Raw genomic sequence first — 72,089 nt, 5'->3', positions numbered from 1 at the left:
CCTTTCTGAAGAGATGCCGCGACTCTATGCTTAAAGGTCGTGATCTGAACGTGGCTTTTTCACTCCAGCGCTGTCCTACAGATAGTCTCTTCCCTTCACCTGATGAAGGCCGCTTGTGTTGTGGCCTAAACGTCGTGAGAATATTATTGTGTTATTTTATTTTATCAATTTATTATTTTATTCTCATTCTACGTGACTTTACCGAAAGAACCAAAAAACATGAATACCTGCAGTCACGAAAGCTTTAAATCAAAATTTAACTGCCTCTACGGAGAGGGATTCCACACATCCTTAAGACCATTCAACAGACTCCGGGATAAGAAGGCTCAACTAATCGAGTCTCTCACCTTTCTGAAGAGATGCCGCGACTCGAAGCTTGAAGGTCGTGATCTGAACGTCGCTTTTTCACTCCAGCGCTGTCCTCCAGACAGTCTCGTCCCTTCACCTGATGAAGGCCGCTTGTGTTGTGGCCGAAACGTCGTGAGAATATTATTGTGTTATTTTATTTTATCAATTTATTATTTTATTCTAATTCTACATGACTTTACCGAAAGAACCAAAGAACATGAATCCTTGCAGTCACGAAAGCTTTTAATCGAAATTTAACCGCCTCTACGGAGAGAGATTCCACACAACCTTAAGATCATTCAACAGACTGCGAGATAAGAAGGTTCAACTAATCGAGTCTCTCACCCTTCTGAAGAGATGCCGCGACTCTAAGCTTAAAGGTCGTGATCTGAACGTGGCTTTTTCACTCCTGCGCTGTCCTCCATACAGTCTCGTCCCTTCACCTGATGAAGGCCGCTTGTGTTGTGGCCGAAACGTCGTGAGAATATTATTGTGTTATTTTATTTTATCAATTTATTATTTCATTCTCATTCTATGTGACTTTACCGAAAGAACCAAAAAAGATGAATCCTTGCACTCACGCAAGCTTTAAATTGAAATTTAACTGCCTCTACGGAGAGGGATTCCACACAACCTTAGGATCATTCAACAGACTTTGGGATAAGAAGGCTCAACTAATCGTGTCTCTCACCTTTCTGAAGAGATGCCGCGACTCTATGCTTAAAGGTCGTGATCTGAACGTGGCTTTTTCACTCCAGCGCTGTCCTCCAGATAGTCTCTTCCCTTCACCTGATGAAGGCCACTTGTGTTGTGGCCGAAACGTCGTGAGAATATTATTGTGTTATTTTATTTTATCAATTTATTATTTTATTCTCATTCTACGTGACTTTACCGAAAGAACCAAAGAAGATGAATCCTTGCACTCACGCAAGTTTTAAATCGAAATTTAACTGCCTCTATGGAGAGGGATTCCACACAACCTTAAGATCATTCAACAGACTCCGGGATAAGAAGGCTCAACTAATTGTGTCTCTCACCTTTCTGAAGAGAACCCGCGACTCTATGCTTAAACGTCGTGATCTGAACGTGGCTTTTTCACTCCAGCGCTGTCCTCTAGACAGTCTCGTCCCTTCACCTGATGAAGGCCGCTTGTGTTGTGGCCGAAACGTCGTGAGAATATTATTGTGTTATTTTATTTTATCAATTTATTATTTTATTCTCATTCTACGTGACTTTACCGAAAGAACCAAAGAACATGAATCCTTTCGGTCACGAAAGCTTTAAATCGAAATTTAACCGCCTCTACGGAGAGGGATTCCACACAACCTTAAGACCATTCAACGGACTCCGGGATAAGAAGGCTCAACTAATTGAGTCTCTCACCTTTCTGAAGAGATGCTGCAACTCTAAGCTTAAAGGTCGTGATCTGAACGTGGCTTTTTGACTCCAGCGCTGTCCTCCAGACAGTCTCGTCCCTTCACCTGATGAAGGCCGCTTGTGTTGTGGCCGAAACGTCGTGAGAATATTAATGTGTTATTTAATTTTATCAATTTATTATTTTATTCTAATTCTACATGACTTTACCGAAAGAACCAAAGAAGATGAATCCTTGCAGTCACGAAAGCTTTTAATCGAAATTTAACCGCCTCTACGGAGAGAGATTCCACACAACCTTAAGATCATTCAACAGACTGCGAGATAAGAAGGTTCAACTAATCGAGTCTCTCACCTTTCTGAAGAGATGCCGCGACTCTAAGCTTAAAGGTCGTGATCTGAACGTGGCTTTTTCACTCCTGCGCTGTCCTCCATACAGTCTCGTCCCTTCACCTGATGAAGGCCGCTTGTGTTGTGGCCGAAACGTCGTGATAATATTATTGTGTTATTTTATTTTATCAATTTATTATTTCATTCTCATTCTATGTGACTTTACTGAAAGAACCAAAGAAGATGAATCCTTGCACTCACGCAAGCTTTAAATTGAAATTTAACTGCCTCTACGGAGAGGGATTCCACACAACCTTAGGATCATTCAACAGACTTTGGGATAAGAAGGCTCAACTAATCGTGTCTCTCACCTTTCTGAAGAGATGCCGCGACTCTATGCTTAAAGGTCGTGATCTGAACGTGGCTTTTTCACTCCAGCGCTGTCCTACAGATAGTCTCTTCCCTTCACCTGATGAAGGCCGCTTGTGTTGTGGCCTAAACGTCGTGAGAATATTATTGTGTTATTTTATTTTATCAATTTATTATTTTATTCTCATTCTACGTGACTTTACCGAAAGAACCAAAAAACATGAATACCTGCAGTCACGAAAGCTTTAAATCAAAATTTAACTGCCTCTACGGAGAGGGATTCCACACATCCTTAAGACCATTCAACAGACTCCGGGATAAGAAGGCTCAACTAATCGAGTCTCTCACCTTTCTGAAGAGATGCCGCGACTCGAAGCTTGAAGGTCGTGATCTGAACGTCGCTTTTTCACTCCAGCGCTGTCCTCCAGACAGTCTCGTCCCTTCACCTGATGAAGGCCGCTTGTGTTGTGGCCGAAACGTCGTGAGAATATTATTGTGTTATTTTATTTTATCAATTTATTATTTTATTATCATTCTATGTGACTTTACCGAAAGAACCAAAGAAGATGAATCCTTGCACTCACGCAAGCTTTAAATCGAAATTTAACTGCCTCTACAGAGAGGGATTCCACACAACCTTAAGATCATTCAACAGACTCCGGGATAAGAAGGCTCAACTAATCGAGTCTCTCACCTTTCTGAAGAGATGCCGCGACTCTATGCTTAAAGGTCGTGATCTGAACGTGGCTTTTTCACTCCAGCGCTGTCCTCCATACAGTCTCGTCCCTTCACCTGATGAAGGCCGCTTGTGTTGTGGCCTAAACGTCGTGAGAATATTATTGTGTTATTTTATTTTATCAATTTATTATTTCATTCTCATTCTACGTGACTTTACCGAAAGAACCAAAGAAGATGAATCCTTGCACTCACGCAAGCTTTAAATTGAAATTTAACTGCCTCTACGGAGAGGGATTCCACACAACCTTAAGATCATTCAACAGACTCCGGGATAAGAAGGCTCAACTAATCGTGTCTCTCACCTTTCTGAAAAGATGCCGCGACTCTTTCCTTAAAGGTCGTGATCTGAACGTGGCTTTTTCACTCCAGCGCTGTCCTCCAGATAGTCTCTTCCCTTCACCTGATGAAGGCCACTTGTGTTGTGGCCGAAACGTCGTGAGAATATTATTGTGTTATTTTATTTTATCAATTTATTATTTTATTCTCATTCTACGTGACTTTACCGAAAGAACCAAAGAAGATGAATCCTTGCACTCACGCAAGTTTTAAATCGAAATTTAACTGCCTCTATGGAGAGGGATTCCACACAACCTTAAGATCATTCAACAGACTCCGGGATAAGAAGGCTCAACTAATTGTGTCTCTCACCTTTCTGAAGAGAACCCGCGACTCTATGCTTAAACGTCGTGATCTGAACGTGGCTTTTTCACTCCAGCGCTGTCCTCTAGACAGTCTCGTCCCTTCACCTGATGAAGGCCGCTTGTGTTGTGGCCGAAACGTCGTGAGAATATTATTGTGTTATTTTATTTTATCAATTTATTATTTTATTCTCATTCTACGTGACTTTACCGAAAGAACCAAAGAACATGAATCCTTTCGGTCACGAAAGCTTTAAATCGAAATTTAACCGCCTCTACGGAGAGGGATTCCACACAACCTTAAGACCATTCAACGGACTCCGGGATAAGAAGGCTCAACTAATTGAGTCTCTCACCTTTCTGAAGAGATGCTGCAACTCTAAGCTTAAAGGTCGTGATCTGAACGTGGCTTTTTGACTCCAGCGCTGTCCTCCAGACAGTCTCGTCCCTTCACCTGATGAAGGCCGCTTGTGTTGTGGCCGAAACGTCGTGAGAATATTAATGTGTTATTTAATTTTATCAATTTATTATTTTATTCTAATTCTACATGACTTTACCGAAAGAACCAAAGAAGATGAATCCTTGCAGTCACGAAAGCTTTTAATCGAAATTTAACCACCTCTACGGAGAGAAATTCCACACAACCTTAAGATCATTCAACAGACTGCGAGATAAGAAGGTTCAACTAATCGAGTCTCTCACCTTTCTGAAGAGATGCCGCGACTCTAAGCTTAAAGGTCGTGATCTGAACGTGGCTTTTTCACTCCTGCGCTGTCCTCCATACAGTCTCGTCCCTTCACCTGATGAAGGCCGCTTGTGTTGTGGCCGAAACGTCGTGATAATATTATTGTGTTATTTTATTTTATCAATTTATTATTTCATTCTCATTCTATGTGACTTTACTGAAAGAACCAAAGAAGATGAATCCTTGCACTCACGCAAGCTTTAAATTGAAATTTAACTGCCTCTACGGAGAGGGATTCCACACAACCTTAGGATCATTCAACAGACTTTGGGATAAGAAGGCTCAACTAATCGTGTCTCTCACCTTTCTGAAGAGATGCCGTGACTCTATGCTTAAAGGTCGTGATCTGAACGTGGCTTTTTCACTCCAGCGCTGTCCTCCAGATAGTCTCTTCCCTTCACCTGATGAAGGCCGCTTGTGTTGTGGCCGAAACGTCGTGAGAATATTATTGTGTTATTTTATTTTATCAATTTATTATTTTATTCTCATTCTACGTGACTTTACCGAAAGAACCAAAGAAGATGAATCCTTGCACTCACGCAAGCTTTAAATTGAAATTTAACTGCCTCTACGGAGAGGGATTCCACACAACCTTAAGATCATTCAACAGACTCCGGGATAAGAAGGCTCAACTAATCGTGTATCTCACCTTTCTGAAGAGATGCCGCGACTCTATGCTTAAAGGTCGTGATCTGAACGTGGCTTTTTCACTCCAGCGCTGTCCTCCAGATAGTTTCTTCCCTTCACCTGATGAAGGCCACTTGTGTTGTGGCCGAAACGTCGTGAGAATATTATTGTGTTATTTTATTTTATCAATTTATTATTTTATTCTCATTCTACGTGACTTTACCGAAAGAACCAAAGAAGATGAATCCTTGCACTTACGCAAGCTTTAAATCGAAATTTAACTGCCTCTACGGAGAGGGATTCCACACAACCTTAAGATCATTCAACAGACTCCGGGATAAGAAGGCTCAACTAATCGTGTCTCTCACCTTTCTGAAGAGAACCCGCGACTCTATGCTTAAAGGTCGTGATCTGAACGTGGCTTTTTCACTCCAGCGCTGTCCTCTAGACAGTCTCGTCCCTTCACCTGATGAAGGCCACTTGTGTTGTGGCCGAAACGTCGTGAGAATATTATTGTGTTATTTTATTTTATCAATTTATTATTTTATTCTCATTCTACGTGACTTTACCGAAAGAACCAAAGAACATGAATCCTTTCGGTCACGAAAGCTTTAAATCGAAATTTAACCGCCTCTACGGAGAGGGATTCCACACAACCTTGAGACCATTCAACGGACTCCGGGATAAGAAGGCTCAACTAATTGAGTCTCTCACCTTTCTGAAGAGATGCTGCAACTCTAAGCTTAAAGGTCGTGATCTGAACGTGGCTTTTTGACTCCAGCGCTGTCCTCCAGACAGTCTCGTCCCTTCACCTGATGAAGGCCGCTTGTGTTGTGGCCGAAACGTCGTGAGAATATTAATGTGTTATTTAATTTTATCAATTTATTATTTTATTCTAATTCTACATGACTTTACCGAAAGAACCAAAGAAGATGAATCCTTGCAGTCACGAAAGCTTTTAATCGAAATTTAACCGCCTCTACGGAGAGAGATTCCACACAACCTTAAGATCATTCAACAGACTGCGAGATAAGAAGGTTCAACTAATCGAGTCTCTCACCCTTCTGAAGAGATGCCGCGACTCTAAGCTTAAAGGTCGTGATCTGAACGTGGCTTTTTCACTCCTGCGCTGTCCTCCATACAGTCTCGTCCCTTCACCTGATGAAGGCCGCTTGTGTTGTGGCCGAAACGTCGTGAGAATATTATTGTGTTATTTTATTTTATCAATTTATTATTTCATTCTCATTCTATGTGACTTTACCGAAAGAACCAAAGAAGATGAATCCTTGCACTCACGCAAGCTTTAAATTGAAATTTAACTGCCTCTACGGAGAGGGATTCCACACAACCTTAGGATCATTCAACAGACTTTGGGATAAGAAGGCTCAACTAATCGTGTCTCTCACCTTTCTGAAGAGATGCCGCGACTCTATGCTTAAAGGTCGTGATCTGAACGTGGCTTTTTCACTCCAGCGCTGTCCTCCAGATAGTCTCTTCCCTTCACCTGATGAAGGCCACTTGTGTTGTGGCCAAAACGTCGTGAGAATATTATTGTGTTATTTTATTTTATCAATTTATTATTTTATTCTCATTCTACGTGACTTTACCGAAAGAACCAAAGAAGATGAATCCTTGCACTTACGCAAGCTTTAAATCGAAATTTAACTGCCTCTACGGAGAGGGATTCCACACAACCTTAAGATCATTCAACAGACTCCGGGATAAGAAGGCTCAACTAATCGTGTCTCTCACCTTTCTGAAGAGATGCCGCGACTCTATGCTTAAAGGTCGTGATCTGAACGTGGCTTTTTCACTCCAGCGCTGTCCTCCAGATAGTCTCTTCCCTTCACCTGATGAAGGCCGCTTGTGTTGTGGCCGAAACGTCGTGAGAATATTATTGTGTTATTTTATTTTATCAATTTATTATTTTATTCTCATTCTACGTGACTTTACCGAAAGAACCAAAGAAGATGAATCCTTGCACTCACGCAAGCTTTAAATTGAAATTTAACTGCCTCTACGGAGAGGGATTCCACACAACCTTAAGATCATTCAACAGACTCCGGGATAAGAAGGCTCAACTAATCGTGTCTCTCACCTTTCTGAAGAGATGCCGCGACTCTATGCTTAAAGGTCGTGATCTGAACGTGGCTTTTTCACTCCAGCGCTGTCCTCCAGATAGTTTCTTCCCTTCACCTGATGAAGGCCACTTGTGTTGTGGCCGAAACGTCGTGAGAATATTATTGTGTTATTTTATTTTATCAATTTATTATTTTATTCTCATTCTACGTGACTTTACCGAAAGAACCAAAGAAGATGAATCCTTGCACTTACGCAAGCTTTAAATCGAAATTTAACTGCCTCTACGGAGAGGGATTCCACACAACCTTAAGATCATTCAACAGACTCCGGGATAAGAAGGCTCAACTAATCGTGTCTCTCACCTTTCTGAAGAGAACCTGCGACTCTATGCTTAAAGGTCGTGATCTGAACGTGGCTTTTTCACTCCAGCGCTGTCCTCTAGACAGTCTCGTCCCTTCACCTGATGAAGGCTGCTTGTGTTGTGGCCGAAACGTCGTGAGAATATTATTGTGTTATTTTGTTTTATCAATTTATTATTTTATTCTCATTCTACGTGACTTTACCGAAAGAACCAAAGAACATGAATCCTTTCGGTCACGAAAGCTTTAAATCGAAATTTAACCGCCTCTACGGAGAGGGATTCCACACAACCTTAAGACCATTCAACGGACTCCGGGATAAGAAGGCTCAACTAATTGAGTCTCTCACCTTTCTGAAGAGATGCTGCAACTCTAAGCTTAAAGGTCGTGATCTGAACGTGGCTTTTTGACTCCAGCGCTGTCCTCCAGACAGTCTCGTCCCTTCACCTGATGAAGGCCGCTTGTGTTGTGGCCGAAACGTCGTGAGAATATTAATGTGTTATTTAATTTTATCAATTTATTATTTTATTCTAATTCTACATGACTTTACCGAAAGAACCAAAGAAGATGAATCCTTGCAGTCACGAAAGCTTTTAATCGAAATTTAACCGCCTCTACGGAGAGAGATTCCACACAACCTTAAGATCATTCAACAGACTGCGAGATAAGAAGGTTCAACTAATCGAGTCTCTCACCTTTCTGAAGAGATGCCGCGACTCTAAGCTTAAAGGTCGTGATCTGAACGTGGCTTTTTCACTCCTGCGCTGTCCTCCATACAGTCTCGTCCCTTCACCTGATGAAGGCCGCTTGTGTTGTGGCCGAAACGTCGTGAGAATATTATTGTGTTATTTTATTTTATCAATTTATTATTTAATTCTCATTCTATGTGACTTTACCGAAAGAACCAAAGAAGATGAATCCTTGCACTCACGCAAGCTTTAAATTGAAATTTAACTGCCTCTACGGAGAGGGATTCCACACAACCTTAGGATCATTCAACAGACTTTGGGATAAGAAGGCTCAACTAATCGTGTCTCTCACCTTTCTGAAGAGATGCCGCGACTCTATGCTTAAAGGTCGTGATCTGAACGTGGCTTTTTCACTCCAGCGCTGTCCTCCAGATAGTCTCTTCCCTTCACCTGATGAAGGCCACTTGTGTTGTGGCGGAAACGTCGTGAGAATATTATTGTGTTATTTTATTTTATCAATTTATTATTTTATTCTCATTCTACGTGACTTTACCGAAAGAACCAAAGAAGATGAATCCTTGCACTTACGCAAGCTTTAAATCGAAATTTAACTGCCTCTACGGAGAGGGATTCCACACAACCTTAAGATCATTCAACAGACTCCGGGATAAGAAGGCTCAACTAATCGTGTCTCTCACCTTTCTGAAGAGATGCCGCGACTCTATGCTTAAAGGTCGTGATCTGAACGTGGCTTTTTCACTCCAGCGCTGTCCTCCAGATAGTCTCTTCCCTTCACCTGATGAAGGCCGCTTGTGTTGTGGCCGAAACGTCGTGAGATTATTATTGTGTTATTTTATTTTATCAATTTATTATTTTATTCTCATTCTACGTGACTTTACCGAAAGAACCAAAGAAGATGAATCCTTGCACTCACGCAAGCTTTAAATTGAAATTTAACTGCCTCTACGGAGAGGGATTCCACACAACCTTAAGATTATTCAACAGACTCCGGGATAAGAAGGCTCAACTAATCGTGTCTCTCACCTTTCTGAAGAGATGCCGCGACTCTATGCTTAAAGGTCGTGATCTGAACGTGGCTTTTTCACTCCAGCGCTGTCCTCCAGATAGTTTCTTCCCTTCACCTGATGAAGGCCACTTGTGTTGTGGCCGAAACGTCGTGAGAATATTATTGTGTTATTTTATTTATCAATTTATTATTTTATTCTCATTCTACGTGACTTTACCGAAAGAACCAAAGAAGATGAATCCTTGCACTTACGCAAGCTTTAAATCGAAATTTAACTGCCTCTACGGAGAGGGATTCCACACAACCTTAAGATCATTCAACAGACTCCGGGATAAGAAGGCTCAACTAATCGTGTCTCTCACCTTTCTGAAGAGAACCCGCGACTCTATGCTTAAAGGTCGTGATCTGAACGTGGCTTTTTCACTCCAGCGCTGTCCTCTAGACAGTCTCGTCCCTTCACCTGATGAAGGCCGCTTGTGTTGTGGCCGAAACGTCGTGAGAATATTATTGTGTTATTTTATTTTATCAATTTATTATTTTATTCTCATTCTACGTGACTTTACCGAAAGAACCAAAGAACATGAATCCTTTCGGTCACGAAAGCTTTAAATCGAAATTTAACCGCCTCTACGGAGAGGGATTCCACACAACCTTAAGACCATTCAACGGACTCCGGGATAAGAAGGCTCAACTAATTGAGTCTCTCACCTTTCTGAAGAGATGCTGCAACTCTAAGCTTAAAGGTCGTGATCTGAACGTGGCTTTTTCACTCCAGCGCTGTCCTCCAGACAGTCTCTTCCCTTCACCTGATGAAGGCCACTTGTGTTGTGGCGGAAACGTCGTGAGAATATTATTGTGTTATTTTATTTTATCAATTTATTATTTTATTCTCATTCTACGTGACTTTACCGAAAGAACCAAAGAAGATGAATCCTTGCACTTACGCAAGCTTTAAATCGAAATTTAACTGCCTCTACGGAGAGGGATTCCACACAACCTTAAGATCATTCAACAGACTCCGGGATAAGAAGGCTCAACTAATCGTGTCTCTCACCTTTCTGAAGAGATGCCGCGACTCTATGCTTAAAGGTCGTGATCTGAACGTGGCTTTTTCACTCCAGCGCTGTCCTCCAGATAGTCTCTTCCCTTCACCTGATGAAGGCCGCTTGTGTTGTGGCCGAAACGTCGTGAGATTATTATTGTGTTATTTTATTTTATCAATTTATTATTTTATTCTCATTCTACGTGACTTTACCGAAAGAACCAAAGAAGATGAATCCTTGCACTCACGCAAGCTTTAAATTGAAATTTAACTGCCTCTACGGAGAGGGATTCCACACAACCTTAAGATTATTCAACAGACTCCGGGATAAGAAGGCTCAACTAATCGTGTCTCTCACCTTTCTGAAGAGATGCCGCGACTCTATGCTTAAAGGTCGTGATCTGAACGTGGCTTTTTCACTCCAGCGCTGTCCTCCAGATAGTTTCTTCCCTTCACCTGATGAAGGCCACTTGTGTTGTGGCCGAAACGTCGTGAGAATATTATTGTGTTATTTTATTTATCAATTTATTATTTTATTCTCATTCTACGTGACTTTACCGAAAGAACCAAAGAAGATGAATCCTTGCACTTACGCAAGCTTTAAATCGAAATTTAACTGCCTCTACGGAGAGGGATTCCACACAACCTTAAGATCATTCAACAGACTCCGGGATAAGAAGGCTCAACTAATCGTGTCTCTCACCTTTCTGAAGAGAACCCGCGACTCTATGCTTAAAGGTCGTGATCTGAACGTGGCTTTTTCACTCCAGCGCTGTCCTCTAGACAGTCTCGTCCCTTCACCTGATGAAGGCCGCTTGTGTTGTGGCCGAAACGTCGTGAGAATATTATTGTGTTATTTTATTTTATCAATTTATTATTTTATTCTCATTCTACGTGACTTTACCGAAAGAACCAAAGAACATGAATCCTTTCGGTCACGAAAGCTTTAAATCGAAATTTAACCGCCTCTACGGAGAGGGATTCCACACAACCTTAAGACCATTCAACGGACTCCGGGATAAGAAGGCTCAACTAATTGAGTCTCTCACCTTTCTGAAGAGATGCTGCAACTCTAAGCTTAAAGGTCGTGATCTGAACGTGGCTTTTTCACTCCAGCGCTGTCCTCCAGACAGTCTCGTCCCTTCACCTGATGAAGGCCGCTTGTGTTGTGGCCGAAACGTCGTGAGAATATTAATGTGTTATTTAATTTTATCAATTTATTATTTTATTCTAATTCTACATGACTTTACCGAAAGAACCAAAGAAGATGAATCCTTGCAGTCACGAAAGCTTTTAATCGAAATTTAACCGCCTCTACGGAGAGAGATTCCACACAACCTTAAGATCATTCAACAGACTGCGAGATAAGAAGGTTCAACTAATCGAGTCTCTCACCTTTCTGAAGAGATGCCGCGACTCTAAGCTTAAAGGTCGTGATCTGAACGTGGCTTTTTCACTCCTGCGCTGTCCTCCATACAGTCTCGTCCCTTCACCTGATGAAGGCCGCTTGTGTTGTGGCCGAAACGTCGTGAGAATATTATTGTGTTATTTTATTTTATCAATTTATTATTTCATTCTCATTCTATGTGACTTTACCGAAAGAACCAAAGAAGATGAATCCTTGCACTCACGCAAGCTTTAAATTGAAATTTAACTGCCTCTACGGAGAGGGATTCCACACAACCTTAGGATCATTCAACAGACTTTGGGATAAGAAGGCTCAACTAATCGTGTCTCTCACCTTTCTGAAGAGATGCCGCGACTCTATGCTTAAAGGTCGTGATCTGAACGTGGCTTTTTCACTCCAGCGCTGTCCTCCAGATAGTCTCTTCCCTTCACCTGATGAAGGCCACTTGTGTTGTGGCCGAAACGTCGTGAGAATATTATTGTGTTATTTTATTTTATCAATTTATTATTTTATTCTCATTCTACGTGACTTTACCGAAAGAACCAAAGAAGATGAATCCTTGCACTCACGCAAGCTTTAAATCGAAATTTAACTGCCTCTACGGAGAGGGATTCCACACAACCTTAAGATCATTCAACAGACTCCGGGATAAGAAGGCTCAACTAATCGTGTCTCTCACCTTTCTGAAGAGATGCCGCGACTCTATGCTTAAAGGTCGTGATCTGAACGTGGCTTTTTCACTCCAGCGCTGTCCTCCAGATAGTTTCTTCCCTTCACCTGATGAAGGCCACTTGTGTTGTGGCCGAAACGTCGTGAGAATATTATTGTGTTATTTTATTTTATCAATTTATTATTTTATTCTCATTCTACGTGACTTTACCGAAAGAACCAAAGAAGATGAATCCTTGCACTTACGCAAGCTTTAAATCGAAATTTAACTGCCTCTACGGAGAGGGATTCCACACAACCTTAAGATCATTCAACAGACTCCGGGATAAGAAGGCTCAACTAATCGTGTCTCTCACCTTTCTGAAGAGATGCCGCGACTCTATGCTTAAAGGTCGTGATCTGAACGTGGCTTTTTCACTCCAGCGCTGTCCTCCAGATAGTTTCTTCCCTTCACCTGATGAAGGCCACTTGTGTTGTGGCCGAAACGTCGTGAGAATATTATTGTGTTATTTTATTTTATCAATTTATTATTTTATTCTCATTCTACGTGACTTTACCGAAAGAACCAAAGAAGATGAATCCTTGCACTTACGCAAGCTTTAAATCGAAATTTAACTGCCTCTACGGAGAGGGATTCCACACAACCTTAAGATCATTCAACAGACTCCGGGATAAGAAGGCTCAACTAATCGTGTCTCTCACCTTTCTGAAGAGAACCCGCGACTCTATGCTTAAAGGTCGTGATCTGAACGTGGCTTTTTCACTCCAGCGCTGTCCTCCAGATAGTTTCTTCCCTTCACCTGATGAAGGCCACTTGTGTTGTGGCCGAAACGTCGTGAGAATATTATTGTGTTATTTTATTTTATCAATTTATTATTTTATTCTCATTCTACGTGACTTTACCGAAAGAACCAAAGAACATGAATCCTTTCGGTCACGAAAGCTTTAAATCGAAATTTAACCGCCTCTACGGAGAGGGATTCCACACAACCTTAAGACCATTCAACGGACTCCGGGATAAGAAGGCTCAACTAATTGAGTCTCTCACCTTTCTGAAGAGATGCTGCAACTCTAAGCTTAAAGGTCGTGATCTGAACGTGGCTTTTTGACTCCAGCGCTGTCCTCCAGACAGTCTCGTCCCTTCACCTGATGAAGGCCGCTTGTGTTGTGGCCGAAACGTCGTGAGAATATTAATGTGTTATTTAATTTTATCAATTTATTATTTTATTCTAATTCTACATGACTTTACCGAAAGAACCAAAGAAGATGAATCCTTGCAGTCACGAAAGCTTTTAATCGAAATTTAACCGCCTCTACGGAGAGAGATTCCACACAACCTTAAGATCATTCAACAGACTGCGAGATAAGAAGGTTCAACTAATCGAGTCTCTCACCTTTCTGAAGAGATGCCGCGACTCTAAGCTTAAAGGTCGTGATCTGAACGTGGCTTTTTCACTCCTGCGCTGTCCTCCATACAGTCTCGTCCCTTCACCTGATGAAGGCCGCTTGTGTTGTGGCCGAAACGTCGTGAGAATATTATTGTGTTATTTTATTTTATCAATTTATTATTTCATTCTCATTCTATGTGACTTTACCGAAAGAACCAAAGAAGATGAATCCTTGCACTCACGCAAGCTTTAAATTGAAATTTAACTGCCTCTACGGAGAGGGATTCCACACAACCTTAGGATCATTCAACAGACTTTGGGATAAGAAGGCTCAACTAATCGTGTCTCTCACCTTTCTGAAGAGATGCCGCGACTCTATGCTTAAAGGTCGTGATCTGAACGTGGCTTTTTCACTCCAGCGCTGTCCTCCAGATAGTTTCTTCCCTTCACCTGATGAAGGCCACTTGTGTTGTGGCCGAAACGTCGTGAGAATATTATTGTGTTATTTTATTTTATCAATTTATTATTTTATTCTCATTCTACGTGACTTTACCGAAAGAACCAAAGAAGATGAATCCTTGCACTTACGCAAGCTTTAAATCGAAATTTAACTGCCTCTACGGAGAGGGATTCCACACAACCTTAAGATCATTCAACAGACTCCGGGATAAGAAGGCTCAACTAATCGTGTCTCTCACCTTTCTGAAGAGAACCCGCGACTCTATGCTTAAAGGTCGTGATCTGAACGTGGCTTTTTCACTCCAGCGCTGTCCTCCAGATAGTTTCTTCCCTTCACCTGATGAAGGCCACTTGTGTTGTGGCCGAAACGTCGTGAGAATATTATTGTGTTATTTTATTTTATCAATTTATTATTTTATTCTCATTCTACGTGACTTTACCGAAAGAACCAAAGAACATGAATCCTTTCGGTCACGAAAGCTTTAAATCGAAATTTAACCGCCTCTACGGAGAGGGATTCCACACAACCTTAAGACCATTCAACGGACTCCGGGATAAGAAGGCTCAACTAATTGAGTCTCTCACCTTTCTGAAGAGATGCTGCAACTCTAAGCTTAAAGGTCGTGATCTGAACGTGGCTTTTTGACTCCAGCGCTGTCCTCCAGACAGTCTCGTCCCTTCACCTGATGAAGGCCGCTTGTGTTGTGGCCGAAACGTCGTGAGAATATTAATGTGTTATTTAATTTTATCAATTTATTATTTTATTCTAATTCTACATGACTTTACCGAAAGAACCAAAGAAGATGAATCCTTGCAGTCACGAAAGCTTTTAATCGAAATTTAACCGCCTCTACGGAGAGAGATTCCACACAACCTTAAGATCATTCAACAGACTGCGAGATAAGAAGGTTCAACTAATCGAGTCTCTCACCTTTCTGAAGAGATGCCGCGACTCTAAGCTTAAAGGTCGTGATCTGAACGTGGCTTTTTCACTCCTGCGCTGTCCTCCATACAGTCTCGTCCCTTCACCTGATGAAGGCCGCTTGTGTTGTGGCCGAAACGTCGTGAGAATATTATTGTGTTATTTTATTTTATCAATTTATTATTTCATTCTCATTCTATGTGACTTTACCGAAAGAACCAAAGAAGATGAATCCTTGCACTCACGCAAGCTTTAAATTGAAATTTAACTGCCTCTACGGAGAGGGATTCCACACAACCTTAGGATCATTCAACAGACTTTGGGATAAGAAGGCTCAACTAATCGTGTCTCTCACCTTTCTGAAGAGATGCCGCGACTCTATGCTTAAAGGTCGTGATCTGAACGTGGCTTTTTCACTCCAGCGCTGTCCTCCAGATAGTCTCTTCCCTTCACCTGATGAAGGCCACTTGTGTTGTGGCCGAAACGTCGTGAGAATATTATTGTGTTATTTTATTTTATCAATTTATTATTTTATTCTCATTCTACGTGACTTTACCGAAAGAACCAAAGAAGATGAATCCTTGCACTCACGCAAGCTTTAAATCGAAATTTAACTGCCTCTACGGAGAGGGATTCCACACAACCTTAAGATCATTCAACAGACTCCGGGATAAGAAGGCTCAACTAATCGTGTCTCTCACCTTTCTGAAGAGATGCCGCGACTCTATGCTTAAAGGTCGTGATCTGAACGTGGCTTTTTCACTCCAGCGCTGTCCTCCAGATAGTTTCTTCCCTTCACCTGATGAAGGCCACTTGTGTTGTGGCCGAAACGTCGTGAGAATATTATTGTGTTATTTTATTTTATCAATTTATTATTTTATTCTCATTCTACGTGACTTTACCGAAAGAACCAAAGAAGATGAATCCTTGCACTTACGCAAGCTTTAAATCGAAATTTAACTGCCTCTACGGAGAGGGATTCCACACAACCTTAAGATCATTCAACAGACTCCGGGATAAGAAGGCTCAACTAATCGTGTCTCTCACCTTTCTGAAGATAACCCGCGACTCTATGCTTAAAGGTCATGATCTGAACGTGGCTTTTTCACTCCAGCGCTGTCCTCTAGACAGTCTCGTCCCTTCACCTGATGAAGGCCGCTTGTGTTGTGGCCGAAACGTCGTGAGAATATTATTGTGTTATTTTATTTTATCAATTTATTATTTTATTCTCATTCTACGTGACTTTACCGAAAGAACCAAAGAACATGAATCCTTTCAGTCACGAAAGCTTTAAATCGAAATTTAACCGCCTCTACGGAGAGGGATTCCACACAACCTTAAGACCATTCAACAGACTCCGGGATAAGAAGGCTCAACTAAATTTTGATTTAAAGCTTTCGTGACTGCAGTAATTCATATTCTTAGTTTTTTCGGTAAAGTCACGTTGAAGAGAAACAACAAAATAACAAAATATATATAAAACAATAAAAAATTCTCACGACGTTTCGACCATAACTCAAACGTCGTGAGAATTTTTTATTGTTTTATATATATTTTGTTATTTTGTTGTTTCTCTTCAACGTGACTTTACCGAAAAAACTAAGAATAAGGCTCAACTAATTGAGTCTCTCACCTTTCTGAAGAGATGCCGCAACTCTAAGCTTAAAGGTCGTGATCTGAATGTGGCTTTTTGACTCCAGCGCTGTCCTCCAGACAGTCTCGTCCCTTCACCTGATGAAGGCCGCTTGTGTTGTGGCCGAAACGTCGTGAGAATATGAATGTGTTATATAATTTTATCAATTTATTATTTTATTCTAATTCTACATGACTTTACCGAAAAACCAAAGAAGATGAATCCTTGCAGTCACGAAAGCTTTTAATCGAAATTTAACCGCCTCTACGGAGAGAGATTCCACACAACCTTAAGATCATTCAACAGACTCCGGGATAAGAAGGCTCAACTAATCGAGTCTCTCACCTTTCTGAAGAGATGCCGCGACTCTAAGCTTAAAGGTCGTGATCTGAACGTGGCTTTTTCACTCCAGCGCTGTCCTCCATACAGTCCCGTCCCTTCACCTGATGAAGGCCGCTTGTGTTGTGGCCGAAACGTCGTAAGAATATTATTGTGTTATTTTATTTTATCAATTTATTATTTCATTCTAATTCTATGTGACTTCACCGAAAGAACCAAAGAAGATGAATCCTTGCACTCACGCAAGCTTTAAATTGAAATTTAACTGCCTCTACGGAGAGGGATTCCACACAACCTTAGGATCATTCAACAGACTTTGGGATAAGAAGGCTCAACTAATCGTGTCTCTCACTTTTCTGAAGAGATGCCGCGACTCTATGCTTAAAGGTCGTGATCTGACCGTGGCTTTTTCACTCCAGCGCTGTCCTCCAGATAGTCTCTTCCCTTCACCTGATGAAGGCCACTTGTGTTGTGGCCGAAACGTCGTGAGAATATTATTGTGTTATTTTATTTTATCAATTTATTATTTTATTCTCATTCTACGTGACTTTACCGAAAGAACCAAAGAACATGAATCCTTTCAGTCACGAAAGCTTTAAATCGAAATTTAACTGCCTCTACGGAGAGGGATTCCACACAACCTTAAGATCATTCAACAGACTCCGGGATAAGAAGGCTCAACTAATCGTGTCTCTCACCTTTCTGAAGAGAAGCTGCGAATCTATGCTTAAAGGTCGTGATCTGAACGTGGCTTTTTCACTCCAGCGCTGTCCTCCAGACAGTCTCGTCCCTTCACCTGATGAAGGCCGCTTGTGTTGTGGCCGAATCGTCGTGAGAATATTATTGTGTTATTTTATTTTATCAATTTATTATTTTATTCTCATTCTACGTGACTTTACCGAAAGAACCAAAGAACATGAATCCTTTCAGTCACGAAAGCTTTAAATCGAAATTTAACCGCCTCTACGGAGAGGGATTCCACACAACCTTAAGATCATTCAACAGACTCCGGGATAAGAAGGCTCAACTAATTGAGTCTCTCACCTTTCTGAAGAGATGCCGCAACTCTAAGCTTAAAGGTCGTGATCTGAATGTGGCTTTTTGACTCCAGCGCTGTCCTCCAGACAGTCTCGTCCCTTCACCTGATGAAGGCCGCTTGTGTTGTGGCCGAAACGTCGTGAGAATATTAATGTGTTATTTAATTTTATCAATTTATTATTTTATTCTAATTCTACATGACTTTACCGAAAGAACCAAAGAAGATGAATCCTTGCAGTCACGAAAGCTTTTAATCGAAATTTAACCGCCTCTACGGAGAGGGATTCCACACAACCTTAAGATCATTCAACAGACTCCGGGATAAGAAGGCTCAACTAATCGAGTCTCTTACCTTTCTGAAGAGATGCCGCGACTCTAAGCTTAAAGGTCGTGATCTGAACGTGGCTTTTTCACTCCAGCGCTGTCCTCCAGACAGTCTCGTCCCTTCACCTGATGAAGGCCTCTTGTGTTGTGGCCGAAACGTCGTGAGAATATTATTGTGTTATTTCATTTTATCAATTTATTATTTTATTCTCATTCTACGTGACTTTACCGAAAGAACCAAAGAAGATGAATCCTTGCAGTCACGCAAGCTTTAAATCGAAATTTAACCGCATATACGGAGAGGGATTCCACACAACCTTAAGACCATTCAACAGACTCCGGGATAAGAAGGCTCAACTAATCGAGTCTCTCACCTTTCTGAAGAGATGCCGCGACTCTATGCTTAAAGGTCGTGATCTGAACGTGGCTTTTTCACTCCAGCGCTGTCCTCCAGATAGTCTCCTCCTTTCACCTGATGAAGGCCGCTTGTGTTGTGGCCGAAACGTCGTGAGAATATTATTGTGTTATTTTATTTTATCAATTTATTATTTTATTCTCATTCTACGTGACTTTACCGAAAGAACCAAAGAACATGAATCCCTGCAGTCACGCAAGCTTTAAATCGAAATGTAACCGCCTCTACGGAGAAGGATTCCAAACAACCTTAAGATCATTCAACAGACTCCGGGATAAGAACGCTCAACTAATCGTGTCTCTCACCTTTCTGAAGAGATGCCGCGAGTCTGAGCTTAAAGGTCGTGATCTGAACGTGGCTTTTTCACTCCAGCGCTGTCCTCCAGACAGTCTTGTCCCTTCACCTGATGAAGGCCGCTTGTGTTGTGGCCAAAACGTCGTGAGAATATTATTGTCTTGTTTTATTTTATCATTTTATTATTTTATTCTAATTCTACGTGACTTTACCGAAAGAACCAAAGAAGATGAATCCTTGCAGTCACGAAAGCTTTGAATCGAATTTTAACTGCCTCTACGGAGAGGGATTCCACACAACCTTAAGATCATTCAACAGACTTCGGGATAAGAAGGCTCAACTAATCGTGTCTCTCACCTTTCTGAAGAGATGCCGCGATTCTAAGCTTAAAGGTCGTTATCTGAACGTGGCTTTTTCACTCCAGTGCTGTCCTCCAGACAGTTTCATCCCTTCACCTGATGAAGGCCTCTTGTGTTGTGGCCAAAACGTCGTGAGAATATTATTGTGTTATTTCATTTTATTAATTTATTATTTTATTCTCATTCTACGTGACTTTACCGAAAGAACCAAAGAACATGAATCCCTGCAGTCACGAAAACTTTAAATCGAAATTTAACCGCCTCTACGGAGAGGGATTCCACACAACCTTAAGACCATTCAACAGACTCCGGGATAAGAAGGCTCAAATAATCGTGTCTCTCACCTTTCTGAAGAGATGCCGCGACTCTAAGCTTAAAGGTCGTGATGTGAACGTGGCTTTTTCACTCCAGCGCTGTCCTCCAGACAGTCTCGTCCCTTCACCTGATGAAGGCCGCTTGTGTTGTGGCCTAAACGTCGTGAGAATATTATAGTGTTATTTTATTTTATCAATTTATTATTTTATTCTCATTCTACGTGACTTTACCGAAAGAACCAAAGAACATGAATCCTTTCAGTCACGAAAGCTTTAAATCGAAATTTAACCGCCTCTACGGAGAGGGATTCCACACAACCTTAAGATCATTCAACAGACTCCGGGATAAGAAGGCTCAACTAATTGAGTCTCTCACCTTTCTGAAGAGATGCCGCAACTCTAAGCTTAAAGGTCGTGATCTGAATGTGGCTTTTTGACTCCAGCGCTGTCCTCCAGACAGTCTCGTCCCTTCACCTGATGAAGGCCGCTTGTGTTGTGGCCGAAACGTCGTGAGAATATTAATATGTTATTTAATTTTATCAATTTATTATTTTATTCTAATTCTACATGACTTTACCGAAAGAACCAAAGAAGATGAATCCTTGCAGTCACGAAAGCTTTTAATCGAAATTTAACCGCCTCTACGGAGAGGGATTCCACACAACCTTAAGATCATTCAACAGACTCCGGGATAAGAAGGCTCAACTAATCGAGTCTCTTACCTTTCTGAAGAGATGCCGCGACTCTAAGCTTAAAGGTCGTGATCTGAACGTGGCTTTTTCACTCCAGCGCTGTCCTCCAGACAGTCTCGTCCCTTCACCTGATGAAGGCCTCTTGTGTTGTGGCCGAAACGTCGTGAGAATATTATTGTGTTATTTCATTTTATCAATTTATTATTTTATTCTCATTCTACGTGACTTTACCGAAAGAACCAAAGAAGATGAATCCTTGCACTCACGCAAGCTTTAAATCGAAATTTAACTGCCTCTACGGAGAGGGATTCCACACAACCTTAAGATCATTCAACAGACTCCGGGATAAGAAGGCTCAACTAATCGTGTCTCTCACCTTTCTGAAGAGATGCCGCGACTCTATGCTTAAAGGTCGTGATCTGAACGTGGCTTTTTCACTCCAGCGCTGTCCTCCAGATAGTTTCTTCCTTTCACCTGATGAAGGCCACTTGTGTTGTGGCCGAAACGTCGTGAGAATATTATTGTGTTATTTTATTTTATCAATTTATTATTTTATTCTCATTCTACGTGACTTTACCGAAAGAACCAAAGAAGATGAATCCTTGCACTTACGCAAGCTTTAAATCGAAATTTAACTGCCTCTACGGAGAGGGATTCCACACAACCTTAAGATCATTCAACAGACTCCGGGATAAGAAGGCTCAACTAATTGAGTCTCTCACCTTTCTGAAGAGATGCCGCAACTCTAAGCTTAAAGGTCGTGATCTGAATGTGGCTTTTTGACTCCAGCGCTGTCCTCCAGACAGTCTCGTCCCTTCACCTGATGAAGGCCGCTTGTGTTGTGGCCGAAACGTCGTGAGAATATTAATGTGTTATTTAATTTTATCAATTTATTATTTTATTCTAATTCTACATGACTTTACCGAAAGAACCAAAGAAGATGAATCCTTGCAGTCACGAAAGCTTTTAATCGAAATTTAACCGCCTCTACGGAGAGGGATTCCACACAACCTTAAGATCATTCAACAGACTCCGGGATAAGAAGGCTCAACTAATCGAGTCTCTTACCTTTCTGAAGAGATGCCGCGACTCTAAGCTTAAAGGTCGTGATCTGAACGTGGCTTTTTCACTCCAGCGCTGTCCTCCAGACAGTCTCGTCCCTTCACCTGATGAAGGCCACTTGTGTTGTGGCCGAAACGTCGTGAGAATATTATTGTGTTATTTTATTTTATCAATTTATTATTTTATTCTCATTCTACGTGACTTTACCGAAAGAACCAAAGAACATGAATCCTTTCGGTCACGAAAGCTTTAAATCGAAATTTAACCGCCTCTACGGAGAGGGATTCCACACAACCTTAAGACCATTCAACGGACTCCGGGATAAGAAGGCTCAACTAATTGAGTCTCTCACCTTTCTGAAGAGATGCCGCGACTCTATGCTTAAAGGTCGTGATCTGAACGTGGCTTTTTCACTCCAGCGCTGTCCTCCAGATAGTCTCCTCCTTTCACCTGATGAAGGCCGCTTGTGTTGTGGCCGAAACGTCGTGAGAATATTATTGTGTTATTTTATTTTATCAATTTATTATTTTATTCTCATTCTACGTGACTTTACCGAAAGAACCAAAGAACATGAATCCCTGCAGTCACGCAAGCTTTAAATCGAAATTTAACCGCCTCTACGGAGAAGGATTCCAAACAACCTTAAGATCATTCAACAGACTCCGGGATAAGAACGCTCAACTAATCGTGTCTCTCACCTTTCTGAAGAGATGCCGCGAGTCTGAGCTTAAAGGTCGTGATCTGAACGTGGCTTTTTCACTCCAGCGCTGTCCTCCAGACAGTCTTGTCCCTTCACCTGATGAAGGCCGCTTGTGTTGTGGCCAAAACGTCGTGAGAATATTATTGTCTTGTTTTATTTTATCATTTTATTATTTTATTCTAATTCTACGTGACTTTACCGAAAGAACCAAAGAAGATGAATCCTTGCAGTCACGAAAGCTTTGAATCGAATTTTAACTGCCTCTACGGAGAGGGATTCCACACAACCTTAAGATCATTCAACAGACTTCGGGATAAGAAGGCTCAACTAATCGTGTCTCTCACCTTTCTGAAGAGATGCCGCGACTCTAAGCTTAAAGGTCGTGATCTGAACGTGGCTTTTTCACTCCAGTGCTGTCCTCCAGACAGTTTCATCCCTTCACCTGATGAAGGCCTCTTGTGTTGTGGCCAAAACGTCGTGAGAATATTATTGTGTTATTTCATTTTATTAATTTATTATTTTATTCTCATTCTACGTGACTTTACCGAAAGAACCAAAGAACATGAATCCCTGCAGTCACGAAAACTTTAAATCGAAATTTAACCGCCTCTACGGAGAGGGATTCCACACAACCTTAAGACCATTCAACAGACTCCGGGATAAGAAGGCTCAAATAATCGTGTCTCTCACCTTTCTGAAGAGATGCCGCGACTCTAAGCTTAAAGGTCGTGATGTGAACGTGGCTTTTTCACTCCAGCGCTGTCCTCCAGACAGTCTCGTCCCTTCACCTGATGAAGGCCGCTTGTGTTGTGGCCTAAACGTCGTGAGAATATTATAGTGTTATTTTATTTTATCAATTTATTATTTTATTCTCATTCTACGTGACTTTACCGAAAGAACCAAAGAACATGAATACAGAACATGAATACTTGCAGTCACGAAAGCTTTAAATCGAAATATAACTGCCTCTACGGAGAGGGATTCCACTCATCCTTAAGACCATTCAACAGACTCCGGGATAAGAAGGCTCAACTAATCGAGTCTCTCACCTTTCTGAAGAGATGCCGCGACTCGACGCTTGAAGGTCGTGATCTGAACGTGGCTTTTTCACTCCAGCGCGGTCCTCCAGACAGTCTCGTCCCTTCACCTGATGAAGGCCGCTTGTGTTATGGCTGAAACGTCGTGAGAATGTTATTGTGTTATTTTATTTTATCAATTTATTATTTTATTCTCATTCTATGTGACTTTACCGAAAGAACCAAAGAAGATGAATCCTTGCACTCACGCAAGCTTTAAATCGAAATTTAACTGCCTCTATGGAGAGGGATTCCACACAACCTTATGATCATTCAACAGACTCCGGGATAAGAAGGCTCAACTAATCGTGTCTTTCACCTTTCTGAAGAGATGCTGCGACTCTATGCTTAAAGGTCGTGATCTGAACGTGGCTTTTTCACTCCAGCGCTGTCCTCCAGACAGTCTCGTCCCTTCACCTGATGATGGCCGCTTGTGTTGTGGCCGAAACGTCGTGAGAATATTATTGTGTTATTTTATTTTATCAATTTATTATTTCATTCTCATTCTATGTGGCTTTACCGAAAGAACCAAAGAAGATGAATCATTGCACTCACGCAAGCTTTAAGTCGAAATTTAACTGCCTCTACGGAGAGGGATTCCACACAACCTTAGGATCATTCAACAGACTCCGGGATAAGAAGGCTCAACTAATCGTGTCTCTCACCTTTCTGAAGAGATGCCGTGACTCTATGCTTAAAGGTCGTGATCTGAACGTGGCTTTTTCACTCCAGCGCTATCCTCCAGATGGTCTCTTCCCTTCACCTGATGAAGGCCACTTGTGTTGTGGCCGAAACGTCGTGAGAATATTATTGTGTTATTTTATTTTATCAATTTATTATTTTATTCTCATTCTACGTGACTTTACCGAAAGAACCAAAGAACATGAATTCTTTCAGGCACGAAAGCTTTAAATCGAAATTTAACCGCCTCTACGGAGAGGGATTCCACACAACCTTAAGATCATTCAACAGACTCCGGGATAAGAAGGCTCAACTAATTGAGTCTCTCATCTTTCGAAGAGATGCCGCAACTCTAAGCTTAAAGGTCGTGATCTGAACGTGGCTTTTTGACTCCAGCGCTGTCCTCCAGAGAGTCTCGTCCCTTCACCTGATGAAGGCCGCTTGTGTTGTGGCCGAAACGTCGTGAGAATATTAATGTGTTATTTTATTTTATCAATTTATTATTTTATTCTCATTCTACGTGACTTTACCAAAGAACCAAAGAAGATGAATCCTTGCACTCACGCAAGCTTTAAATCGAAATTTAACTGCCTCTACGGAGAGGGATTCCACACAACCTTAAGATCATTCAACAGACTCCGGGATAAGAAGGCTCAACTAATCGTGTCTCTCACCTTTCTGAAGAGAACCCGCGACTCTATGCTTAAAGGTCGTGATCTGAACGTGGCTTTTTCACTCCAGCGCTGTCCTCTAGACAGTCTCGTCCGTTCACCTGATGAAGGCCGCTTGTGTTGTGGCCGAAACGTCGTGAGAATATTATTGTGTTATTTTATTTTATCAATTTATTATTTTATTCTCATTCTACGTGACTTTACCGAAAGAACCAAAGAACATGAATCCTTGCACTCACACAAGCTTTAAATCGAAATTTAACTGCCTCTACGGAGAGGGATTCCACTCATCCTTAAGACCATTCAACAGACTCCGGGATAAGAAGGCTCAACTAATCGAGTCTCTCACCTTTCTGAAGAGATGCCGCGACTCGAAGCTTGAAGGTCGTGATCTGAACGTGGCTTTTTCACTCCAGCGCTGTCCTCCAGACAGTCTCGTCCCTTCACCTGATGAAGGCCGCTTGTGTTATGGCTGAAACGTCGTGAGAATGTTATTGTGTTATTTTATTTTATCAATTTATTATTTTATTCTCATTCTATGTGACTTTACCGAAAGAACCAAAGAAGATGAATCCTTGCACTCACGCAAGCTTTAAATCGAAATTTAACTGCCTCTATGGAGAGGGATTCCACACAACCTTATGATCATTCAACAGACTCCGGGATAAGAAGGCTCAACTAATCGTGTCTTTCACCTTTCTGAAGAGATGCTGCGACTCTATGCTTAAAGGTCGTGATCTGAACGTGGCTTTTTCACTCCAGCGCTGTCCTCCAGACAGTCTCGTCCCTTCACCTGATGATGGCCGCTTGTGTTGTGGCCGAAACGTCGTGAGAATATTATTGTGTTATTTTATTTTATCAATTTATTATTTCATTCTCATTCTATGTGGCTTTACCGAAAGAACCAAAGAAGATGAATCATTGCACTCACGCAAGCTTTAAGTCGAAATTTAACTGCCTCTACGGAGAGGGATTCCACACAACCTTAGGATCATTCAACAGACTCCGGGATAAGAAGGCTCAACTAATCGTGTCTCTCACCTTTCTGAAGAGATGCCGTGACTCTATGCTTAAAGGTCGTGATCTGAACGTGGCTTTTTCACTCCAGCGCTATCCTCCAGATGGTCTCTTCCCTTCACCTGATGAAGGCCACTTGTGTTGTGGCCGAAACGTCGTGAGAATATTATTGTGTTATTTTATTTTATCAATTTATTATTTTATTCTCATTCTACGTGACTTTACCGAAAGAACCAAAGAACATGAATTCTTTCAGGCACGAAAGCTTTAAATCGAAATTTAACCGCCTCTACGGAGAGGGATTCCACACAACCTTAAGATCATTCAACAGACTCCGGGATAAGAAGGCTCAACTAATTGAGTCTCTCATCTTTCGAAGAGATGCCGCAACTCTAAGCTTAAAGGTCGTGATCTGAACGTGGCTTTTTGACTCCAGCGCTGTCCTCCAGAGAGTCTCGTCCCTTCACCTGATGAAGGCCGCTTGTGTTGTGGCCGAAACGTCGTGAGAATATTAATGTGTTATTTAATTTTATCAATTTATTATTTTATTCTAATTCTACATGACTTTACCGAAAGAACCAAAGAAGATGAATCCTTGCAGTCACGAAAGCTTTTAATCGAAATTTAACCGCCTCTACGGAGAGGGATACCACACAACCTTAAGATCATTCAACAGACTCCGGGATAAGAAGGCTCAACTAATCGAGTCTCTCACCTTTCTGAAGAGATGCCGCGACTCTAAGCTTAAAGGTCGTGATCTGAACGTGGCTTTTTCACTCCAGCGCTGTCCTCCAGACAGTCTCGTCCCTTCACCTGACGAAGGCCGCTTGTGTTGTGGCCGAAAGGTCGTGAGAATATTAATGTGTTATTTAATTTTATCAATTTATTATTTTATTCTCATTCTACGTGACTTTACCGAAAGAACCAAAGAAGATGAATCCTTGCAGTCACGCAAGCTTTAAATCGAAATTTAACCGCCTCTACGGAGAGGGATTCCAAACAACCTTAAGATCATTCAACAGACTCCGGGATAAGAACGCTCAACAAATCGTGTCTCTCACCTTTCTGAAGATATGCCGCGACTCTAACTTAAAGGTCGTGATCTGAACGTGGCTTTTTCACTCCAGCTCTGTCCTCCAGACAGTCTCGTCCCTTCACCTGATGAAGGCCGCTTGTGTTGTGGCCGAAACGTCGTGAGAATATTATTGTCTTGTTTTATTTTATCAATTTATTATTTTATTCTAATTCTACGTGACTTTACCGAAAGAACCAAAGAAGATGAATCCTTGCAGTCATGCAAGCTTTAAATTGAAATTTAACTGCCTCTACGGAGAGGGATTCCACACAACCTTAGGATCATTCAACAGACTTTGGGATAAGAAGGCTCACCTAATCGTGTCTCTCACCTTTCTGAAGAGATGCCGCGACTCTTTGCTTAAAGGTCGTGATCTGAACGTGGCTTTTTCACTCCAGCGCTGTCCTCGAGATAGTCTCTTCCCTTCACCTGATGAAGGCCACTTGTGTTGTGGCCGAAACGTCGTGAGAATATTATTGTGTTATTTTATTTTATCAATTTATTATTTTATTCTCATTCTACGTGACTTTACCAAAGAACCAAAGAAGATGAATCCTTGCACTCACGCAAGCTTTAAATCGAAATTTAACTGCCTCTACGGAGAGGGATTCCACACAACCTTAAGATCATTCAACAGACTCCGGGATAAGAAGGCTCAACTAATCGTGTCTCTCACCTTTCTGAAGAGAACCCGCGACTCTATGCTTAAAGGTCGTGATCTGAACGTGGCTTTTTCACTCCAGCGCTGTCCTCTAGACAGTCTCGTCCGTTCACCTGATGAAGGCCGCTTGTGTTGTGGCCGAAACGTCGTGAGAATATTATTGTGTTATTTTATTTTATCAATTTATTATTTTATTCTCATTCTACGTGACTTTACCGAAAGAACCAAAGAACATGAATCCTTGCACTCACACAAGCTTTAAATTGAAATTTAACTGCCTCTACGGAGAGGGATTCCACACAACCTTAGGATCATTGAACAGACTTTGGGATAAGAAGGCTCAACTAATCGTGTCTCTCACCTTTCTGAAGAGATGCCGCGACTCTATGCTTAAAGGTCGTGATCTGAACGTGGCTTTTTCACTCCAGCACTGTCCTCCAGATAGTCTCTTCCCTTCACCTGATGAAGGCCACTTGTGTTGTGGCCGAAACGTCGTGAGAATATTATTGTGTTATTTTATTTTATCAATTTATTATTTTATTCTCATTCTACGTGACTTTACCGAAAGAACCAAAGAAGATGAATCCTTGCACTCACGCAAGCTTTAAATCGAAATTTAACTGCCTCTACGGAGAGGGATTCCACACAACCTTAAGATCATTCAACAGACTCCGGGATAAGAAGGCTCAACTAATCGTGTCTCTCACCTTTCTGAAGAGAAGCCGCGACTCTATGCTTAAAGGTCGTGATCTGAACGTGGCTTTTTCACTCCAGCGCTGTCCTCCAGACAGTCTCGTCCCTTCACCTGATGAAGGCCGCTTGTGTTGTGGCCGAAACGTCGTGAGAATATTATTGTGTTATTTTATTTTATCAATTTATTATTTTATTCTCATTCTACGTGACTTTACCGAAAGAACCAAAGAACATGAATCCTTTCAGTCACGAAAGCTTTAAATTGAAATTTAACCGCCTCTACGGAGAGGGATTCCACACAACCTTAAGATCATTCAACAGACTCCGGGATAAGAAGGCTCAACTAATTGAGTCTCTCACCTTTCTGAAGAGATGCCGCAAATCTAAGCTTAAAGGTCGTGATCTGAACGAGGTTTTTTGACTCCAGCGCTGTCCTCCAGACAGTCTCTTCCCTTCACCTGATGAAGGCCGCTTGTGTTGTGGCCGAAACGTCGTGAGAATGTTAATGTGTTATTTAATTTTATCAATTTATTATTTTATTCTAATTCTACATGACTTTACCGAAAGAACCAAAGAAGATGAATCCTTGCAGTCACGAAAGCTTTTAATCGAAATTTAACCGCCTATACGGAGAGGGATTCCACACAACCTTAAGATCATTCAACAGACTCCGGGATAAGAAGGCTCAACTAATCGAGTCTCTCACCTTTCTGAAGAGATGCCGCGACTCTAAGCTTAAAGGTCGTGATCTGAACGTGGCTTTTTCACTCCAGCGCTGTCCTCCAGACAGTTTCGTCCCTTCACCTGATGAAGGCCTCTTGTGTTGTGGCCGAAACGTTGTGAGAATATTATTGTGTTATTTCATTTTATCAATTTATTATTTTATTCTCATTCTACGTGACTTTACCGAAAGAACCAAAGAAGATGAATCCTTGCAGTCACGCAAGCTTTAAATCGAAATTTAACCGCATATACGGAGAGGGATTCCACACAACCTTAAGACGATTCAACAGACTCCGGGATAAGAAGGCTCAACTAATCGTGTCTCTCACCTTTCTGAAGAGAAGCCGCGACTCTATGCTTAAAGGTCGTGATCTGAACGTGGCTTTTTCACTCCAGCGCTGTCCTCCAGACAGTCTCGTCCCTTCACCTGATGAAGGCCGCTTGTGTTGTGGCCGAAACGTCGTGAGAATATTATTGTGTTATTTTATTTTATCAATTTATTATTTTATTCTCATTCTACGTGACTTTACCGAAAGAACCAAAGAACATGAATCCTTTCAGTCACGAAAGCTTTAAATCGAAATTTAACCGCCTCTACGGAGAGGGATTCCACACAACCTTAAGATCATTCAACAGACTCCGGGATAAGAAGGCTCAACTAATTGAGTCTCTCACCTTTCTGAAGAGATGCCGCAAATCTAAGCTTAAAGGTCGTGATCTGAACGTGGTTTTTTGACTCCAGCGCTGTCCTCCAGACAGTCTCTTCCCTTCACCTGATGAAGGCCGCTTGTGTTGTGGCCGAAACGTCGTGAGAATGTTAATGTGTTATTTAATTTTATCAATTTATTATTTTATTCTAATTCTACATGACTTTACCGAAAGAACCAAAGAAGATGAATCCTTGCAGTCACGAAAGCTTTTAATCGAAATTTAACCGCCTATACGGAGAGGGATTCCACACAACCTTAAGATCATTCAACAGACTCCGGGATAAGAAGGCTCAACTAATCGAGTCTCTCACCTTTCTGAAGAGATGCCGCGACTCTAAGCTTAAAGGTCGTGATCTGAACGTGGCGTTTTCACTCCAGCGCTGTCCTCCAGACAGTTTCGTCCCTTCACCTGATGAAGGCCTCTTGTGTTGTGGCCGAAACGTTGTGAGAATATTATTGTGTTATTTCATTTTATCAATTTATTATTTTATTCTCATTCTACGTGACTTTACCGAAAGAACCAAAGAAGATGAATCCTTGCAGTCACGCAAGCTTTAAATCGAAATTTAACCGCATATACGGAGAGGGATTCCACACAACCTTAAGACGATTCAACAGACTCCGGGATAAGAAGGCTCAACTAATCGTGTCTCTCACCTTTCTGAAGAGAACCCGCGACTCTATGCTTAAAGGTCGTGATCTGAACGTGGCTTTTTCACTCCAGCGCTGTCCTCCAGATAGTCTCTTCCCTTCACCTGATGAAGGCCACTTGTGTTGTGGCCGAAACGTCGTGAGAATATTATTGTGTTATTTTATTTTATCAATTTATTATTTTATTCTCATTCTACGTGACTTTACCGAAAGAACCAAAGAAGATGAATCCTTGCACTCACGCAAGCTTTAAATCGAAATTTAACTGCCTCTACGGAGAGGGATTCCACACAACCTTAAGATCATTCAACAGACTCCGGGATAAGAAGGCTCAACTAATTGAGTCTCTCACCTTTCTGAAGAGATGCCGCAAATCTAAGCTTAAAGGTCGTGATCTGAACGTGGTTTTTTGACTCCAGCGCTGTCCTCCAGACAGTCTCTTCCCTTCACCTGATGAAGGCCGCTTGTGTTGTGGCCGAAACGTTGTGAGAATATTAATGTGTTATTTAATTTTATCAATTTATTATTTTATTCTAATTCTACATGACTTTACCGAAAGAACCAAAGAAGATGAATCCTTGCAGTCACGAAAGCTTTTAATCGAAATTTAACCGCCTCTATGGAAAGGGATTTCACACATCCTTAAGATCATTCAACAGACTCCGGGATAAGAAGGCTCAACTAATCGAGTCTCTCACCTTTCTGAAGAGATGCCGCGACTCTAAGCTTAAAGGTCGTGATCTGAACGTGGCTTTTTCACTCCAGCGCTGTCCTCCAGACAGTTTCGTCCCTTCACCTGATGAAGGCCTCTTGTGTTGTGGCCGAAACGTCGTGAGAATATTATTGTGTTATTTCATTTTATCAATTTATTATTTTATTCTCATTCTACGTGACTTTACCGAAAGAACCAAAGAAGATGAATCCTTGCAGTCACGCAAGCTTTAAATCGAAATTTAACCGCATATACGGAGAGGGATTCCACACAACCTTAAGACGATTCAACAGACTCCGGGATAAGAAGGCTCAACTAATCGTGTCTCTCACCTTTCTGAAGAGAAGCCGCGACTCTATGCTTAAAGGTCGTGATCTGAACGTGGCTTTTACACTCCAGCGCTGTCCTCCAGACAGTCTCGTCCCTTCACCTGATGAAGGCCGCTTGTGTTGTGGCCGAAACGTCGTGAGAATATTATTGTGTTATTTTATTTTATCAATTTATTATTTTATTCTCATTCTACGTGACTTTACCGAAAGAACCAAAGAACATGAATCCTTTCAGTCACGAAAGCTTTAAATCGAAATTTAACCGCCTCTACGGAGAGGGATTCCACACAACCTTAAGATCATTCAACAGACTCCGGGATAAGAAGGCTCAACTAATTGAGTCTCTCACCTTTCTGAAGAGATGCCGCAAATCTAAGCTTAAAGGTCGTGATCTGAACGTGTTTTTTTGACTCCAGCGCTGTCATCCAGACAGTCTCTTCCCTTCACCTGATGAAGGCCGCTTGTGTTGTCACCGAAACGTCGTGAGAATGTTAATGTGTTATTTAATTTTATCAATTTATTATTTTATTCTAATTCTACATGACTTTACCGAAAGAACCAAAGAAGATGAATCCTTGCAGTCACGAAAGCTTTTAATCGAAATTTAACCGCCTCTACGGAGAGGGATTCCACACAACCTTAAGATCATTCAACAGACTCCGGGATAAGAAGGCTCAACTAATCGAGTCTCTCACCTTTCTGAAGAGAAGCTGCGACTCTATGCTTAAAGGTCGTGATCTGAACGTGGCTTTTTCACTCCAGCGCTGTCCTCCAGACAGTCTCGTCCCTTCACCTGATGAAGGCCGCTTGTGTTGTGGCCGAAACGTCGTGAGAATATTATTGTGTTATTTTATTTTATCAATTTATTATTTTATTCTCATTCTACGTGACTGTACCGAAAGAACCAAAGAACATGAATCCTTTCAGTCACGAAAGCTTTAAATCGAAATTTAACCGCCTCTACGGAGAGGGATTCCACACAACCTTAAGATCATTCAACAGACTCCGGGATAAGAAGGCTCAACTAATTGAGTCTCTCACCTTTCTGAAGAGATGCCGCAAATCTAAGCTTAAAGGTCGTGATCTGAACGTGGTTTTTTGACTCCAGCGCTGTCCTCCAGACAGTCTCTTCCCTTCACCTGATGAAGGCCGCTTGTGTTGTGGCCGAAATGTTGTGAGAATATTAATGTGTTATTTAATTTTATCAATTTATTATTTTATTCTAATTCTACATGACTTTACCGAAAGAACCAAAGAAGATGAATCCTTGCAGTCACGAAAGCTTTTAATCGAAATTTAACCGCCTCTAGGGATAGGGATTCCACACATCCTTAAGATCATTCAACAGACTCCGGGATAAGAAGGCTCAACTAATCGAGTCTCTCACCTTTCTGAAGAGATGCCGCGACTCTAAGCTTAAAGGTCGTGATCTGAACGTGGCTTTTTCACTCCAGCGCTGTCCTCCAGACAGTTTCGTCCCTTCACCTGATGATGGCCTCTTGTGTTGTGGCCGAAACGTCGTGAGAATATTATTGTTTTATTTCATTTTATCAATTTATTATTTTATTCTCATTCTACGTGACTTTACCGAAAGAACCAAAGAAGATGAATCCTTGCAGTCACGCAAGCTTTAAATCGAAATTTAACCGCATATACGGAGAGGGATTCCACACAACCTTAAGACGATTCAACAGACTCCGGGATAAGAAGGCTCAACTAATCGTGTCTCTCACCTTTCTGAAGAGAACCCGCGACTCTATGCTTAAAGGTCGTGATCTGAACTTGGCTTTTTCACTCCAGCGCTGTCCTCCAGATAGTCTCTTCCCTTCACCTGATGAAGGCCACTTGTGTTGTGGCCGAAACGTCGTGAGAATATTATTGTGTTATTTTATTTTATCAATTTATTATTTTATTCTCATTCTACGTGACTTTACCGAAAGAACCAAAGAAGATGAATCCTTGCACTCAAGCAAGCTTTAAATCGAAATTTAACTGCCTCTACGGAGAGGGATTCCACACAACCTTAAGATCATTCAACAGACTCCGGGATAAGAAGGCTCAACTAATCGTGTCTCTCACCTTTCTGAAGAGAAGCCGCGACTCTATGCTTAAAGGTCGTGATCTGAACGTGGCTTTTTCACTCCAGCGCTGTCCTCCAGACAGTCTCGTCCCTTCACCTGATGAAGGCCGCTTGTGTTGTGGCCGAAACGTCGTGAGAATATTATTGTGTTATTTTATTTTATCAATTTATTATTTTATTCTCATTCTACGTGACTTTACCGAAAGAACCAAAGAACATGAATCCTTTCAGTCACGAAAGCTTTAAATCGAAATTTAACCGCCTCTACGGAGAGGGATTCCACACAACCTTAAGATCATTCAACAGACTCCGGGATAAGAAGGCTCAACTAATTGAGTCTCTCACCTTTCTGAAGAGATGCCGCAAATCTAAGCTTAAAGGTCGTGATCTGAACGTGGTTTTTTGACTCCAGCGCTGTCCTCCAGACAGTCTCTTCCCTTCACCTGATGAAGGCCGCTTGTGTTGTGGCCGAAACGTTGTGAGAATATTAATGTGTTATTTAATTTTATCAATTTATTATTTTATTCTAATTCTACATGACTTTACCGAAAGAACCAAAGAAGATGAATCCTTGCAGTCACGAAAGCTTTTAATCGAAATTTAACCGCCTCTACGGAAAGGGATTCCACACATCCTTAAGATCATTCAACAGACTCCGGGATAAGAAGGCTCAACTAATCGAGTCTCTCACCTTTCTGAAGAGATGCCGCGACTCTAAGCTTAAAGGTCGTGATCTGAACGTGGCTTTTTCACTCCAGCGCTGTCCTCCAGACAGTTTCGTCCCTTCACCTGATGAAGGCCTCTTGTGTTGTGGCCGAAACGTCGTGAGAATATTATTGTGTTATTTCATTTTATCAATTTATTATTTTATTCTCATTCTACGTGACTTTACCGAAAGAACCAAAGAAGATGAATCCTTGCAGTCACGCAAGCTTTAAATCGAAATTTAACCGCATATACGGAGAGGGATTCCACACAACCTTAAGACGATTCAACAGACTCCGGGATAAGAAGGCTCAACTAATCGTGTCTCTCACCTTTCTGAAGAGAACCCGCGACTCTATGCTTAAAGGTCGTGATCTGAACGTGGCTTTTTCACTCCAGCGCTGTCCTCCAGATAGTCTCTTCCCTTCACCTGATGAAGGCCACTTGTGTTGTGGCCGAAACGTCGTGAGAATATTATTGTGTTATTTTATTTTATCAATTTATTATTTTATTCTCATTCTACGTGACTTTACCGAAAGAACCAAAGAAGATGAATCCTTGCACTCAAGCAAGCTTTAAATCGAAATTTAACTGCCTCTACGGAGAGGGATTCCACACAACCTTAAGATCATTCAACAGACTCCGGGATAAGAAGGCTCAACTAATCGTGTCTCTCACCTTTCTGAAGAGAAGCCGCGACTCTATGCTTAAAGGTCGTGATCTGAACGTGGCTTTTTCACTCCAGCGCTGTCCTCCAGACAGTCTCGTCCCTTCACCTGATGAAGGCCGCTTGTGTTGTGGCCGAAACGTCGTGAGAATATTATTGTGTTATTTTATTTTATCAATTTATTATTTTATTCTCATTCTACGTGACTTTACCGAAAGAACCAAAGAACATGAATCCTTTCAGTCACGAAAGCTTTAAATCGAAATTTAACCGCCTCTACGGAGAGGGATTCCACACAACCTTAAGATCATTCAACAGACTCCGGGATAAGAAGGCTCAACTAATTGAGTCTCTCACCTTTCTGAAGAGATGCCGCAAATCTAAGCTTAAAGGTCGTGATCTGAACGTGGTTTTTTGACTCCAGCGCTGTCCTCCAGACAGTCTCTTCCCTTCACCTGATGAAGGCCGCTTGTGTTGTGGCCGAAACGTTGTGAGAATATTAATGTGTTATTTAATTTTATCAATTTATTATTTTATTCTAATTCTACATGACTTTACCGAAAGAACCAAAGAAGATGAATCCTTGCAGTCACGAAAGCTTTTAATCGAAATTTAACCGCCTCTACGGAAAGGGATTCCACACATCCTTAAGATCATTCAACAGACTCCGGGATAAGAAGGCTCAACTAATCGAGTCTCTCACCTTTCTGAAGAGATGCCGCGACTCTAAGCTTAAAGGTCGTGATCTGAACGTGGCTTTTTCACTCCAGCGCTGTCCTCCAGACAGTTTCGTCCCTTCACCTGATGAAGGCCTCTTGTGTTGTGGCCGAAACGTCGTGAGAATATTATTGTGTTATTTCATTTTATCAATTTATTATTTTATTCTCATTCTACGTGACTTTACCGAAAGAACCAAAGAAGATGAATCCTTGCAGTCACGCAAGCTTTAAATCGAAATTTAACCGCATATACGGAGAGGGATTCCACACAACCTTAAGACGATTCAACAGACTCCGGGATAAGAAGGCTCAACTAATCGTGTCTCTCACCTTTCTGAAGAGAAGCCGCGACTCTATGCTTAAAGGTCGTGATCTGAACGTGGCTTTTACACTCCAGCGCTGTCCTCCAGACAGTCTCGTCCCTTCACCTGATGAAGGCCGCTTGTGTTGTGGCCGAAACGTCGTGAGAATATTATTGTGTTATTTTATTTTATCAATTTATTATTTTATTCTCATTCTACGTGACTTTACCGAAAGAACCAAAGAACATGAATCCTTTCAGTCACGAAAGCTTTAAATCGAAATTTAACCGCCTCTACGGAGAGGGATTCCACACAACCTTAAGATCATTCAACAGACTCCGGGATAAGAAGGCTCAACTAATTGAGTCTCTCACCTTTCTGAAGAGATGCCGCAAATCTAAGCTTAAAGGTCGTGATCTGAACGTGTTTTTTTGACTCCAGCGCTGTCCTCCAGACAGTCTCTTCCCTTCACCTGATGAAGGCCGCTTGTGTTGTCACCGAAACGTCGTGAGAATGTTAATGTGTTATTTAATTTTATCAATTTATTATTTTATTCTAATTCTACATGACTTTACCGAAAGAACCAAAGAAGATGAATCCTTGCAGTCACGAAAGCTTTTAATCGAAATTTAACCGCCTCTACGGAGAGGGATTCCACACAACCTTAAGATCATTCAACAGACTCCGGGATAAGAAGGCTCAACTAATCGAGTCTCTCACCTTTCTGAAGAGAAGCTGCGACTCTATGCTTAAAGGTCGTGATCTGAACGTGGCTTTTTCACTCCAGCGCTGTCCTCCAGACAGTCTCGTCCCTTCACCTGATGAAGGCCGCTTGTGTTGTGGCCGAAACGTCGTGAGAATATTATTGTGTTATTTTATTTTATCAATTTATTATTTTATTCTCATTCTACGTGACTGTACCGAAAGAACCAAAGAACATGAATCCTTTCAGTCACGAAAGCTTTAAATCGAAATTTAACCGCCTCTACGGAGAGGGATTCCACACAACCTTAAGATCATTCAACAGACTCCGGGATAAGAAGGCTCAACTAATTGAGTCTCTCACCTTTCTGAAGAGATGCCGCAAATCTAAGCTTAAAGGTCGTGATCTGAACGTGGTTTTTTGACTCCAGCGCTGTCCTCCAGACAGTCTCTTCCCTTCACCTGATGAAGGCCGCTTGTGTTGTGGCCGAAACGTTGTGAGAATATTAATGTGTTATTTAATTTTATCAATTTATTATTTTATTCTAATTCTACATGACTTTACCGAAAGAACCAAAGAAGATGAATCCTTGCAGTCACGAAAGCTTTTAATCGAAATTTAACCGCCTCTAGGGATAGGGATTCCACACATCCTTAAGATCATTCAACAGACTCCGGGATAAGAAGGCTCAACTAATCGAGTCTCTCACCTTTCTGAAGAGATGCCGCGACTCTAAGCTTAAAGGTCGTGATCTGAACGTGGCTTTTTCACTCCAGCGCTGTCCTCCAGACAGTTTCGTCCCTTCACCTGATGATGGCCTCTTGTGTTGTGGCCGAAACGTCGTGAGAATATTATTGTGTTATTTCATTTTATCAATTTATTATTTTATTCTCATTCTACGTGACTTTACCGAAAGAACCAAAGAAGATGAATCCTTGCAGTCACGAAAGCTTTAAATCGAAATTTAACCGCCTCTACGGAGAGGGATTCCACACAACCTTAAGATCATTCAACAGACTCCGGGATAAGAAGGCTCAACTAATTGAGTCTCTCACCTTTCTGAAGAGATGCCGCAAATCTAAGCTTAAAGGTCGTGATCTGAACGTGTTTTTTTGACTCCAGCGCTGTCCTCCAGACAGTCTCTTCCCTTCACCTGATGAAGGCCGCTTGTGTTGTCGCCGAAACGTCGTGAGAATGTTAATGTGTTATTTAATTTTATCAATTTATTATTTTATTCTAATTCTACATGACTTTACCGAAAGAACCAAAGAAGATGAATCCTTGCAGTCACGAAAGCTTTTAATCGAAATTTAACCGCCTCTACGGAGAGGGATTCCACACAACCTTAAGATCATTCAACAGACTCCGGGATAAGAAGGCTCAACTAATCGAGTCTCTCACCTTTCTGAAGAGATGCCGCGACTCTAAGCTTAAAGGTCGTGATCTGAACGTGGCTTTTTCACTCCAGCGCTGTCCTCCAGACAGTTTCGTCCCTTCACCTGATGAAGGCCTCTTGTGTTGTGGCCGAAACGTCGTGAGAATATTATTGTGTTATTTGATTTTATCAATTTATTATTTTATTCTCATTCTACGTGACTTTACCGAAAGAACCAAAGAACATGAATCCTTTCAGTCACGAAAGCTTTAAATCGAAATTCAACCGCCTCTACGGAGAGGGATTCCACACAACCTTAAGATCATTCAACAGACTCCGGGATAAGAAGGCTCAACTAATTGAGTCTCTCACCTTTCTGAAGAGATGCCGCAAATCTAAGCTTAAAGGTCGTGATCTGAACGTGGTTTTTTGACTCCAGCGCTGTCCTCCAGACAGTCTCTTCCCTTCACCTGATGAAGGCCGCTTGTGTTGTGGCCGAAACGTCGTGAGAATATTAATGTGTTATTTAATTTTATCAATTTATTATTTTATTCTAATTCTACATGACTTTACCGAAAGAACCAAAGAAGATGAATCCTTGCAGTCACGAAAGCTTTTAATCGAAATTTAACCGCCTCTACGGAAAGGGATTCCACACAACCTTAAGATCATTCAACAGACTCCAGGATAAGAAGGCTCAACTAATCGAGTCTCTCACCTTTCTGAAGAGATGCCGCGACTCTAAGCTTAAAGGTCGTGATCTGAACGTGGCTTTTTCACTCCAGCGCTGTCCTCCAGACAGTTTCGTCCCTTCACCTGATGAAGGCCTCTTGTGTTGTGGCCGAAACGTCGTGAGAATATTATTGTGTTATTTGATTTTATCAATTTATTATTTTATTCTCATTCTACGTGACTTTACCGAAAGAACCAAAGAACATGAATCCTTTCAGTCACGAAAGCTTCAAATCGAAATTTAACCGCCTCTACGGAGAGGGATTCCACACAACCTTAAGATCATTCAACAGACTCCGGGATAAGAAGGCTCAACTAATTGAGTCTCTCACCTTTCTGAAGAGATGCCGCAAATCTAAGCTTAAAGGTCGTGATCTGAACGTGGTTTTTTGACTCCAGCGCTGTCCTCCAGACAGTCTCTTCCCTTCACCTGATGAAGGCCGCTTGTGTTGTGGCCGAAACGTCGTGAGAATATTAATGTGTTATTTAATTTTATCAATTTGTTATTTTATTCTAATTCTACATGACTTTACCGAAAGAACCAAAGAAGATGAATCCTTGCAGTCACGAAAGCTTTTAATCGAAATTTAACCGCCTCTACGGAAAGGGATTCCACACAACCTTAAGATCATTCAACAGACTCCGGGATAAGAAGGCTCAACTAATCGAGTCTCTCACCTTTCTGAATAGATGCCGCGACTCTAAGCTTAAAGGTCGTGATCTGAACGTGGCTTTTTCACTCCAGCGCTGTCCTCCAGACAGTTTCGTCCCTTCACCTGATGAAGGCCTCTTGTGTTGTGGCCGAAACGTCGTGAGAATATTATTGTGTTATTTCATTTTATCAATTTATTATTTTATTCTCATTCTACGTGACTTTACCGAAAGAACCAAAGAAGATGAATCCTTGCAGTCACGCAAGCTTTAAATCGAAATTTAACCGCATATACGGAGAGGGATTCCACACAACCTTAAGACGATTCAACAGACTCCGGGATAAGAAGGCTCAACTAATCGAGTCTCTCACCTTTCTGAAGAGATGCCGCGACTCTAAGCTTAAAGGTCGTGATCTGAACGTGGCTTTTTCACTCCAGCGCTGTCCTCCAGACAGTTTCGTCCCTTCACCTGATGAAGGCCTCTTGTGTTGTGGCCGAAACGTCGTGAGAATATTATTGTGTTATTTCATTTTATCAATTTATTATTTTATTCTCATTCTACGTGACTTTACCGAAAGAACCAAAGAAGATGAATCCTTGCAGTCACGCAAGCTTTAAATCGAAATTTAACCGCATATACGGAGAGGGATTCCACACAACCTTAAGACGATTCAACAGACTCCGGGATAAGAAGGCTCAACTAATCGTGTCTCTCACCTTTCTGAAGAGAACCCGCGACTCTATGCTTAAAGGTCGTGATCTGAACGTGGCTTTTTCACTCCAGCGCTGTCCTCTAGACAGTCTCGTCCCTTCACCTGATGAAGGCCGCTTGTGTTGTGGCCGAAACGTCGTGAGAATATTATTGTGTTATTTTATTTTATCAATTTATTATTTTATTCTCATTCTATGTGACTTTACCGAAAGAACCAAAGAACATGAATCCTTGCACTCACGCAAGCTTTAAATTGAAATTTAACTGCCTCTACGGAGAGGGATTCCACACAACCTTAGGATCATTGAACAGACTTTGGGATAAGAAGGCTCAACTAATCGTGTCTCTCACCTTTCTGAAGAGATGTCGCGACTCTATGCTTAAAGGTCGTGATCTGAACGTGGCTTTTTCACTCCAGCGCTGTCCTCCAGATAGTCTCTTCCCTTCACCTGATGAAGGCCACTTGTGTTGTGGCCGAAACGTCGTGAGAATATTATTGTGTTATTTAATTTTATCAATTTATTATTTTATTCTAATTCTACATGACTTTACCGAAAGAACCAAAGAAGATGAATCCTTGCAGTCACGAAAGCTTTTAATCGAAATTTAACCGCCTCTACGGAGAGGGATTCCACACAACCTTAAGATCATTCAACAGACTCCGGGATAAGAAGGCTCAACTAATCGAGTCACTCACCTTTCTGAAGAGATGCCGCGACTCTAAGCTTAAAGGTCGTGATCTGAACGTGGCTTTTTCACTCCAGCGCTGTCCTCCAGACAGTTTCATCCCTTCACCTGATGAAGGCCTCTTGTGTTGTGGCCGAAACGTCGTGAGAATATTATTGTGTTATTTCATTTTATCAATTTATTATTTTATTCTCATTCTACGTGACTTTACCGAAAGAACCAAAGAAGATGAATCCTTGCAGTCACGCAAGCTTTAAATCGAAATTTAACCGCATATACGGAGAGGGATTCCACACAACCTTAGGATCATTGAACAGACTTTGGGATAAGAAGGCTCAACTAATCGTGTCTCTCACCTTTCTGAAGAGATGCCGCGACTCTATGCTTAAAGGTTGTGATCTGAACGTGGCTTTTTCACTCCAGCGCTGTCCTCCAGATAGTCTCTTCCCTTCACCTGATGAAGGCCACTTGTGTTGTGGCCGAAACGTCGTGAGAATATTATTGTGTTATTTTATTTTATCAATTTATTATTTTATTCTCATTCTACGTGACTTTACCGAAAGAACCAAAGAAGATGAATCCTTGCACTCACGCAAGCTTTAAATCGAAATTTAACTGCCTCTACGGAGAGGGATTCCACACAACCTTAAGATCATTCAACAGACTCCGGGATAAGAAGGCTCAACTAATCGTGTCTCTCACCTTTCTGAAGAGAAGCCGCGACTCTATGCTTAAAGGTCGTGATCTGAACGTGGCTTTTTCACTCCAGCGCTGTCCTCCAGACAGTCTCGTCCCTTCACCTGATGAAGGCCCCTTGTGTTGTGGCCGAAACGTCGTGAGAATATTATTGTGTTATTTTATTTTATCAATTTATTATTTTATTCTCATTCTACGTGACTTTACCGAAAGAACCAAAGAACATGAATCCTTTCAGTCACGAAAGCTTTAAATCGAAATTTAACCGCCTCTACGGAGAGGGATTCCACACAACCTTAAGATCATTCAACAGACTCCGGGATAAGAAGGCTCAACTAATTGAGTCTCTCACATTTCTGAAGAGATGCCGCAAATCTAAGCTTAAAGGTCGTGATCTGAACGTGGTTTTTTGACTCCAGCGCTGTCCTCCAGACAGTCTCTTCCCTTCACCTGATGAAGGCCGCTTGTGTTGTGGCCGAAACGTCGTGAGAATATTAATGTGTTATTTAATTTTATCAATTTATTATTTTATTCTAATTCTACATGACTTTACCGATAGAACCAAAGAAGATGAATCCTTGCAGTCACGAAAGCTTTTAATCGAAATTTAACCGCCTCTACGGAGAGGGATTCCACACAACCTTAAGATCATTCAACAGACTCCGGGATAAGAAGGCTCAACTAATCGAGTCTCTCACCTTTCTGAAGAGATGCCGCGACTCTAAGCTTAAAGGTCGTGATCTGAACGTGGCTTTTTCACTCCAGCGCTGTCCTCCAGACAGTTTCGTCCCTTCACCTGATGAAGGCCTCTTGTGTTGTGGCCGAAACGTCGTGAGAATATTATTGTGTTATTTCATTTTATCAATTTATTATTTTATTCTCATTCTACGTGACTTTACCGAAAGAACCAAAGAAGATGAATCCTTGCAGTCACGCAAGCTTTAAATCGAAATTTAACCGCATATACGGAGAGGGATTCCACACAACCTTAAGACGATTCAACAGACTCCGGGATAAGAAGGCTCAACTAATCGAGTCTCTCACCTTTCTGAAGAGATGCCGCGACTCTATGCTTAAAGGTCGTGATCTGAACGTGGCTTTTTCACTCCAGCGCTGTCCTCCAGATAGTCTCGTCCCTTCACCTGATGAAGGCCGCTTGTGTTGTGGCCGAAACGTCGTGAGAATATTATTGTCTTGTTTTATTTGATCAATTTATTATTTTATTCTCATTCTACGTGACTTTACCGAAAGAACCAAAGAACATGAATCCCTGCAGTCACGCAAGATTTAAATCGAATTTTAACTGCCTCTACGGAGAGGGATTCCACACAACCTTAAGATCATTCAACAGACTCCGGGATAAGAAGGCTCAACTAATCGAGTCTCTCACCTTTCTGAAGAGATGCCGCGACTCGAAGCTTGAAGGTCGTGATCTGAACGTGGCTTTTTCACTCCAGCGCTGTCCTCCAGATAGTCTCGTCCCTTCACCTGATGAAGGCCGCTTGTGTTGTGGCAAAAACGTTGTGAGAATATTATTGTGTTATTTTATTTTATCAATTTATTATTTTATTCTCATTCTACGTGACTTTACCGAAAGTACCAAAGAACATGAATCCCTGCAGTCATGCAAGCTTTAAATCGAAATTTAACCGCCTCTACGGAGAGGGATTCCAAACAACCTTAAGATCATTCAACAGACTCTGGGAAAAAAACGCTCAACTAATCGTGTCTCTCACCTTTCTGAAGAGATGCCGTGACTCTGAGCTTAAAGGTCGTGATCTGAACGTGGCTTTTTCACTCCAGCGCTGTCCTCCAGACAGTCTCGTCCCTTCACCTGATGAAGGCCGCTTGTGTTGTGGCCGAAACGTCGTGAGAATATTATTGTGTTATTTTATTTTATCAATTTATTATTTCATTCTCATTCTATGTGACTTTACCGAAAGAACCAAAGAAGATGAATCCTTGCACTCACGCAAGCTTTAAGTCGAAATTTAACTGCCTCTATGGAGAGGGATTCCACACAACCTTAGGATCATTCAACAGACTCCGGGATAAGAAGGCTCAACTAATCGTGTCTCTCACCTTTCTGAAGAGATGCCGCGACTCTATGCTTAAAGGTCGTGATCTGAACGTGGCTTTTTCACTCCAGCGCTGTCCTCCAGATAGTCTCTTCCCTTCACCTGATGAAGGCCACTTGTGTTGTGGCCGAAACGTCGTGAGAATATTATTGTGTTATTTTATTTTATCAATTTATTATTTTATTCTCATTCTACGTGACTTTACAGAAAGAACCAAAGAAGATAAATGCTTGCACTCACGCAAGCTTTAAATCGAAATTTGACTGCCTCTACAGAGAGGGATTCCACACAACCTTAAGACCATTCAACAGACTCCGGGATAAGAAGGCTCAACTAATAGAGTCTCTCACCTTTCTGAAGAGATGCCGCGACTCGAAGCTTGAAGGTCGTGATCTGAACGTGGCTTTTTCACTCCAGCGCTGTCCTCCAGACAGTCTCGTCCCTTCACCTGGTGAAGGCCACTTGTGTTGTGTCTGAAACGTCGTGAGAATATTATTGTGTTATTTAATTTGATCAATTTATTATTTTATTCTCATTCTATGTGACTTTACCGAAAGAACCAAAGAAGATGAATCCTTGCACTCACACAAGCTTTAAATCGAAATTTAACTGCCTCTACGGAGAGGGATTCCACACAACCTTAAGATCATTCAACAGACTCCAGGATAAGAAGGCTCAACTAATCGTGTCTTTCACCTTTCTGAAGAGATGCCGCGACTCTATGCTTAAAGGTCGTGATCTGAACGTGGCTTTTTCACTCCAGTGCTTTCCTCCAGACAGTCTCGTCCCTTCACCTGATGAAGGCCGCTTGTGTTGTGGCCGAAACGTCGTGAGAATATTATTGTGTTATTTTATTTTATCAATTTATTATTTCATTCTCATTCTATGTGACTTTACCGAAAGAACCAAAGAAGATGAATCCTTGCACTCACGCAAGCTTTAAGTCGAAATTTAACTGCCTCTACGGAGAGGGATTCCACACAACCTTAGGATCATTCAACAGACTCCGGGATAAGAAGGCTCAACTAATCGTGTCTCTCACATTTCTGAAGAGATGCCGCGACTCTATGCTTAAAGGTCGTGATCTGAACATGGCTTTTTCACTCCAGCGCTGTCCTCCAGATAGTCTCTTCCCTTCACCTGATGAAGGCCACTTGTGTTGTGGCCGAAACGTCGTGAGAATATTATTGTGTTATTTTATTTTATCAATTTATTATTTTATTCTCATTCTACGTGACTTTACAGAAAGAACCAAAGAAGATAAATGCTTGCACTCACGCAAGCTTTAAATCGAAATTTAACTGCCTCTACAGAGAGGGATTCCACACAACCTTAAGATCATTCAACAGACTCCGGGATAAGAAGGCTCAATTAATCGTGTCTCTCACCTTTCTGAAGAGAAACCGCGACTCTATGCTAAAAGGTCGTGATCTGAACGTGGCTTTTTCACTGCAGCGCTGTCCTCCAGATAGTCTCGTCCCTTCACCTGATGAAGGCCGCTTGTGTTGTGGCCGAAACGTCGTGAGAATATTATTGTGTTAATTTATTTTATCAATTTATTATTTTATTCTCATTCTACGTGACTTTACCGAAAGAACCAAAGAACATGAATCCTTTCAGTCACGAAAGCTTTAAATCGAAATTTAACCGCCTCTACGGAGAGGGATTCCACACAACCTTAAGATCATTCAACAGACTCCGGGATAAGAAGGCTCAACTAATTGAGTCTCTCATCTTTCTGAAGAGATGCCGCAACTCTAAGCTTAAAGGTCGTGATCTGAACGTGGCTTTTTGACTCCAGCGCTGTCCTCCAGACAGTCTCGTCCCTTCACCTGATGAAGGCCGCTTGTGTTGTGGCCGAAACGTCGTGAGAATATTATTGTCTTGTTTTATTTTATCAATTTATTATTTTATTCTAATTCTACGTGACTTTACCGAAAGAACCAAAGAAGATGAATCCTTGCAGTCACGAAAGCTTTAAATCGAAATTTAACCGCCTCTACGGAGAGGGATTCCACACAACCTTAAGATCATTCAGCAGACTCCGGGATAAGAAGGCTCAACTAATCGAGTCTCTCACCTTTCTGAAGAGATGTCGCGACTCTAAGCTTAAAGGTCGTGATCTGAACGTGGCTTTTTCACTCCAGCGCTGTCCTCCAGATAGTCTTGTCCCTTCACCTGATAAAGGCCGCTTGTGTTGTGGCCGAAACGTCGTGAGAATATTATTGTGTTATTTTATTTTATCAATTTATTATTTTATTCTCATTCTACGTGACTTTACCGAAAGAACCAAAGAACATGAATCCCTGCAGTCACGCAAGCTTTAAATCGAAATGTAACCGCATATACGGAGAGGGATTCCACACAACCTTAAGACCATTCAACAGACTCCGGGATAAGAAGGCTCAACTAATCGTGTCTCTCACCTTTCTGAAGAGATGCCGCGACTCTATGCTTAAAGGTCGTGATCTGAACGTGGCTTTTTCACTCCAGCGCTGTCCTCCATACAGTCTCGTCCCTTCACCTGATGAAGGCCGCTTGTGTTGTGGCCTAAACGTCGTGAGAATATTATTGTGTTATTTTATTTTATCAATTTATTATTTCATTCTCATTCTACGTGACTTTACAGAAAGAACCAAAGAAGATAAATGCTTGCACTCACGCAAGCTTTAAATCGAAATTTAACTGCCTCTACAGAGAGGGATTCCACACAACCTTAAGATCATTCAACAGACTCCGGGATAAGAAGGCTCAATTAATCGTGTCTCTCACCTTTCTGAAGAGAAACCGCGACTCTATGCTAAAAGGTCGTGATCTGAACGTGGCTTTTTCACTGCAGCGCTGTCCTCCAGATAGTCTCGTCCCTTCACCTGATGAAGGCCGCTTGTGTTGTGGCCGAAACGTCGTGAGAATATTATTGTGTTAATTTATTTTATCAATTTATTATTTTATTCTCATTCTACGTGACTTTACCGAAAGAACCAAAGAACATGAATCCTTTCAGTCACGAAAGCTTTAAATCGAAATTTAACCGCCTCTACGGAGAGGGATTCCACACAACCTTAAGATCATTCAACAGACTCCGGGATAAGAAGGCTCAACTAATTGAGTCTCTCATCTTTCTGAAGAGATGCCGCAACTCTAAGCTTAAAGGTCGTGATCTGAACGTGGCTTTTTGACTCCAGCGCTGTCCTCCAGACAGTCTCGTCCCTTCACCTGATGAAGGCCGCTTGTGTTGTGGCCGAAACGTCGTGAGAATATTATTGTCTTGTTTTATTTTATCAATTTATTATTTTATTCTAATTCTACGTGACTTTACCGAAAGAACCAAAGAAGATGAATCCTTGCAGTCACGAAAGCTTTAAATCGAAATTTAACCGCCTCTACGGAGAGGGATTCCACACAACCTTAAGATCATTCAGCAGACTCCGGGATAAGAAGGCTCAACTAATCGAGTCTCTCACCTTTCTGAAGAGATGTCGCGACTCTAAGCTTAAAGGTCGTGATCTGAACGTGGCTTTTTCACTCCAGCGCTGTCCTCCAGATAGTCTCGTCCCTTCACCTGATAAAGGCCGCTTGTGTTGTGGCCGAAACGTCGTGAGAATATTATTGTGTTATTTTATTTTATCAATTTATTATTTTATTCTCATTCTACGTGACTTTACCGAAAGAACCAAAGAACATGAATTCCTGCAGTCACGCAAGCTTTAAATCGAAATGTAACCGCATATACGGAGAGGGATTCCACACAACCTTAAGACCATTCAACAGACTCCGGGATAAGAAGGCTCAACTAATCGTGTCTCTCACCTTTCTGAAGAGATGCCGCGACTCTATGCTTAAAGGTCGTGATCTGAACGTGGCTTTTTCACTCCAGCGCTGTCCTCCATACAGTCTCGTCCCTTCACCTGATGAAGGCCGCTTGTGTTGTGGCCTAAACGTCGTGAGAATATTATTGTGTTATTTTATTTTATCAATTTATTATTTCATTCTCATTCTATGTGACTTTACCGAAAGAACCAAAGAAGATGAATCCTTGTACTCACGCAAGCTTTAAATTGAAATTTAACTGCCTCTACGGAGAGGGATTCCACACAACCTTAAGATCATTCAACAGACTCCGGGATAAGAAGGCTCAACTAATCGTGTCTCTCACCTTTCTGAAGAGATGCCGCGACTCTTTCCTTAAAGGTCGTGATCTGAACGTGGCTTTTTCACTCCAGCGCTGTCCTCCAGATAGTCTCTTCACTTCACCTGATGAAGGCCACTTGTGTTGTGGCCGAAACGTCGTGAGAATATTATTGTGTTATTTTATTATATCAATTTATTATTTTATTCTCATTCTACGTGACTTTACCGAAAGAACCAAAGAAGATGAATCCTTGCACTCATGCAAGTTTTAAATCGAAATTTAACTGCCTCTATGGAGAGTAATTCCACACAACCTTAAGATCATTCAACAGACTCCGGGATAAGAAGGTTCAACTAATTGTGTCTCTCACCTTTCTGAAGAGAACCCGCGACTCTATGCTTAAAGGTCGTGATCTGAACGTGGCTTTTTCACTCCAGCGCTGTCCTCTAGACAGTCTCGTCCCTTCACCTGATGAAGGCCGCTTGTGTTGTGGCCGAAACGTCGTGAGAATATTATTGTGTTATTTTATTTTATCAATTTATTATTTTATTCTCATTCTACGTGACTTTACCGAAAGAACCAAAGAACATGAATCCTTTCAGTCACGAAAGCTTTAAATCGAAATTTAACCGCCTCTACGGAGAGGGATTCCACACAACCTTAAGACCATTCAACAGACTCCGGGATAAGAAGGCTCAACTAATTGAGTCTCTCACCTTTCTGAAGAGATGCTGCAACTCTAAGCTTAAAGGTCGTGATCTGAACGTGGCTTTTTCACTCCAGCGCTGTCCTCCAGATAGTCTCTTCCCTTCACCTGATGAAGGCCACTTGTGTTGTGGCCGAAACGTCGTGAGAATATTATTGTGTTATTTTATTTTATCAATTTTATTATTTTATTCTCATTCTACGTGACTTTACCGAAAGAACCAAAGAAGATGAATCCTTGCACTCACGCAAGCTTTAAATCGAAATTTAACTGCCTCTACGGAGAGGGATTCCACACAACCTTAAGATCATTCAACAGACTCCGGGATAAGAAGGCTCAACTAATCGTGTCTCTCACCATTCTGAAGAGAACCCGCGACTCTATGCTTAAAGGTCGTGATCTGAACGTGTTTTTTTCACTCCAGCGCTGTCCTCTAGACAGTCTCGTCCCTTCACCTGATGAAGGCCGCTTGTGTTGTGGCCGAAACGTCGTGAGAATATTATTGTGTTATTTTATTTTATCAATTTATTATTTTATTCTCATTCTACGTGACTTTACCGAAAGAACCAAAGAACATGAATCCTTTCAGTCACGAAAGCTTTAAAGCGTAATTTAACCGCCTCTACGGAGAGGGATTCCACACAATCTTAAGACCATTCAACAGACTCCGGGATAAGAAGGCTCAACTAATTGAGTCTCTCACCTTTCTGAAGAGATGCCGCAACTCTAAGCTTACAGGTCGTGATCTGAATGTGGCTTTTTGACTCCAGCGCTGTCCTCCAGACAGTCTCGTCCCTTCACCTGATGAAGGCCGCTTGTGTTGTGGCCGAAACGTCGTGAGAATATTAATGTGTTGTTTAATTTTATCAATTTATTATTTTATTCTAATTCTACATGACTTTACCGAAAGAACCAAAGAAGATGAATCCTTGCAGTCACGAAAGCTTTTAATCGAAATTTAACCGCCTCTACGGAGAGAGATTCCACACAACCTTAAGATCATTCAACAGACTCCGGGATAAGAAGGCTCAACTAATCGAGTCTCTCACCTTTCTGAAGAGATGCCGCGACTCTAAGCTTAAAGGTCGTGATCTGAACGTGGCTTTTTCACTCCAGCGCTGTCCTCCATACAGTCTCGTCCCTTCACCTGATGAAGGCCGCTTGTGTTGTGGCCGAAACGTCGTGAGAATATTATTGTGTTATTTTATTTTATCAATTTATTATTTCATTCTAATTCTATGTGACTTTACCGAAAGAACCAAAGAAGATGAATCCTTGCACTCACGCAAGCTTTAAATTGAAATTTAACTGCCTCTACGGAGAGGGATTCCACACAACCTTAGGATCATTCAACAGACTTTGGGATAAGAAGGCTCAACTAATCGTGTCTCTCACTTTTCTGAAGAGATGCCGCGACTCTATGCTTAAAGGTCGTGATCTGACCGTGGCTTTTTCACTCCAGCGCTGTCCTCCAGATAGTCTCTTCCCTTCACCTGATGAAGGCCACTTGTGTTGTGGCCGAAACGTCGTGAGAATATTATTGTGTTATTTTATTTTATCAATTTATTATTTTATTCTCATTCTACGTGACTTTACCGAAAGAACCAAAGAACATGAATTCTTGCACTCACGCAAGCTTTAAATCGAAATTTAACTGCCTCTACGGAGAGGGATTCCACACAACCTTAAGATCATTCAACAGACTCCGGGATAAGAAGGCTCAACTAATCGTGTCTCTCACCTTTCTGAAGAGAAGCCGCGAATCTATGCTTAAAGGTCGTGATCTGAACGTGGTTTTTTCACTCCAGCGCTGTCCTCCAGACAGTCTCGTCCCTTCACCTGATGAAGGCCGCTTGTGTTGTGGCCGAAACGTCGTGAGAATATTATTGTGTTATTTTATTTTATCAATTTATTATTTTATTCTCATTCTACGTGACTTTACCGAAAGAACCAAAGAACATGAATCCTTTCAGTCACGAAAGCTTTAAATCGAAATTTAACCGCCTCTACGGAGAGGGATTCCACACAACCTTAAGATCATTCAACAGACTCCGGGATAAGAAGGCTCAACTAATTGAGTCTCTCACCTTTCTGAAGAGATGCCGCAACTCTAAGCTTAAAGGTCGTGATCTGAACGTGGTTTTTTGACTCCAGCGCTGTCCTCCAGACAGTCTCGTCAATTCACCTGATGAAGGCCGCTTGTGTTGTGGCCGAAACGTCGTGAGAATATTAATGTGTTATTTAATTTTATCAATTTATTATTTTATTCTAATTCTACATGACTTTACCGAAAGAACCAAAGAAGATGAATCCTTGCAGTCACAAAAGCTTTTAATCGAAATTTAACCGCCTCTACGGAGAGGGATTCCACACAACCTTAAGATCATTCAACAGACTCCGGGATAAGAAGGCTCAACTAATCGAGTCTCTCACCTTTCTGAAGAGATGCCGCGACTCTAAGCTTAAAGGTCGTGATCTGAACGTGGCTTTTTCACTCCAGCGCTGTCCTCCAGACAGTCTCGTCTCTTCACCTGATGAAGGCCTCTTGTGTTGTGGCCGAAACGTCGTGAGAATATTATTGTGTTATTTCATTTTATCAATTTATTATTTTATTCTCATTCTACGTGACTTTACCGAAAGAACCAAAGAAGATGAATCCTTGCAGTCACGCAAGCTTTAAATCGAAATTTAACCGCATATACGGAGAGGGATTCCACACAACCTTAAGACCATTCAAGAGACTCCGGGATAAGAAGGCTCAACTAATCGAGTCTCTCACCTTTCTGAAGAGATTCCGCGACTCTATGCTTAAAGGTCGTGATCTGAACGTGGCTTTTTCACTCCAGCACTGTCCTACAGACAGTCTCCTCCCTTCACCTGATGAAGGCCGCTTGTGTTGTGGCCGAAACGTCGTGAGAATATTATTGTGTTATTTTATTTTATCAATTTATTATTTTATTCTCATTCTACGTGACTTTACCGAAAGAACCAAAGAACATGAATACCTGCAGTCACGAAAGCTTTAAATCAAAATTTAACTGCCTCTACGGAGAGGGATTCCACACATCCTTAAGACCATTCAACAGACTCCGGGATAAGAAGGCTCAACTAATCGAGTCTCTCACCTTTCTGAAGAGATGCCGCGACTCGAAGCTTGAAGGTCGTGATCTGAACGTGGCTTTTTCACTCCAGCGCTGTCCTCCAGACAGTCTCGTCCCTTCACCTGATGAAGGTCGCTTGTGTTGTGGCTGAAACGTCGTGAGAATATTATTGTGTTATTTTATTTTATCAATTTATTATTTTATTATCATTCTATGTGACTTTACCGAAAGAACCAAAGAAGATGAATCCTTGCACTCACGCAAGCTTTAAATTGAAATTTAACTGCCTCTACGGAGAGGGATTCCACACAACCTTAGGATCATTCAACAGACTTTGGGATAAGAAGGCTCAACTAATCGTGTCTCTCACTTTTCTGAAGAGATGCCGCGACTCTATGCTTAAAGGTCGTGATCTGACCGTGGCTTTTTCACTCCAGCGCTGTCCTCCAGATAGTCTCTTCCCTTCACCTGATGAAGGCCACTTGTGTTGTGGCCGAAACGTCGTGAGAATATTATTGTGTTATTTTATTTTATCAATTTATTATTTTATTCTCATTCTACGTGACTTTACCGAAAGAACCAAAGAACATGAATTCTTGCACTCACGCAAGCTTTAAATCGAAATTTAACTGCCTCTACGGAGAGGGATTCCACACAACCTTAAGATCATTCAACAGACTCCGGGATAAGAAGGCTCAACTAATCGTGTCTCTCACCTTTCTGAAGAGAAGCCGCGAATCTATGCTCAAAGGTCGTGATCTGAACGTGGCTTTTTCACTCCAGCGCTGTCCTCCAGACAGTCTCGTCCCTTCACCTGATGAAGCCCGCTTGTGTTGTGGCTGAAACGTCGTGAGAATATTATTGTGTTATTTTATTTTATCAATTTATTATTTTATTCTCATTCTACGTGACTTTACCGAAAGAACCAAAGAACATGAATCCTTTCAGTCACGAAAGCTTTAAATCGAAATTTAACCGCCTCTACGGAGAGGGATTCCACACAACCTTAAGATCATTCAACAGACTCCGGGATAAGAAGGCTCAACTAATTGAGTCTCTCACCTTTCTGAAGAGATGCCGCAACTCTAAGCTTAAAGGTCGTGATCTGAACGTGGTTTTTTGACTCCAGCGCTGTCCTCCAGACAGTCTCGTCAATTCACCTGATGAAGGCCGCTTGTGTTGTGGCCGAAACGTCGTGAGAATATTAATGTGTTATTTAATTTTATCAATTTATTATTTTATTCTAATTCTACATGACTTTACCGAAAGAACCAAAGAACATGAATCCTTTCAGTCACGAAAGCTTTAAATCGAAATTTAACCGCCTCTACGGAGAGGGATTCCACACAACCTTAAGATCATTCAACAGACTCCGGGATAAGAAGGCTCAACTAATTGAGTCTCTCACCTTTCTGAAGAGATGCCGCAACTCTAAGCTTAAAGGTCGTGATCTGAACGTGGTTTTTTGACTCCAGCGCTGTCCTCCAGACAGTCTCGTCAATTCACCTGATGAAGGCCGCTTGTGTTGTGGCCGAAACGTCGTGAGAATATTAATGTGTTATTTAATTTTATCAATTTATTATTTTATTCTAATTCTACATGACTTTACCGAAAGAACCAAAGAAGATGAATCCTTGCAGTCACGAAAGCTTAAAATCGAAATTTAACCGCCTCTACGGAGAGGGATTCCACACAACCTTAAGATCATTCAACAGACTCCGGGATAAGAAGGCTCAACTAATCGAGTCTCTCACCTTTCTGAAGAGATGCCGCGACTCTAAGCTTAAAGGTCGTGATCTGAACGTGGCTTTTTCACTCCAGTGCTGTCCTCCAGACAGTCTCGTCTCTTCACCTGATGAAGGCCTCTTGTGTTGTGGCCGAAACGTCGTGAGAATATTATTGTGTTATTTCATTTTATCAATTTATTATTTTATTCTCATTCTACGTGACTTTACCGAAAGAACCAAAGAAGATGAATCCTTGCAGTCACGCAAGCTTTAAATCGAAATTTAACCGCATATACGGAGAGGGATTCCACACAACCTTAAGACCATTCAAGAGACTCCGGGATAAGAAGGCTCAACTAATCGAGTCTCTCACCTTTCTGAAGAGATGCCGCGACTCTATGCTTAAAGGTCGTGATCTGAACGTGGCTTTTTCACTCCAGCACTGTCCTACAGACAGTCTCGTCCCTTCACCTGATGAAGGCAGCTTGTGTTGTGGCCGAAACGTCGTGAGAATATTATTGTGTTATTTTATTTTATCAATTTATTATTTTATTCTCATTCTACGTGACTTTACCGAAAGAACCAAAGAACATGAATACCTGCAGTCACGAAAGCTTTAAATCAAAATTTAACTGCCTCTACGGAGAGGGATTCCACACATCCTTAAGACCATTCAACAGACTCCGGGATAAGAAGGCTCAACTAATCGAGTCTCTCACCTTTCTGAAGAGATGCCGCGACTCGAAGCTTGAAGGTCGTGATCTGAACGTGGCTTTTTCACTCCAGCGCTGTCCTCCAGACAGTCTCGTCCCTTCACCTGATGAAGGTCGCTTGTGTTGTGGCTGAAACGTCGTGAGAATATTATTGTGTTATTTTATTTTATCAATTTATTATTTTATTATCATTCTATGTGACTTTACCGAAAGAACCAAAGAAGATGAATCCTTGCACTCACGCAAGCTTTAAATCGAAATTTAACTGCCTCTACAGAGAGGGATTCCACACAACCTTAAGATCATTCAACAGACTCCGGGATAAGAAGGCTCAACTAATCGAGTCTCTCACCTTTCTGAAGAGATGCCGCGACTCTATGCTTAAAGGTCGTGATCTGAACGTGGCTTTTTCACTCCAGCGCTGTCCTCCATACAGTCTCGTCCCTTCACCTGATGAAGGCTGCTTGTGTTGTGGCCTAAACGTCGTGAGAATATTATTGTGTTATTTTATTTTATCAATTTATTATTTCATTCTCATTCTATGTGACTTTACCGAAAGAACCAAAGAAGATGAATCCTTGCACTCACGCAAGCTTTAAATTGAAATTTAACTGCCTCTACGGAGAGGGATTCCACACAACCTTAAGATCATTCAGCAGACTCCGGGATAAGAAGGCACAACTAATCGTGTCTCTCACCTTTCTGAAGAGATGCCGCGACTCTTTCCTTAAAGGTCGTGATCTGAACGTGGCTTTTTCACTCCAGCGCTGTCCTCCAGATAGTCTCTTCCCTTCACCTGATGAAGGCCACTTGTGTTGTGGCCGAAACGTCGTGAGAATATTATTGTGTTATTTTATTTTATCAATTTATTATTTTATTCTCATTCTACGTGACTTTACCGAAAGAACCAAAGAAGATGAATCCTTGCGCTCACGCAAGTTTTAAATAGAAATTTAACTGCCTCTATGGAGAGGGATTCCACACAACCTTAAGATCATTCAACAGACTCCGGGATAAGAAGGCTCAACTAATTGTGTCTCTCACCTTTCTGAAGAGAACCCGCGAATCTATGCTTAAAGGTCGTGATCTGAACGTGGCTTTTTCACTCCAGCGCTGTCCTCTAGACAGTCTCGTCCCTTCACCTGATGAAGGCCGCTTGTGTTGTGGCCGAAACGTCGTGAGAATATTATTGTGTTATTTTATTTTATCAATTTATTATTTTATTCTCATTCTACGTGACTTTACCGAAAGAACCAAAGAACATGAATCCTTTCAGTCACGAAAGCTTTAAATCGAAATTTAACCGCCTCTACGGAGAGGGATTCCACACAACCTTAACACCATTCAACAGACTCCGGGATAAGAAGGCTCAACTAATTGAGTCTCTCACCTTTCTGAAGAGATGCTGCAACTCTAAGCTTAAAGGTCGTGATCTGAACGTGGATTTTTGACTCCAGCCCTGTCCTCCAGACAGTCTCGTCCCTTCACCTGATGAAGGCCGCTTGTGTTGTGGCCGAAACGTCGTGAGAATATTAATGTGTTATTTAATTTTATCAATTTATTATTTTATTCTAATTCTACATGACTTTACCGAAAGAACCAAAGAAGATGAATTCTTGCAGTCACGAAAGCTTTTAATCGAAATTTAACCGCCTCTACGGAGAGAGATTCCACACAACCTTGAGATCATTCAACAGACTCCGGGATAAGAAGGTTCAACTAATCGAGTCTCTCACGTTTCTGAAGAGATGCCGCGACTCTAAGCTTAAAGGTCGTGATCTGAACGTGGCTTTTTCACTCCTGCGCTGTCCTCCATACAGTCTCGTCACTTCACCTGATGAAGGCCGCTTGTGTTGTGGCCGAAACGTCGTGAGAATATTATTGTGTTATTTTATTTTATCAATTTATTATTTTATTCTAATTCTACATGACTTTACCGAAAGAACCAAAGAAGATGAATCCTTGCAGTCACGAAAGCTTTAAATCGAAATTTAACCGCCTCTACGGAGAGGGATTCCACACAACCTTAAGATCATTCAACAGACTCCGGGATAAGAAGGCTCAACTAATCGAGTCTCTCACCTTTCTGAAGAGATGCCGCGACTCTAAGCTTAAAGGTCGTGATCTGAACGTGGCTTTTTCACTCCAGTGCTGTCCTCCAGACAGTCTCGTCTCTTCACCTGATGAAGGCCTCTTGTGTTGTGGCCGAAACGTCGTGAGAATATTATTGTGTTATTTCATTTTATCAATTTATTATTTTATTCTCATTCTACGTGACTTTACCGAAAGAACCAAAGAAGATGAATCCTTGCAGTCACGCAAGCTTTAAATCGAAATTTAACCGCATATACGGAGAGGGATTCCACACAACCTTAAGACCATTCAAGAGACTCCGGGATAAGAAGGCTCAACTAATCGAGTCTCTCACCTTTCTGAAGAGATGCCGCGACTCTATGCTTAAAGGTCGTGATCTGAACGTGGCTTTTTCACTCCAGCACTGTCCTACAGACAGTCTCGTCCCTTCACCTGATGAAGGCAGCTTGTGTTGTGGCCGAAACGTCGTGAGAATATTATTGTGTTATTTTATTTTATCAATTTATTATTTTATTCTCATTCTACGTGACTTTACCGAAAGAACCAAAGAACATGAATACCTGCAGTCACGAAAGCTTTAAATCAAAATTTAACTGCCTCTACGGAGAGGGATTCCACACATCCTTAAGACCATTCAACAGACTCCGGGATAAGAAGGCTCAACTAATCGAGTCTCTCACCTTTCTGAAGAGATGCCGCGACTCGAAGCTTGAAGGTCGTGATCTGAACGTGGCTTTTTCACTCCAGCGCTGTCCTCCAGACAGTCTCGTCCCTTCACCTGATGAAGGTCGCTTGTGTTGTGGCTGAAACGTCGTGAGAATATTATTGTGTTATTTTATTTTATCAATTTATTATTTTATTATCATTCTATGTGACTTTACCGAAAGAACCAAAGAAGATGAATCCTTGCACTCACGCAAGCTTTAAATCGAAATTTAACTGCCTCTACAGAGAGGGATTCCACACAACCTTAAGATCATTCAACAGACTCCGGGATAAGAAGGCTCAACTAATCGAGTCTCTCACCTTTCTGAAGAGATGCCGCGACTCTATGCTTAAAGGTCGTGATCTGAACGTGGCTTTTTCACTCCAGCGCTGTCCTCCATACAGTCTCGTCCCTTCACCTGATGAAGGCTGCTTGTGTTGTGGCCTAAACGTCGTGAGAATATTATTGTGTTATTTTATTTTATCAATTTATTATTTCATTCTCATTCTATGTGACTTTACCGAAAGAACCAAAGAAGATGAATCCTTGCACTCACGCAAGCTTTAAATTGAAATTTAACTGCCTCTACGGAGAGGGATTCCACACAACCTTAAGATCATTCAGCAGACTCCGGGATAAGAAGGCTCAACTAATCGTGTCTCTCACCTTTCTGAAGAGATGCCGCGACTCTTTCCTTAAAGGTCGTGATCTGAACGTGGCTTTTTCACTCCAGCGCTGTCCTCCAGATAGTCTCTTCCCTTCACCTGATGAAGGCCACTTGTGTTGTGGCCGAAACGTCGTGAGAATATTATTGTGTTATTTTATTTTATCAATTTATTATTTTATTCTCATTCTACGTGACTTTACCGAAAGAACCAAAGAAGATGAATCCTTGCGCTCACGCAAGTTTTAAATAGAAATTTAACTGCCTCTATGGAGAGGGATTCCACACAACCTTAAGATCATTCAACAGACTCCGGGATAAGAAGGCTCAACTAATTGTGTCTCTCACCTTTCTGAAGAGAACCCGCGAATCTATGCTTAAAGGTCGTGATCTGAACGTGGCTTTTTCACTCCAGCGCTGTCCTCTAGACAGTCTCGTCCCTTCACCTGATGAAGGCCGCTTGTGTTGTGGCCGAAACGTCGTGAGAATATTATTGTGTTATTTTATTTTATCAATTTATTATTTTATTCTCATTCTACGTGACTTTACCGAAAGAACCAAAGAACATGAATCCTTTCAGTCACGAAAGCTTTAAATCGAAATTTAACCGCCTCTACGGAGAGGGATTCCACACAACCTTAACACCATTCAACAGACTCCGGGATAAGAAGGCTCAACTAATTGAGTCTCTCACCTTTCTGAAGAGATGCTGCAACTCTAAGCTTAAAGGTCGTGATCTGAACGTGGCTTTTTGACTCCAGCCCTGTCCTCCAGACAGTCTCGTCCCTTCACCTGATGAAGGCCGCTTGTGTTGTGGCCGAAACGTCGTGAGAATATTAATGTGTTATTTAATTTTATCAATTTATTATTTTATTCTAATTCTACATGACTTTACCGAAAGAACCAAAGAAGATGAATTCTTGCAGTCACGAAAGCTTTTAATCGAAATTTAACCGCCTCTACGGAGAGAGATTCCACACAACCTTGAGATCATTCAACAGACTCCGGGATAAGAAGGTTCAACTAATCGAGTCTCTCACGTTTCTGAAGAGATGCCGCGACTCTAAGCTTAAAGGTCGTGATCTGAACGTGGCTTTTTCACTCCTGCGCTGTCCTCCATACAGTCTCGTCACTTCACCTGATGAAGGCCGCTTGTGTTGTAGCCGAAACGTCGTGAGAATATTATTGTGTTATTTTATTTTATCAATTTATTATTTCATTCTCATTCTATGTTACTTTACCGAAAGAACCAAAGAAGATGAATCCTTGCACTCACGCAAGCTTTAAATTGAAATTTAACTGCCTCTACGGAGAGGGATTCCACACAACCTTAGCATCATTCAACAGACTTTGGGATAAGAAGGCTCAACTAATATTGTCTCTCACCTTTCTGAAGAGATGCCGCGACTCTATGCTTAAAGGTCGTGATCTAAACGTGGCTTTTTCACTCCAGCGCTGTCCTCCAGATAGTCTCTTCCCTTCACCTGATGAAGGCCACTTGTGTTGTGGCCAAAACGTCGTGAGAATATTATTGTGTTATTTTATTTTATCAATTTATTATTTTATTCTCATTCTACGTGACTTTACGGAAAGAACCAAAGAAGATGAATCCTTGCACTCACGCAAGCTTTAAATCGAAATTTAACTGCCTCTACGGAGAGGGATTCCACACAACCTTAAGATCATTCAACAGACTCCGGGATAAGAAGGCTCAACTAATCGTGTCTCTCACCTTTCTGAAGAGATGCCGCGACTCTATGCTTAAAGGTCGTGATCTGAACGTGGCTTTTTCACTCCAGCTCTGTCCTCCAGATAGTCTCTTCCCTTCACCTGATGAAGGCCACTTGTGTTGTGGCCGAAACGTCGTGAGAATATTATTGTGTTATTTTATTTTATCAATTTATTATTTTATTCTCATTCTACGTGACTTTACCGAAAGAACCAAAGAACATGAATCCTTTCAGTCACGAAAGCTTTAAATCGAAATTTAACCGCCTCTACGGAGAGGGATTCCACACAACCTTAAGATCATTCAACAGACTCCGGGATAAGAAGGCTCAACTAATTGAGTCTCTCACCTTTCTGAAGAGATGCCGCAACTCTAAGCTTAAAGGTCGTGATCTGAACGTGGTTTTTTGACTCCAGCGCTGTCCTCCAGACAGTCTCGTCAATTCACCTGATGAAGGCCGCTTGTGTTGTGGCCGAAACGTCGTGAGAATATTAATGTGTTATTTAATTTTATCAATTTATTATTTTATTCTAATTCTACATGACTTTACCGAAAGAACCAAAGAAGATGAATCCTTGCAGTCACGAAAGCTTTTAATCGAAATTTAACCGCCTCTACGGAGAGGGATTCCACACAACCTTAAGATCATTCAACAGACTCCGGGATAAGATGGCTCAACTAATCGAGTCTCTCACCTTTCTGAAGAGATGCCGCGACTCTAAGCTTAAAGGTCGTGATCTGAACGTGGCTTTTTCACTCCAGCGCTGTCCTCCAGACAGTCTCGTCTCTTCACCTGATGAAGGCCTCTTGTGTTGTGGCCGAAACGTCGTGAGAATATTATTGTGTTATTTCATTTTATCAATTTATTATTTTATTCTCATTCTACGTGACTTTACCGAAAGAACCAAAGAAGATGAATCCTTGCAGTCACGCAAGCTTTAAATCGAAATTTAACCGCATATACGGAGAGGGATTCCACACAACCTTAAGACCATTCAAGAGACTCCGGGATAAGAAGGCTCAACTAATCGAGTCTCTCACCTTTCTGAAGAGATTCCGCGACTCTATGCTTAAAGGTCGTGATCTGAACGTGGCTTTTTCACTCCAGCACTGTCCTACAGACAGTCTCCTCCCTTCACCTGATGAAGGCCGCTTGTGTTGTGGCCGAAACGTCGTGAGAATATTATTGTGTTATTTTATTTTATCAATTTATTATTTTATTCTCATTCTACGTGACTTTACCGAAAGAACCAAAGAACATGAATACCTGCAGTCACGAAAGCTTTAAATCAAAATTTAACTGCCTCTACGGAGAGGGATTCCACACATCCTTAAGACCATTCAACAGACTCCGGGATAAGAAGGCTCAACTAATCGAGTCTCTCACCTTTCTGAAGAGATGCCGCGACTCGAAGCTTGAAGGTCGTGATCTGAACGTGGCTTTTTCACTCCAGCGCTGTCCTCCAGACAGTCTCGTCCCTTCACCTGATGAAGGTCGCTTGTGTTGTGGCTGAAACGTCGTGAGAATATTATTGTGTTATTTTATTTTATCAATTTATTATTTTATTATCATTCTATGTGACTTTACCGAAAGAACCAAAGAAGATGAATCCTTGCACTCACGCAAGCTTTAAATCGAAATTTAACTGCCTCTACAGAGAGGGATTCCACACAACCTTAAGATCATTCAACAGACTCCGGGATAAGAAGGCTCAACTAATCGAGTCTCTCACCTTTCTGAAGAGATGCCGCGACTCTATGCTTAAAGGTCGTGATCTGAACGTGGCTTTTTCACTCCAGCGCTGTCCTCCATACAGTCTCGTCCCTTCACCTGATGAAGGCTGCTTGTGTTGTGGCCTAAACGTCGTGAGAATATTATTGTGTTATTTTATTTGATCAATTTATTATTTCATTCTCATTCTATGTGACTTTACCGAAAGAACCAAAGAAGATGAATCCTTGCACTCACGCAAGCTTTAAATTGAAATTTAACTGCCTCTACGGAGAGGGATTCCACACAACCTTAGGATCATTCAACAGACTTTGGGATAAGAAGGCTCAACTAATCGTGTCTCTCACTTTTCTGAAGAGATGCCGCGACTCTATGCTTAAAGGTCGTGATCTGACCGTGGCTTTTTCACTCCAGCGCTGTCCTCCAGATAGTCTCTTCCCTTCACCTGATGAAGGCCACTTGTGTTGTGGCCGAAACGTCGTGAGAATATTATTGTGTTATTTTATTTTATCAATTTATTATTTTATTCTCATTCTACGTGACTTTACCGAAAGAACCAAAGAACATGAATTCTTGCACTCACGCAAGCTTTAAATCGAAATTTAACTGCCTCTACGGAGAGGGATTCCACACAACCTTAAAATCATTCAACAGACTCCGGGATAAGAAGGCTCAACTAATCGTGTCTCTCACCTTTCTGAAGAGAAGCCGCGAATCTATGCTTAAAGGTCGTGATCTGAACGTGGCTTTTTCACTCCAGCGCTGTCCTCCAGACAGTCTCGTCCCTTCACCTGATGAAGCCCGCTTGTGTTGTGGCTGAAACGTCGTGAGAATATTATTGTGTTATTTTATTTTATCAATTTATTATTTTATTCTCATTCTACGTGACTTTACCGAAAGAACCAAAGAACATGAATCCTTTCAGTCACGAAAGCTTTAAATCGAAATTTAACCGCCTCTACGGAGAGGGATTCCACACAACCTTAAGATCATTCAACAGACTCCGGGATAAGAAGGCTCAACTAATTGAGTCTCTCACCTTTCTGAAGAGATGCCGCAACTCTAAGCTTAAAGGTCGTGATCTGAACGTGGTTTTTGACTCCAGCGCTGTCCTCCAGACAGTCTCGTCAATTCACCTGATGAAGGCCGCTTGTGTTGTGGCCGAAACGTCGTGAGAATATTAATGTGTTATTTAATTTTATCAATTTATTATTTTATTCTAATTCTACATGACTTTACCGAAAGAACCAAAGAACATGAATCCTTTCAGTCACGAAAGCTTTAAATCGAAATTTAACCGCCTCTACGGAGAGGGATTCCACACAACCTTAAGATCATTCAACAGACTCCGGGATAAGAAGGCTCAACTAATTGAGTCTCTCACCTTTCTGAAGAGATGCCGCAACTCTAAGCTTAAAGGTCGTGATCTGAACGTGGTTTTTTGACTCCAGCGCTGTCCTCCAGACAGTCTCGTCAATTCACCTGATGAAGGCCGCTTGTGTTGTGGCCGAAACGTCGTGAGAATATTAATGTGTTATTTAATTTTATCAATTTATTATTTTATTCTAATTCTACATGACTTTACCGAAAGAACCAAAGAAGATGAATCCTTGCAGTCACGAAAGCTTTTAATCGAAATTTAACCGCCTCTACGGAGAGGGATTCCACACAACCTTAAGATCATTCAACAGACTCCGGGATAAGAAGGCTCAACTAATCGAGTCTCTCACCTTTCTGAAGAGATGCCGCGACTCTAAGCTTAAAGGTCGTGATCTGAACGTGGCTTTTTCACTCCATTGCTGTCCTCCAGACAGTCTCGTCTCTTCACCTGATGAAGGCCTCTTGTGTTGTGGCCGAAACGTCGTGAGAATATTATTGTGTTATTTCATTTTATCAATTTATTATTTTATTCTCATTCTACGTGACTTTACCGAAAGAACCAAAGAAGATGAATCCTTGCAGTCACGCAAGCTTTAAATCGAAATTTAACCGCATATACGGAGAGGGATTCCACACAACCTTAAGACCATTCAAGAGACTCCGGGATAAGAAGGCTCAACTAATCGAGTCTCTCACCTTTCTGAAGAGATGCCGCGACTCTATGCTTAAAGGTCGTGATCTGAACGTGGCTTTTTCACTCCAGCACTGTCCTACAGACAGTCTCGTCCCTTCACCTGATGAAGGCAGCTTGTGTTGTGGCCGAAACGTCGTGAGAATATTATTGTGTTATTTTATTTTATCAATTTATTATTTTATTCTCATTCTACGTGACTTTACCGAAAGAACCAAAGAACATGAATACCTGCAGTCACGAAAGCTTTAAATCAAAATTTAACTGCCTCTACGGAGAGGGATTCCACACATCCTTAAGACCATTCAACAGACTCCGGGATAAGAAGGCTCAACTAATCGAGTCTCTCACCTTTCTGAAGAGATGCCGCGACTCGAAGCTTGAAGGTCGTGATCTGAACGTGGCTTTTTCACTCCAGCGCTGTCCTCCAGACAGTCTCGTCCCTTCACCTGATGAAGGTCGCTTGTGTTGTGGCTGAAACGTCGTGAGAATATTATTGTGTTATTTTATTTTATCAATTTATTATTTTATTATCATTCTATGTGACTTTACCGAAAGAACCAAAGAAGATGAATCCTTGCACTCACGCAAGCTTTAAATCGAAATTTAACTGCCTCTACAGAGAGGGATTCCACACAACCTTAAGATCATTCAACAGACTCCGGGATAAGAAGGCTCAACTAATCGAGTCTCTCACCTTTCTGAAGAGATGCCGCGACTCTATGCTTAAAGGTCGTGATCTGAACGTGGCTTTTTCACTCCAGCGCTGTCCTCCATACAGTCTCGTCCCTTCACCTGATGAAGGCTGCTTGTGTTGTGGCCTAAACGTCGTGAGAATATTATTGTGTTATTTTATTTGATCAATTTATTATTTCATTCTCATTCTATGTGACTTTACCGAAAGAACCAAAGAAGATGAATCCTTGCACTCACGCAAGCTTTAAATTGAAATTTAACTGCCTCTACGGAGAGGGATTCCACACAACCTTAAGATCATTCAGCAGACTCCGGGATAAGAAGGCTCAACTAATCGTGTCTCTCACCTTTCTGAAGAGATGCCGCGACTCTTTCCTTAAAGGTCGTGATCTGAACGTGGCTTTTTCACTCCAGCGCTGTCCTCCAGATAGTCTCTTCCCTTCACCTGATGAAGGCCACTTGTGTTGTGGCCGAAACGTCGTGAGAATATTATTGTGTTATTTTATTTTATCAATTTATTATTTTATTCTCATTCTACGTGACTTTACCGAAAGAACCAAAGAAGATGAATCCTTGCGCTCACGCAAGTTTTAAATAGAAATTTAACTGCCTCTATGGAGAGGGATTCCACACAACCTTAAGATCATTCAACAGACTCCGGGATAAGAAGGCTCAACTAATTGTGTCTCTCACCTTTCTGAAGAGAACCCGCGAATCTATGCTTAAAGGTCGTGATCTGAACGTGGCTTTTTCACTCCAGCGCTGTCCTCTAGACAGTCTCGTCCCTTCACCTGATGAAGGCCGCTTGTGTTGTGGCCGAAACGTCGTGAGAATATTATTGTGTTATTTTATTTTATCAATTTATTATTTTATTCTCATTCTACGTGACTTTACCGAAAGAACCAAAGAACATGAATCCTTTCAGTCACGAAAGCTTTAAATCGAAATTTAACCGCCTCTACGGAGAGGGATTCCACACAACCTTAACACCATTCAACAGACTCCGGGATAAGAAGGCTCAACTAATTGAGTCTCTCACCTTTCTGAAGAGATGCTGCAACTCTAAGCTTAAAGGTCGTGATCTGAACGTGGCTTTTTGACTCCAGCCCTGTCCTCCAGACAGTCTCGTCCCTTCACCTGATGAAGGCCGCTTGTGTTGTGGCCGAAACGTCGTGAGAATATTAATGTGTTATTTAATTTTATCAATTTATTATTTTATTCTAATTCTACATGACTTTACCGAAAGAACCAAAGAAGATGAATTCTTGCAGTCACGAAAGCTTTTAATCGAAATTTAACCGCCTCTACGGAGAGAGATTCCACACAACCTTGAGATCATTCAACAGACTCCGGGATAAGAAGGTTCAACTAATCGAGTCTCTCACGTTTCTGAAGAGATGCCGCGACTCTAAGCTTAAAGGTCGTGATCTGAACGTGGCTTTTTCACTCCTGCGCTGTCCTCCATACAGTCTCGTCACTTCACCTGATGAAGGCCGCTTGTGTTGTGGCCGAAACGTCGTGAGAATATTATTGTGTTATTTTATTTTATCAATTTATTATTTCATTCTCATTCTATGTTACTTTACCGAAAGAACCAAAGAAGATGAATCCTTGCACTCACGCAAGCTTTAAATTGAAATTTAACTGCCTCTACGGAGAGGGATTCCACACAACCTTAGCATCATTCAACAGACTTTGGGATAAGAAGGCTCAACTAATATTGTCTCTCACCTTTCTGAAGAGATGCCGCGACTCTATGCTTAAAGGTCGTGATCTAAACGTGGCTTTTTCACTCCAGCGCTGTCCTCCAGATAGTCTCTTCCCTTCACCTGATGAAGGCCACTTGTGTTGTGGCCAAAACGTCGTGAGAATATTATTGTGTTATTTTATTTTATCAATTTATTATTTTATTCTCATTCTACGTGACTTTACGGAAAGAACCAAAGAAGATGAATCCTTGCACTCACGCAAGCTTTAAATCGAAATTTAACTGCCTCTACGGAGAGGGATTCCACACAACCTTAAGATCATTCAACAGACTCCGGGATAAGAAGGCTCAACTAATCGTGTCTCTCACCTTTCTGAAGAGATGCCGCGACTCTATGCTTAAAGGTCGTGATCTGAACGTGGCTTTTTCACTCCAGCGCTGTCCTCCAGATAGTCTCTTCCCTTCACCTGATGAAGGCCACTTGTGTTGTGGCCGAAACGTCGTGAGAATATTATTGTGTTATTTTATTTTATCAATTTATTATTTTATTCTCATTCTACGTGACTTTACCGAAAGAACCAAAGAAGATGAATCCTTGCACTCACGCAAGCTTTAAATCGAAAATTAACTGCCTCTATGGAGAGGGATTCCACACAACCTTAAGATCATTCAACAGACTCCGGGATAAGAAGGCTCAACTAATCGTGTCTCTCACCTTTCTTAAGAGAACCCGCGACTCTATGCTTAAAGGTCGTGATCTGAACGTGGCTTTTTCACTCCAGCGCTGTCCTCTAGACAGTCTCGTCCCTTCACCTGATGAAGGCCGCTTGTGTTGTGGCCGAAACGTCGTGAGAATATTATTGTGTTATTTTATTTTATCAATCTATTATTTTATTCTCATTCTACGTGACTTTACCGAAAGAACCAAAGAACATGAATCCTTTCAGTCACGAAAGCTTTAAATCGAAATTTAACCGCCTCTACGGAGAGGGATTCCACACAACCTTAAGACCATTCAACAGACTCCGGGATAAGAAGGCTCAACTAATTGAGTCTCTCACCTTTCTGAAGAGATGCCGCAACTCTAAGCTTAAAGGTCGTGATCTGAATGTGGCTTTTTGACTCCAGCGCTGTCCTCCAGACAGTCTCGTCCCTTTACCTGATGAAGGCCGCTTGTGTTGTGGCCGAAACGTCGTGAGAATATTATTGTGTTATTTTATTTTATCAATTTATTATTTCATTCTAATTCTATGTGACTTTACCGAAAGAACCAAAGAAGATGAATCCTTGCACTCACGCAAGCTTTAAATTGAAATTTAACTGCCTCTACGGAGAGGGATTCCACACAACCTTAAGATCATTCAACAGACTCCGGGATAAGAAGGCTCAACTAATCGTGTCTCTCACCTTTCTGAAGAGAAGCCGCGAATCTATGCTTAAAGGTCGTGATCTGAACGTGGCTTTTTCACTCCAGCGCTGTCCTCCAGACAGTCTCGTCCCTTCACCTGATGAAGGCCGATTGTGTTGTGGCCGAAACGTCGTGAGAATATTATTGTGTTATTTTATTTTATCAATTTATTATTTTATTCTCATTCTACGTGACTTTACCGAAAGAACCAAAGCACATGAATCCTTTCAGTCACGAAAGCTTTAAATCGAAATTTAACCGCCTCTACGGAGAGGGATTCCACACAACCTTAAGATCATTCAACAGACTCCGGGATAAGAAGGCTCAACTAATTGAGTCTCTCACCTTTCTGAAGAGATGCCGCAACTCTAAGCTTAAAGGTCGTGATCTGAACGTGTTTTTTTGACTCCAGCGCTGTCCTCCAGACAGTCTCGTCCCTTCACCTGATGAAGGCCGCTTGTGTTGTGGCCGAAACGTCGTGAGAATATTAATGTGTTATTTAATTTTATCAATTTATTATTTTATTCTAATTCTACATGACTTTACCGAAAGAACCAAAGAAGATGAATCCTTGCAGTCACGAAAGCTTTTAATCGAAATTTAACCGCCTCTACGGAGAGGGATTCCACACAACCTTAAGATCATTCAACAGACTCCGGGATAAGAAGGCTCAACTAATCGAGTCTCTCACCTTTCTGAAGAGATGCCGCGACTCTAAGCTTAAAGGTCGTGATCTGAACGTGGCTTTTTCACTCCAGCGCTGTCCTCCAGACAGTCTCGTCTCTTCACCTGATGAAGGCCTCTTGTGTTGTGGCCGAAACGTCTTGAGAATATTATTGTGTTATTTCATTTGATCAATTTATTATTTTATTCTCATTCTACGTGACTTTACCGACAGAACCAAAGAAGATGAATCCTTGCAGTCACGCAAGCTTTAAATCGAAATTTAACCGCATATACGGAGAGGGATTCACACAACCTTAAGACCATTCAACAGACTCCGGGATAAGAAGGCTCAACTAATCGAGTCTCTCACCTTTCTGAAGAGATGCCACGACTCTATGCTTAAAGGTCGTGATCTGAACGTGGCTTTTTCACTCCAGCGCTGTCCTCCAGACAGTCTCGTCCCTTCACCTGATGAAGGCCGCTTGTGTTGTGGCCTAAACGTCGTGAGAATATTATTGTGTTATTTTATTTTATCAATTTATTATTTTATTCTCATTCTACGTGACTTTACCGAAAGAACCAAAAAACATGAATACCTGCAGTCACGAAAGCTTTAAATCAAAATTTAACTGCCTCTACGGAGAGGGATTCCACACATCCTTAAGACCATTCAACAGACTCCGGGATAAGAAGGGTCAACTAATCGAGTCTCTCACCTTTCTGAAGAGATGCCGCGACTCGAAGCTTGAAGGTCGTGATCTGAACGTCGCTTTTTCACTCCAGCGCTGTCCTCCAGACAGTCTCGTCCCTTCACCTGATGAAGGCCGCTTGTGTTGTGGCCTAAACGTCGTGAGAATATTATTGTGTTATTTTATTTTATCAATTTTATATTTTATTCTCATTCTACGTGACTTTACCGAAAGAACCAAAAAACATGAATACCTGCAGTCACGAAAGCTTTAAATCAAAATTTAACTGCCTCTACAGAGAGGGATTCCACACATCCTTAAGACCATTCAACAGACTCCGGGATAAGAAGGCTCAACTAATCGAGTCTCTCACCTTTCTGAAGAGATGCCGCGACTCTATGCTTAAAGGTCGTGATCTGAACGTGGCTTTTTCACTCCAGCGCTGTCCTCCATACAGTCTCGTCCCTTCACCTGATGAAGGCCGCTTGTGTTGTGGCCTAAACGTCGTGAGAATATTATTGTGTTATTTTATTTTATCAATTTATTATTTCATTCTCATTCTATGTGACTTTACCGAAAGAACCAAAGAAGATGAATCCTTGCACTCACGCAAGCTTTAAATTGAAATTTAACTGCCTCTACGGAGAGGGATTCCACACAACCTTAAGATCATTCAACAGACTCCGGGATAAGAAGGCTCAACTAATCGTGTCTCTCACCTTTCTGAAGAGATGCCGCGACTCTTTCCTTAAAGGTCGTGATCTGAACGTGGCTTTTTCACTCCAGCGCTGTCCTCCAGATAGTCTCTTCCCTTCACCTGATGAAGGCCACTTGTGTTGTGGCCGAAACGTCGTGAGAATATTATTGTGTTATTTTATTTTATCAATTTATTATTTTATTCTCATTCTACGTAACTTTACCGAAAGAACCAAAGAAGATGAATCCTTTCGGTCACGAAAGCTTTAAATCGAAATTTAACCGTCTCTACGGAGAGGGATTCCACACAACCTTAAGACCATTCAACGGACTCCGGGATAAGAAGGCTCAACTAATTGAGTCTCTCACCTTTCTGAAGAGATGCTGCAACTCTAAGCTTAAAGGTCGTGATCTGAACGTGGCTTTTTGACTCCAGCGCTGTCCTCCAGACAGTCTCGTCCCTTTACCTGATGAAGGCCGCTTGTGTTGTGGCCGAAACGTCGTGAGAATATTATTGTGTTATTTTATTTTATCAATTTATTATTTCATTCTAATTCTATGTGACTTTACCGAAAGAACCAAAGAAGATGAATCCTTGCACTCACGCAAGCTTTAAATTGAAATTTAACTGCCTCTACGGAGAGGGATTCCACACAACCTTAAGATCATTCAACAGACTCCGGGATAAGAAGGCTCAACTAATCGTGTCTCTCACCTTTCTGAAGAGAAGCCGCGAATCTATGCTTAAAGGTCGTGATCTGAACGTGGCTTTTTCACTCCAGCGCTGTCCTCCAGACAGTCTCGTCCCTTCACCTGATGAAGGCCGATTGTGTTGTGGCCGAAACGTCGTGAGAATATTATTGTGTTATTTTATTTTATCAATTTATTATTTTATTCTCATTCTACGTGACTTTACCGAAAGAACCAAAGCACATGAATCCTTTCAGTCACGAAAGCTTTAAATCGAAATTTAACCGCCTCTACGGAGAGGGATTCCACACAACCTTAAGATCATTCAACAGACTCCGGGATAAGAAGGCTCAACTAATTGAGTCTCTCACCTTTCTGAAGAGATGCCGCAACTCTAACCTTAAAGGTCGTGATCTGAACGTGTTTTTTTGACTCCAGCGCTGTCCTCCAGACAGTCTCGTCCCTTCACCTGATGAAGGCCGCTTGTGTTGTGGCCGAAACGTCGTGAGAATATTAATGTGTTATTTAATTTTATCAATTTATTATTTTATTCTAATTCTACATGACTTTACCGAAAGAACCAAAGAATTTGAATCCTTGCAGTCACGAAAGCTTTTAATCGAAATTTAACCGCCTCTACGGAGAGGGATTCCACACAACCTTAAGATCATTCAACAGACTCCGGGATAAGAAGGCTCAACTAATCGAGTCTCTCACCTTTCTGAAGAGATGCCGCGACTCTAAGCTTAAAGGTCGTGATCTGAACGTGGCTTTTTCACTCCAGCGCTGTCCTCCAGACAGTCTCGTCTCTTCACCTGATGAAGGCCTCTTGTGTTGTGGCCGAAACGTCTTGAGAATATTATTGTGTTATTTCATTTGATCAATTTATTATTTTATTCTCATTCTACGTGACTTTACCGACAGAACCAAAGAAGATGAATCCTTGCAGTCACGCAAGCTTTAAATCGAAATTTAACCGCATATACGGAGAGGGATTCACACAACCTTAAGACCATTCAACAGACTCCGGGATAAGAAGGCTCAACTAATCGAGTCTCTCACCTTTCTGAAGAGATGCCACGACTCTATGCTTAAAGGTCGTGATCTGAACGTGGCTTTTTCACTCCAGCGCTGTCCTCCAGACAGTCTCGTCCCTTCACCTGATGAAGGCCGCTTGTGTTGTGGCCTAAACGTCGTGAGAATATTATTGTGTTATTTTATTTTATCAATTTATTATTTTATTCTCATTCTACGTGACTTTACCGAAAGAACCAAAAAACATGAATACCTGCAGTCACGAAAGCTTTAAATCAAAATTTAACTGCCTCTACGGAGAGGGATTCCACACATCCTTAAGACCATTCAACAGACTCCGGGATAAGAAGGCTCAACTAATTGAGTCTCTCACCTTTCTGAAGAGATGCCGCAACTCTAAGCTTAAAGGTCGTGATCTGAACGTGTTTTTTTGACTCCAGCGCTGTCCTCCAGACAGTCTCGTCCCTTCACCTGATGAAGGCCGCTTGTGTTGTGGCCGAAACGTCGTGAGAATATTATTGTGTTATTTTATTTTATCAATTTATTATTTTATTCTCATTCTACGTGACTTTACCGAAAGAACCAAAGAAGATGAATCCTTGCACTCACGCAAGCTTTAAATTGAAATTTAACTGCCTCTACGGAGAGGGATTCCAAACAACCTTAAGATCATTCAACAGACTCCGGGATAAGAAGGCTCAACTAATCGAGTCTCTCACCTTTCTGAAGAGATGCCGCGACTCTAAGCTTAAAGGTCGTGATCTGAACGTGGCTTTTTCACTCCAGCGCTGTCCTCCAGATAGTTTCTTCCCTTCACCTGATGAAGGCCACTTGTGTTGTGGCCGAAACGTCGTGAGAATATTATTGTGTTATTTTATTTTATCAATTTATTATTTTATTCTCATTCTACGTGACTTTACCGAAAGAACCAAAGAACATGAATCCTTTCGGTCACGAAAGCTTTAAATCGAAATTTAACTGCCTCTACGGAGAGGGATTCCACACAACCTTAAGACCATTCAACGGACTCCGGGATAAGAAGGCTCAACTAATTGAGTCTCTCACCTTTCTGAAGAGATGCTGCAACTCTAAGCTTAAAGGTCGTGATCTGAACGTGGCTTTTTGACTCCAGCGCTGTCCTCCAGACAGTCTCGTCCCTTCACCTGATGAAGGCCGCTTGTGTTGTGGCCGAAACGTCGTGAGAATATTAATGTGTTATTTAATTTTATCAATTTATTATTTTATTCTAATTCTACATGACTTTACCGAAAGAACCAAAGAAGATGAATCCTTGCAGTCACGAAAGCTTTTAATCGAAATTTAACCGCCTCTACGGAGAGAGATTCCACACAACCTTAAGATCATTCAACAGACTGCGAGATAAGAAGGTTCAACTAATCGAGTCTCTCACCTTTCTGAAGAGATGCCGCGACTCTAAGCTTAAAGGTCGTGATCTGAACGTGGCTTTTTCACTCCTGCGCTGTCCTCCATACAGTCTCGTCCCTTCACCTGATGAAGGCCGCTTGTGTTGTGGCCGAAACGTCGTGATAATATTATTGTGTTATTTTATTTTATCAATTTATTATTTCATTCTCATTCTATGTGACTTTACTGAAAGAACCAAAGAAGATGAA

Source organism: Petromyzon marinus, chromosome 68 (assembly GCF_048934315.1).
Source record: "Petromyzon marinus isolate PM22_M1 ecotype Great Lakes invasive population chromosome 68, UKy_Petmar_22M1.pri1.0, whole genome shotgun sequence".
Classification (NCBI taxonomy): Eukaryota; Metazoa; Chordata; class Hyperoartia; order Petromyzontiformes; family Petromyzontidae; genus Petromyzon; species Petromyzon marinus.
Note: the sequence above shows the minus strand (reverse complement) of the source record.